The sequence below is a fragment of the Cibotium barometz genome, chromosome 63, assembly GCF_041138505.1.
Source record: "Cibotium barometz isolate CiBa-2024 chromosome 63, ASM4113850v1, whole genome shotgun sequence".
In the NCBI taxonomy this organism is placed as follows: Eukaryota; Viridiplantae; Streptophyta; class Polypodiopsida; order Cyatheales; family Cibotiaceae; genus Cibotium; species Cibotium barometz.
The window spans coordinates 8,291,938-8,364,026 of record NC_141108.1 but is presented as its reverse complement, the minus strand read 5'-3'; the positions used below and the strand labels follow the sequence as shown (position 1 = coordinate 8,364,026).

General features: G+C 37.9%; 1 protein-coding gene and 2 pseudogenes across 15 annotated transcripts; 1 reads left to right on the top strand and 2 right to left on the bottom strand.

Annotated features, from left to right (window-relative positions):
• Positions 1–26,438: 26,438 nt before the first annotated feature.
• On the bottom strand, positions 26,439–27,149 carry LOC147603633 (berberine bridge enzyme-like D-1 pseudogene; annotated as a pseudogene).
• Positions 27,150–31,429: 4,280 nt separating this feature from the next.
• LOC147603632 (uncharacterized) lies at positions 31,430–39,582 on the top strand. 15 transcript variants are annotated; one of them, XR_015265539.1, is made up of 9 exons: positions 31,430–33,542; positions 33,643–34,030; positions 34,165–34,347; positions 35,426–35,592; positions 35,793–36,093; positions 36,251–36,335; positions 36,577–36,673; positions 38,840–39,021; positions 39,132–39,582. XR_015265539.1 is itself a non-coding variant. In XM_086796084.1 (6 exons), exons 2-6 carry the CDS (start codon positions 33,940–33,942, stop codon positions 36,585–36,587), a joined length of 537 nt encoding a protein of 178 aa, XP_086652210.1. In that variant the 5' UTR covers positions 31,430–33,542; positions 33,643–33,939; the 3' UTR covers positions 36,588–38,552. The 15 variants fall into 15 exon arrangements, 9 of the variants coding, with proteins under 9 accessions (XP_086652210.1, XP_086652209.1, XP_086652208.1 ...); XR_015265536.1 differs by lacking the exon at positions 35,793–36,093; XR_015265534.1 differs by lacking the exon at positions 35,793–36,093 and having other exon boundaries at positions 36,251–36,451.
• Positions 39,583–39,737: 155 nt separating this feature from the next.
• Positions 39,738–41,594, bottom strand: LOC147603631 (berberine bridge enzyme-like D-1 pseudogene; annotated as a pseudogene).
• Positions 41,595–72,089: the final 30,495 nt, after the last annotated feature.

Here is a 72,089-nt window from a genome sequence, read left to right as displayed (position 1 = left end):
AGTAAATCATGTTAAGAAGTAATATGCTTTTGGTAGTACCACTATTAAAGTACCAAATATGCTGATTTATCATTGACATGCATACATCATGGACATAAGGATCATAACTATAGTGCACTGTAAGACTCCTCCCCAGCCTCTCAGGATGTCCAGTATCTTCCCCTGTAAATCAATCCCCTCTTCACAAATATAAAAGATCTTGTTTCTGCCTATTTTGGCCTAGAGAGAGAAAATGTTCTAGAGAGAGGTTATTCAAATTTTGAATATTTTTGGATGGAAAAATATCTCTTCTTATTAAAATAAGTTCCCCCGAAACAGAAGCTCAAAAAGATTTTCAGAAGGTGCATTAGAAATCAAGTATAATCTGTTCAAGCGGCCTTATCCTAAGGGTCCAGATTTTTAAAAAATTTTAAATTAAGGTTTTGAGGGGCCAATCAGATTCATCCAAATGTGTGGAGAAGATAAATAGAAGAAATAAAAAAAATCCCCCCAAAAATGAGTAAATACTCACATAAGATGAAGAGTGGACTAAGGACCAAAGGAATTACTAAAAAAATAGATTTTGGCACCTCACAATGGGAATTCCCCCCCCTCATGAAGGAGGTGCCTACTTCACATGTGTGGTGGAGTTTAAAATTATCAAAAATTGAGATATTTCATCTCTCCTCTCTCCTAATTCAAGTCTAACTCCAAAAAGTTGACCTGAAAATGGTCAAAAATTGATCTGAAAATTTCTAGAATCAGTTTGCTTGGTTAGAATCTCACTTTTTCCTTTAAATAGAAGCCTCCCCCTTTGTTGAAGCTTAATAGTGTTTTATGCACTGTTACTCTGCGCCACCCCAGAGCCAAGAACTATGAATTTCTTAATAATTCATTAGTTTTTGACCTTTCCCTCTTCTAAAGAATTGGTGGCCACTCTTGTTGCAAACAAGAGTAGATCCCTCAAACCATCAAGCCAAAGGAAAGCTCTAAGAAATTTATGTAAGTTAGAAATCTTACTTTTTCTTTATTCTTTTAATGGTTTTCTAATTTTTATTGAAAGGTGCATAAAGAAATTTATTTTTATTTCAAAAGAGTTATTCTCATCAATTTTGATTTTATGGATAGAAAGGTGCATAAAGAAATTTATTTTTATTTCAAAAGAGTTATTCTCATCAATTTTGATTTTATGCATAGAATGATTCATAAAGAAATTTATTTTTATTTCAAAAGGGTTATTCTCATTAAAATTGAATTTATGCATAGAAAGATGCATAAAAGATTTATTTTTATTTCAAAAGTGTTATTCTCCTCAAAATTGAAACTATGCATAAATAGATGTGTAAAGAATCTTTATATTAAAAATTAAGGATTCTCTTGCATTCTAAGAATGGATGTGATGAGATTGGATGTGAATCAGATAGATGAGAATGAATAGAGAATAGATGTGATGAAAATTGAAGTAATGAGAATGAGAGGTAGATAGATGTGATGATATGTGATATGAATCAATAGATGAGAATGAATGGATGGATAGATGTGATGAGAATGAATGGATGGATAGATGTGATGAGAATGAGAGGTAAATAGATGTGATGAGATGGGATGCGAATCAAATAGATGAGAATGAATGGATGGATAGATGTGATGAGAATGAGAGGTAAATAGATGTGATGAGATGGGATGCGAATCAAATAGATGAGAATGAATGGATGGATAGATGTGATGAGAATAGACGTAATGAGAATGAGAGGTAAATAGATGTGATGAGATGGGATGCGAGTCAGATAGATGGGAATGAATGGATGGATGAATGTGGATGTATGTGAAGGATGGATGTGGATGTATGTGAAAGAATGGATGTGGATGTGTGTATGTGAAAGGATAGATGTGGATATGTATGTGATAAGTATGGATGTGGATGTATGTGAAAGGATAGATATGGATGTGTATGTGATAAGTATGGATGTGGATGTATGTGAAAGGATAGATGTGGATGTATGTGATAAGGATAGATGTGAATGTGTATGTGATAAGTATGGATGTTGATGTATGTGGGAGAATATATGTGGATGTAAATGTGATGGTTATGAATGAGAATTGAAGCGATGAGATGTGATGTAAATTGGATAGATATGAATGATAAGGGATGCACGAATGAATGATATAGGATGTGAATGAATGATAAGGGATGTGAATGGATGTGATGTGATGTGAATTGGGATGTGAATGAATGATATAGGATGTGAATGGATGTGATGTAATGTGAATCGGGATGTGAATGAATAATAAGGGATGTGAATGGATGTGATGTGATGTGAATCGGGATGTGAATAAATGATATAGGATGTGAATGAATGATAAGGGATGTGAATGGATGTGATGTGATGTGAATCGGGATGTGAATGAATGAATGAATGTGTTAGCATATGTGAATCAAGATGTGAATGAATGAGATGTGAAGCGAAATGAATGTGATAAGATGCGATGTAAACTGGATAGATGTTAATGTATGTGAAGTGATGAGATATATGGGTAGATGCAAGTGGGTGAGATCTGATGAGGATAAATGAGGAAATAAGTGATGAGATAGAAAAAGATGTGATTAGATGAGAATGGGAATGCTTATGAAATGAGGTGGATTGATGTGTGGATAATGTGGATTGATGTGCATGGATGTTTGGATGATGTGGATTGACGTGTGGATTGATGTATGAAAGATATGGATGGATGTGTGGATAATGTGGATTGGTGTGTGTATGATGAGTGAATGATGTGGATTGATGTTGATGATGTGGATGGATGTATGGATGAGGTGGATTGATGTGTGGATAATGTGGATTGATGTGCATGGATGTTTGAATGATGTGGATTGACGTGTGGATTGACGTGTGGATTGATGTGGATGGATGTATGGATGATGTGGATTGATGTTGTGTGGATGATACGATTGGATGTGATTTGATGTAGGAATGATGTGATGTGATAGGGATCGATGAAAATAAAATTGTGGTAAGATGAAAAAAAAGATGGGGTCTAATGTGAAAGAATGCGGTGTAACGAGAAAAGATGGAAATATTGTTGGAACTGTATTTGTTTGTGAAATCTGTTTTTAAATGACTGTTTTATGTCAAGAATGCTAGGGAAGCATTTTGATCGTCTTGTGAATGAGGTCGTGGAGACCTATCTGTTAAAGTTGCAACTACTGATGGAGAGTCATCGGAGGACGTCTCGCATAGTAGGGTCGGCCGAGCCTCGGTTTGATTAAATGGTGAGCTTCCGGTACAGTAGATGAGGGATCTTACTGATCTTCAATGGAGATTCCATCTGGATATTTTTATGTGATTATATTGTCGGGTACTATGAGCTAGGATCTATTGAAAAGGGCCCTGAGTGAACAGGTGGTGAGCGTTCTGGTTGCCAATGATGCCATAGGTACATTGATGAAGGAAGGAATTGGAAATTAGGATTCAACTGGATAATTAGAGGATTATGATCAGTAACACTATGGTTTCATTAAATGATTGTTTTAAAGATCATTGTTGAATCTGTGAAAAAAGGCAAGTTCATATTGGGTGTGTAAGTGGTGTGACTAGTTTTATGTTTGTATGAATATCTGGCTAGGGGGCCTGGGAACTCTTTTTCCTAGTACTCGGGACAAAACCTAACCAAATTCCTAATTGGATCCTATCAATACAGTGCTTGGACGGTTGGCTAACCCATGGGACTTGATGGGGTTAGGGTGGACTGATGGATCCGTAAATCGACTCAATTTCTGTATAGTACGATAGATGAGGTAAATCTTGGATCAAAAATGTTCTATGGAAAAGAATCAACGGCTGTGCCTCTCAATGAGGAAAAAAGCGTTGGTCTCTATGATCCACGTACAGTCTTTTTCCCTGATCTGACTATGGGACTTACGGGTTCGGTCAGATGAGTTGAGTTTGTTAAGACTTTTGACTACGTTAGAGAGAAGCTATCCTGGAGGAATCGCCCGTGCTTTCTGGGCAAGGGAAGTTTTTTCGAGTTCAGTTTTGGAAGAACAGATGGATTAGTCTCTTGTCTGGATGTCCGTGGGCGAGGCCTCGAGTGTGGGACCCTGCCCATGCAAGAAGTGCTACTTCCGTTGCTAGCACCCCCAAATTCGTTGCACAGTGGGGTCAAGGATCTTACATGCACAATGAATATCTAATCATCCTTTGCATAGTTCGCTGACTCCTTTTTAAGCACTTTTTGTTAATGTATCCAGCCTCTTTCTTATTTTCCTTCTCCAGCTTTGTTTTGCATTCATTGATGTAATGGCTTGGCTTTTGAGACAGGAGCTGCATTTTCCTTTCTTCTTAGTCTTATCACCCCCCTTCTTGGTATCCTTTCAGAATACTGGGCTGATTCTATCTTTGGCTTATAGTCACCGCCCTGAGAAAAGGCTTTGCCTTTATCTTTTTTACTCTGGCATTAATAAATGCTTGATCTCCCACATGCATACTAGTATGGTTTTGCTAAGATTTGTCTTCTTGTAAGAGTACTACAACAAACTTATCAAAAGTAAGGACATTGGGGTTACCCTTCATTATGAGTTGAAATGTTGATGCAAAACCCTGGTATGAATCTGGTAGAGCTGTGAGAAAAGTAGGAGCTACCAAATAATTGTCAAGATAGGCCTCATCAATACTTGCCAACTCCTCCCTAAGATCTTTAATACTTGTGAGGAACTCATCCATTAAATCTCCCTCATTCATATGCTTAGACTCTAACTGCTTGTGCAAGTAGGCCACTCGTGCCTCGTGACACACTTGGTAAAGTGTATCAAGCATATCCCAAGCATGCTTTATAGTTTAACATGAGTGAATATGAGAAATAATGCTCCTTTTCACTAAAAGTTCCACTAATGCATGTGCTTATGCATCCTTGCTATCCCACTTGGCTTATTTTATTGTTGTGGGAGGTATGAAGGCAAATGCCACATTTACATTAGAAGTTGTATCACCGTCCAAAGTACGTGTACTATGCTATTGGGCTAGAGCAAGACATGGCATGCCTAAATGCCAATAATAACATTCTAAAGGTGCATCGTACAGGATCATAAACGAGTAGTTGGTCTCATCACTCTTATCCTCAGCAAAAGCATCCCAACTACATCATTGCTTACCTGCAAATAACTAGTCTCTGACATAGAAATCAAACATCCAAACTACATCATTGCTTACCTGTAAATAACTAGTCTCTGACATAGAAATCAAATATCCCAACTACCTATAGGTATTTTGCCCATTGAATGCAATTGAAATGGTTGGTAGATCACTAATGATGATGGAAACTTGCAAAGTGTAGAGTGTGGAAATGATACTTACCAAGAATGTAAAAATTGATGATAGTGTTGACACTGTTGTTAAAGCTATTGTTGAAGATGAACTCGAAGATGCAATGTCAAAGAAGATGATGACCCTATTTGTACACCAAATGCTATTTCTACACGAAATGATGCTGTTACTGCTGTTGTGTAGAAAACCCAAAATTGAATAAAGATAGTTTGAAGTGACTTTCCCTTAGGATGCCTACGAAAACGTTACAGCATGTAAACAAGTCCTAAAATGTGCCCAAAATGCACAAAAACATTGTTAACATTAACATGGTTTAACAACACCCTATAGAGTAAAAATAAGACACCAGTAAAATAGTATAAGTATAGATAGGTTGGTGAATGTTTTTATATATGAACCTAAAACTTTAGAAAAATTGGGCGAATCTTTGAAATTTTCTATCTTATATGGTAGTCTATAACATACTTTTGGCAAATTCGTCTTTAGAACCCACTAAAAACATTTGGGTGATTTTTCCTAAAAAAGTTTCTGGGTGGTGAAATAGCCCAACAGTATGAAAGACCGCTCTAAAATAGCCCTTGGGCTAAAAATATCCCCTAATGTTTTCCTTGATTGTATACCTTCTCCACCTTAGAGGATAGCTCAATTTGAGATAATCAAAAAGAGCAACTTGAGGAGAAGATGACAAGGGGGTGAGAGATAAGAGAACCTACTCTGATACCAATTGTTGCAGTGAAGATCAATGTAGTAACATATACATAGATGTAGCAAAAGCAAGGAGAGAGATGGAAGCACAACACTCAAAGCATATTGATGACAATGAGTAAATTATAAGTGTAGTAGAATGATAAGGCCACTCACACACTCATTAGAGTGCGTACATATGCTCGGGGAAAAGAACCTCATAAAGAGGAAAAACGTACCCCAGCCCATTGTTAGCCTACGTCCACATTGCTACCATATAAATGCTATAAGGATTGGAGCCACATATGTCAGGGGGATATTGTACCAAATTTTGTGTGACAATGATGTTTAATTCTATGCTTATTTTTCATATTATGGTTCTTGTATTTGATTTACTCTTCAAACCTATGCATAACAGTGGTATAAAAGTTCTTGATAGGAACCAACTATGGCCTTTGGAAATTTATGTTAAGGTTTATTTTGGACCCTTATTAGTTGTGGAAGACAACCACTAGGCTCTTGATTTTCTTTAAGCCCATGCATATGGTTATGTTTATTGAGCATGTGTATGGGCTTATTTTCACTAAGTGGTACAAAAGTTCCTAACAAGAACCAACTATAGACTTTGGAAATTTAAAGTTAAGGTCCATTTTGGACCCTTATCAGTTGTGGTTGACAACTAGTAGCCTTGATGTGAGGCTAGTGGTTAAATCTTGATGTTGTTTGGAATGGAGAAGATGGAATACAAAGCTCTATGTGCCATTGTCACTAGTGTCACATATTCTATAATGGCTTTGATTTAGTATACAACTACAAAAATATTTATATGGGTGGTTCTGCCAAAACAATTGCATGGGTGGTTCTATGGAACTAGTATGAAATGACCAATTTAGATAATAATGAAAAACCTTGAGACTTAATTAGTGTTAGAGAGGATTTCTGATCGAGAAGTAGCTGAGTAGATCATTACTACGTGGATCAAGGATCTACAAGATCATATGGAGGCGATTGAATGAAACGACAATTCAAACAAGGATCCAAAACCTTGAGAATCAGCTAGTGTTAGAGAGTTTTTGATGGAGAAGTAGTGGAGCAGTTACACTATAAAGATCTTTATGTTTCTTAATGATATTGGTAGCCGGTGGGGTGGACAACCTTGGGAATCAATAATTGTAGTTTATGTGCTTTCAACACAACCTTATCTTATTTATAGGCATGTCTCAACCCACATTCCTAATGATGCATGCCCCTTGCAAGAGAGAGTCCACATAGAGAGTTTATTACTATTATTATTAAATAAATGGAGCCTTATAAAGCTTTCTAAGAACTCAACGACATCATGGACAACAAAGTGACTTAGCTGGTTCAGATCGGGGTGTTGAGTTTTCATCAATGCATGGTATCAAAAGTGAATTCAATGCCTACTACAAGGAGCATTGTTATATGCACATTATGTGTGCATATACTAGGAGGCTAACCCACATTAGGCTTGTGAGCATGGGAGCATAGGAACAAGCTCTAGTGGAGAATGGGTTAGGACTAACCTTAAGGGTTAAGGTTAGGGTCAGGCATCGAAGAGTCACACATGGGAGATGGAGAGTCAAGAGTCACTTGAGGGCCTTCCTATATAATAGGGGCATCGGGCACACTCAAGGGGGGCTTAGGCTATGGTCTCTTGATGTTATCTTCTTGAGGCTAGGTTATGTTATGTTCTCTTGTATAGAGGATTATATCTCATCACCTACCATTTCACACTATCGCTACATGCTACTGGATTGGAGTTATACCTCTTAATGGTATGGGACATCAAGATAAAGGTATGATGTACTCCATTATAATTCATGTGTGCATCCCTTGGGCTCTCGGTGGTTGGGTGGATGAGTTTGTGTCTAATTTATGCATGTTTATGCATAACAATTATCTTGAGAGATCTTAGGGTTTTAACAATGGTATTAGAGAAATCTCTAGTTAATTGTTATTATTTTTTCTTTCTTATTGTAATTTTTAAAAAAAATTAAGTAAATTTTAATATTTATTAAATAAAAATATTTTTTTATTGATTTGTGTTTATGATTTGCATCATGTGGATCATTGATATGGTAGTCGGAACACGTGTTATTACTATTCAATGGGACGAATCAACGTTGCAGGGAAATTTCGTGAGTTTAATGTTATTTTTCTCTATTTTTTGTGGTTTAAAATAAGCATTAATGGAAAGTTTTACCAAAATACCACATATTTTATTGTGGATATTTTTGGTAGAATGGATTCCCTGAATTTCTATAATTTTTACAAAAATTTTCCTAATGAAAAGTTTTACCAAAACTCCACATATTTTATCGTGGATATTTTTGGTAGAATGGATTCCCTGAATTTCTATAATTTTTAAGAAATTTTCCTATTTTTTGAGCATTTTTATGGTTAAAAATGTATTTTTATACATTTTTGCGGGTTTTTTCGCGTCTATGCTATCAAATTTTTGTCGATTTTCTACTGAAATGCAGGAGAAGCATGTTGATGCATGGAATGCTCTTGCGTGTGCGTGGGACCCTCTTCGCCTCTCAATTCTGATTTTTCCTTCTTTTTTCCTCTCCCGCGTTGTGTGAACGTCTCTTAATAGGGATTTTTTAATTAAACATTAATCATAATTAATATTTAATTATGATTAAGCAAAATTTAATTTTTGCTTAATCCTCCTCTCTGATTACAAATAAGGAGGGGTTGGAGAGAGAATGGATTGGAGAAGATGGAGAGGAGAGAAGAGTGAGAAGAGAGAAATTCTCATTGCGCTACAGTGTTGGGTGAAAAATCGCCCCCCCTCCCAAATTCGTTTTTTTTTTAAGGTTTAAAAAACCTAAAGCTTAATTAAGCTTTAATTTTTATAAAAGAGAGTTTTTTAATAAAATTCCAAAAAAAGAGCTTTTGAAATCCTTTCAAAAAAGCTTGGAAAAGCCTTAAAAATGAGATTTGAGAAAAAAATTCTCTAGAATTTTCTGAAATTTTATTTTCTTGGAACCTTTGGCTTTTCGCATTCCCATGAAACCTTTTGGCTTTCCAAATTCCAAAAAATCTTTGACCTTTCGGATTCCGAAAACTTTTGACCTTTCACATTCTGATTTTTTTCTTGTCTTTTCATTTTCCTGAAACTATTGGCTTTCCGTATTCTGGGAAAACCATTGGAATTCTGAAATTATTTGACCGTTCGTATTCTAATGCGTTCGAGGTAAATAAAAAAATTTAAAAAATTCTTGCAAATTAGTGAAAAATTAGACAAAGGCTATTTTAAATTTTTAGAAAATGTGGGGTTGGTGTTTGGCATGTGATGTGTCCATTCAGGCACCCGTGACCATTCAAATTCCTTTAAAAATATATTTTTTGACCCAAAAATTTAGAAAATCCATTAAAATTATAAATTTTCATTGGATTTGAGAATTGTCGGGTGGAATTGGAAATTTCGTGAACGATGGGATTCTCAGGAGATATTAGGAATATTTTAGAAATTATTTTTAAAAATCCTAGAAATTGGTATTTTTAAAAATATGAATGGTATTTTGGTAAATTTAATTGCTAAAAATTTTCTAGAAAAATATAGGTTTGGAATACCATAAGATAGGTTTGGTGGAATTTAAAATTATCGTATTTTGAGGCCCTATAAAATCAGGAAAAATTTAGAAAAAATCATGATAATTCTTTTTGTCGAGAATTTAATATTTTTGAGGGTTATTTAATGTTGAAGTACGTTTTCTCATACTGACATTAGATAGATGCGGGTTATTTGCATATTATTAATACGATTGTACCTCGTATTAGTATATATTTTTGTTTGGATTAACTCTGAACGATGTTTTCATGATTTTTTTACCATTGTTTAACCATTTTTTTGGACATGTTCCTGAATTTCTTCGATGATGGTGTTGCATGCAAATGAAGATCAATACAAGGAAGCAACAAAAAAGATACTTAGGGCTCTTGTAAAGAGTTCCACTTTGTAGATGTATGTGGGAGAGGGCTTCACAATAATCCCACATGGAAACTTTTGAGAGTTCTAGAATTTTTGTATAAAAGGTGGCTCATTTGAGAGCATGGACACATTGGGCAAACTCATGTTTGAGCTCTCTTGAGACTAGATCTCCCTCTTCTTCCATAGAGGTGCAAGCTCTTCTCACTCCCCATCAACATTGTTGTAAGTTCTATTCTTTTGTTAATTCAATGCAATGAGTGATGTTTGTCTCTCTTCTCTTGTCTATTCTCTAGTATGCATGTTTCTTTGTTGATAGCTTCAAGGTTTGTGTGCATGCTAGGGAGTAAGATTTTGAGAATGAAGGATGCTTTGAGCTTGTGTATGCAATAGCTTAGCTTTCTTCTTGTTTGGATGTATGAAGGAGTGGGATGATGAGTGAATGAGTATGGCAAGATTGAGCTTGAGTGTGTGTTGAATCTATGTCAATAGTAGTAGTTTTCTTAGCATTCTCTCCATCAAATGGATAAGCTTTTGTGCACCGGTACGGGTTAAATCCCTAGCTCCGAAAGGGATGCAAATCCCATTGGATTGAGCTAAGTGTGGATCATACTACTCTTGCTACAAGTGAGAGAGTTATTCCGTCTCTCCATTGGCGCCGCTGCCGGGGAGAAGACTCAAATCCGGTTGAGAGTGTGTGGAAACCACCACTATTTCCTCTTTTGGTTGCAAAACCATTGAGTGATTAGGATAAGTTCGGGTGTGCGATCCCGGTGTGAGTAGATAAGGTTAGGATAAGAAAAAAACTATTGAGCGGTTGAGGTTTCTCCCGCATTGTTTTTTAAGTTTTATTGATTTTATTCCTTTTCAAGTACCGTCATTATGCTTACATTCATTGTTTTTTGCCATTTCATGCTTTCATGCTCTTCGTTAACACGTGATTAGTATTAAAAAAAAAAAAAAAAGAGGTGCGTTGCTAAGCTCTTCCATAGCTTATGCAAGCTCCATAGACTCCCAAGCGTGGAGCCCACTCAAGGAAGAGAGGAGAGAGGGAAAGAGAAGGGAGAAAGGGAAAAAAAAAAAAAAAGAGAGTTCCAATCACCTTTGCTCATATTTAGGAGTAGGTATGCCATTTAGGAGTAACTTACATACTGGTAGGACATTGAGACTACGGTCATAACCGGCGGTGTACAAAGCACACTTGCCTTTACGTAGCACTATCTACTACTTAAGTCTCACTTTGACCAGTCTTTACTCACCTATTTTAGTACTCATTAAAACTTTAATCAGCCTTGCACTTGTATGCTCACGTGTGAAAAATATCATTGCTGATTTTTCTTTTCTTTTCTTTTCTTTTTCTTTTTCAATAAAAGACTTCAATGTATCAATTGTTTTTGTTGCAGCTCTTGCTACTACCGCACTCGAGGACGTGCGCAAAATAGGAAGGGGGGAGTGTTGCATGCAAATGAAGATCAATACAAGGAAGCAACAAAAAAGATACTTAGGGCTCTTGTAAAGAGTTCCACTTTGTAGATGTATGTGGGAGAGGGCTTCACAATAATCCCACATGGGAACTTTTGAGAGTTCTAGAATTTTTGTATAAAAGGTGGCTCATTTGAGAGCATGGACACATTGGGCAAACTCATGTTTGAGCTCTCTTGAGACTAGCTCTCCCTCTTCTTCCATAGAGGTGCAAGCTCTTCTCACTCCCCATCAACATTGTTGTAAGTTCTATTCTTTTGTTAATTCAATGCAATGAGTGATGTTTGTCTCTCTTCTCTTGTCTATTCTCTAGTATGCATGTTTCTTTGTTGATAGCTTCAAGGTTTGTGTGCATGCTAGGGAGTAAGATTTTGAGAATGAAGGATGCTTTGAGCTTGTGTATGCAATAGCTTAGCTTTCTTCTTGTTTGGATGTATGAAGGAGTGGGATGATGAGTGAATGAGTATGGCAAGATTGAGCTTGAGTGTGTGTTGAATCTATGTCAATAGTAGTAGTTTTCTTAGCATTCTCTCCATCAAATGGATAAGCTTTTGTGCACCGGTACGGGTTGAATCCCTAGCTCCGAAAGGGATGCAAATCCCATTGGATTGAGCTAAGTGTGGATCATACTACTCTTGCTACAAGTGAGAGAGTTATTCCGTCTCTCCAGATGGCTATAATTTGCATTCAAAGTGTGTCTCAACCGTATAGTCATAGAGATGGCTAGACCGTAGTAGTATGGTAAAGGGGAAAGGGATGGGAATGTTGAATATTTTTTAGACCAAGGTAAAAAATATGGTGCATATAATCAATAGAATCACACCAAGGTGGTGAAGGGGGATGACTCCTCAATAGCATTACTCTCGTAAGAAACCTCAGTATCCTATTCAAGAATATTTAGATGTGATTGTTATGCATGTTTTTTAGAACTCATCAAGGACTAGGCGGGATTCTAAAAGTAGAAAGTTTATGGAGTCAAAGGGCTATTGACTATATGACCATGATGCAAGAAAGACTAGGCGGGATTCTAAAAGTAGAAAGTTTATGGAGTCAAAGGGCTATTGACTATATGACCATGATGCAAGAAAGATTGTTGTTCCTCATCCAAAGTGGGTAAAGAGATAGGAAAGCTTCTCCATCTTGATGAAGATCCATTATTTGTTTATTGGTTAAAGAGAATAGAGGAGTAAAACACACACACACACACACACACACACACACACATGTAGCACACACACGCATGTTTATTGGTTAAAGAGAATAGAGGAGAAGAAGAGGGCATCCACATACACACACACACACACACACAAATGTAGCACCCATTCCACAAGACGTAACAACCATATCAATGATGTAAATATATTTCTTCTCATTTACCAGTTTAGGGATCGATGCTTTGATGCCCAATAGTTCGGAGAATTCACTTTCCATAGAAAGGGAATGTCACTTGCATCCATGAAACTCATAAAACCCCTCTATTTAAGTTTCTTTTTTAATTCACACATAAGACTACACATGCCTTAGCAATTTAATGCTCAATCTAATGATACACTTGATTGTGTGAATTAATTAACAATTAATAGTTAATTAGATATTCTTAATCATCCCAAAAGAGAAGAAAATTAGTAAAAAGGTTAATCTTAGATTTACTCTTAATCACTATTTTTCATAACTCATTAGTGGCTAGTGTAAATTCAATGAGAAGATACCTAGTGAGTTGGATAAAATCTACATTTGGATGTCATTTACGACATGTGTAAGAGGGGTGTAATAAAGTGTTGACTTTATTAGACAAGATCTACAATTGGATGTCATTTATGACGTGTAAGAGGCATGTAAGAGGGTGTCATAAAGTGTTGAGTTTTTTGCCTCTCACTTTCCTTTTTGGAAAATCCTCATCTTTACACTAAATTCAAATCCAAAACCACCCCGTCCACACAAACCAGATTCAAAATCAAGTCTTGATTCCATAAGTTAATCTAACCAAATTATGAAATGTCATTTGCATATAAAGATGGCCATTCTAAGGTCATTTTTTATACAAAAACAAGAATCATTCTAGGTCATTTAATCACCTCCTAAATCACGTCATGAATCACCTCCTGGTTTTTGAATCTGGTTTGTGTGGACGGGGTGGTTTTGGATTTCAATTTAGTGTAAAGATGAGGATTTTCCAAAAAGGAAAGTGAGAGGCAAAAAACTCAACACTTTATGACACCCTCTTACATGCCTCTTACACGTCATAAATGACATCCAATTGTAGATCTTGTCTAATAAAGTCAACACTTTATTACACCCCTCTTACACATGTCGTAAATGACATCCAAATGTAGATTTTATCCAACTCACTAGGTATCTTCTCATTGAATTTGCACTAGCCACTAATGAGTTATGAAAAATAGTGATTAAGAGTAAATCTAAGATTAACCTTTTTACTAATTTTCTTCTCTTTTGGGATGATTAAGAATATCTAATCAACAATTCACACAATCAAGTATATCATTAGATTGAGCATTAAATTGCTAAGGCATGTGTAGTCTTATGTGTGAATTAAAAAAGAAACTTAAATAGAGGGGTTTTATGAGTTTCATGGATGCAAGTGACATTCCCTTTCTATGGAAAGTGAATTCTCCGAACTATTGGGCATCAAAGCATCGATACCTAAATTGGTAAATGAGAAGAAATATATTTACATCATTGATATGGTTGTTATGTCTTGTGGAATGGGTGCTACATTTGTGTGTGTGTGTGTGTGTGTATGTGGATGCCCTCTTCTTCTCCTCTATTCTCTTTAACCAATAAACATGCGTGTGTGTGCTACATGTGTGTGTGTGTGTGTGTGTGTGTGTGTGTGTGTGTGTTTTACTCCTCTATTCTCTTTAACCAATAAACAAATAATGGATCTTCATCAAGATGGAGAAGCTTTCCTATCTCTTTACCCACTTTGGATGAGGAACAACAATCTTTCTTGCATCATGGTCATATAGTCAATAGCCCTTTGACTCCATAAACTTTCTACTTTTAGAATCCCGCCTAGTCTTTCTTGCATCATGGTCATATAGTCAATAGCCCTTTGACTCCATAAACTTTCTACTTTTAGAATCCCGCCTAGTCTTTCTTGCATCATGGTCATATAGTCAATAGCCCTTTGACTCCATAAACTTTCTACTTTTAGAATCCCGCCTAGTCCTTGATGAGTTCTAAAAAACATGCATAACAATCACATCTAAATATTCTTGAATAGGATGCTGAGGTTTCTTACGAGAGTAATGCTATTGAGGAGTCATCCCCCTTCACCACCTTGGTGTGATTCTATTGATTATATGCACCATATTTTTTACCTTGGTCTAAAAAAATATGCACCATATTTTTTACCTTGGTCTAAAAAAATATTCAATATTCCCATCCCTTTCCCCTTTACCATACTCCTAGGCTCTAGCCATCTCTATGACTATACGGTTTCTTTGTTCTACCACTCCACTTTTTTGAGGAGTATGAGAAGTTGTGTCAAATGTCTTTCGATACCATGCTTGTTGAAACCCTAAGATCTCTCTAGATAATTGTTATGCAGAAACATGTATAAATCAGGCATAAACTCGTCCACTTGACCACCCCCGAGCCCAAGGGATGCACACATGAGTTATAATGAAGTACATCATACCTGATGTCCCATACCATCAAGAGGTATAACTCCAATCTAATAGCATGTAGCTATAGTGTGAAATGGTAGTAGGTGAGTAGATATCATCCTCTATAATACAAGAGAACATAACATAACCTAGCCTCAAGATAACATCAAGAGACCATAGCCTAAGCCCCCCTTGAGTGTGCCCCATGCCCCAAGTATATAGGAGGGCCCTCAAGTGACTCTTGACTCTCCATCTCCCATGTGTGACCCTTGGATGCCTGACCCTAACCTTAACCCTTAAGGTTAGTCCTAACCCATGCTCCACTAGAGCTTATTCCCATACTCCCATGCTCCCATGCTCAGAAGCCTAATGTGGGTTAGCCTCCTACTATATGCAAACATAATGTGCATATAACATACTTCCCCTCTCTCAAAACATTACACTCTTGCAATGAAAAGAAGGAGAACTACGCTGAACAATCTCAACTGAATCCCAAGTCAAATCCTCTATTTCCTTATCTTTCCACCTAATTTTAACCTCAGGGATTAGTCAACTACAAAGTTTCCTTTCCCTGATTGAATTCAAGTACCTTATCAGGTTCATGTGGAACATAGGATAATTCTTCGACTTCAACGAGTTCTTGAGGAGTAACTATGTTATCCTCACCTCCCAGTTTCCCTTTCAATCTATTGATATGAAAGACTGGATGAACTCTAACATGTTGAGGTAGTTTAAGTTCATACGCAACCGTGCCAATCCGATGTATAAATCGGAATGGACCACAATATCTAGGAGATAAGTTCGAGCATTTTCCTTTTGACAAAGTCTTAGAATCTTTAGGAACTTTTAAATAAACCAACACTCCTGGTTCAAAAGACCAAATTGAGCATCCTCTATCAGCATAGAACCGTGCTCTATCCTGAGCACTCCTAATAGAATCTCGAGCTTGGATATTTGTGATGTGATGTGATGTGTTACTTGGATATTTGTTATGTGATGTGTGACATGGATATATGATATATGCATATCTTGTAGAGAATAGTAGAATGTATATTTTCTTTTGAAATGAGAGCTTTTATAAGGAAGTGTGTGTGTGAAATATTGTTTTGAAGTGGTGTGTGTGAGTAAAGTGGCAATTTTCAATTTTGGGTGCATATGTTCACAACAACGGGCTACATAGGTCCCAACGGCGGGGGGAAGGCTAGACCCATGGGATTGGATGGGGCTAGGCTGAGCCTATGGATCTGGTCAAAGTGAAAAAGGATTGAACACTAGAAAGTGGGCTATTTGGTGGACCCCAAGAAGTGGTACTTTCCAAACAAAACAAAATTACATATTATTAGAAAAACCTAGAACGAATAACTTAGTTGGCAAATCATAAATGAGAAAAACCTAGGATAAATAGCGTAGTTTGTAAATCATAAATGAGAAAAATTGGGATGAATAGCTTAGTTGAAAAATCATAAATGAGGACATAAGAGTTATCTACATAATCAAGGAGTCAGGACATCTTATTGAGCCTCGAGCAACTTGATGTGACATGCATGTAAGAATTATAAAGGGAAAACACCTAATCGAATCATTCACCTTTCATGTGTAAGGATTGTTCTAGTTAGACCAAGAGGAGATGATAGAATAGCTAAGCATTAGGAAATTGTGAAATGAGGCCCAAGTGAGTTGCTCTACCCTTAGTGTGATTTTGCTACCATATATAGAGGGGTGGGGTCCCACACAACTAATAAGAGTTGAGCTAGGTTTAGATGATGTTTAGATGTAATTTTTATCGTGCACTACCTAGAATTGAAACTCATAGTACATTATAGGGTTTCTCTTTTAGATAGAGGAGAAATTAGTGAGACCCTTATCTATCTAGAGTTCCTGAGTTATCTACAGAGGATGACATGATAGCCTTCACATTTGAGCACATCATCTCATTGCACAGGTAGACTCACCCTAGCCCAACACTTTGAGATCCTTTTCTCTTTTACTATTGCTGGTGAAAGGTACAAGTGGAGAGTGTAGATCGTGGCAACTTGTAACTAGGATGAACAAATGTTGGAGAACATTTCCCTTGCAATCATCCTTATTCAACTGGATATTGTGAGAGGCATAGTTTTTTTATACACCACTTCGACAAGATCTCATATTTCATAGACTGATGTATTGTCTCTCCATGAGAGCTAGGCCTCCTTTGTTGATGTACTCAAAATAAAACCATGAGAGCTAGGCCTCCTTTGTTGATGCTTTGAAAATAAAGCTTTTTGGAATAAAATATATATTGTATTTTGTTTGAATCTTATCTTTTATCTTTGTATAAAATTAAAATGCACTATGGCCCATAACTTGTCTTCTCCTTGAAAGGACAAGCAATATGAGTTGTTTTTTAGTATGTGACCAATGATGGCCACAAATATCTATCTCAATTATCAAAAAATTTATTTTGGGCAGCCTTATTAGTCAATATCTATGTGGTGTCACTAGTGGGATGAGGACAAAAAAAAGTGGTAGACATAGATAATCTCACATTTTATGCCACCGCACCAATGTAATGAGGGCACATAAAAGTGATAGACATACATTATCTCACTTTCTATGCCACCACACCAATGGAATGCGGGCAAATAAAAGTGTATTCTGATGATAAACATAGATTATCTCCCATTCTATGCCTTAAATCTAAGTTTGGCCATGATTATGGAGAGATTATATTTATAGAATTTATGGTTAGTTCATTCAGGAAACACTCATTCTTTCATTTTGCTAGGATGCTTGTGTAAGTTAGTAATCAACTAGAAGCAAGGCAAAACAATGCAAGTGAAATTGGATAGTGGGAAAATTCTTTTCATGGGCCATGATGTAGATGTAATTCAATCCTCCTTGGTCTCTGGTAAGTTTATTTTCTCTGGTAAGTTTATTTTCTACTGGGATCCTTGGTAAGCTTACCACCCCGAGAGACCGATGGTCAAACTGAAAGGGTGAACCAAGTAATCGAAGATATACTTTGGTCATGCTGTGGTGGCAGGGAACCCAAGAAGTGGCTAAGCTATCTGCACCTAGTCGAGTTCGCCTACAATGCTTCTTATCACAGAAGTATTGGGATGAGCCCTTTCAAAGCTTTGTATGGACAAGATTGCTTAACTCCATTAACTTGGTCCGACCCTAGGATAAGGCCCTAGGATAATGTATGTCTATCACTTGATGTCCAGACAGATGCTTGATGAGACATGGAGCAGCAGATGCAGTCAATTTGCAAAGATATAAAAGCTGCCCAGGATAGACAGAAGCAGTATGTAGATAAGAAGAGGTCAGACAGAAAATTCCAAGAAGCAGATATGGTCTTCATTCGAGTACGCCCCAAAAAGAGGTTCTCTATCTCTTGGGAAGTACAAGAAGTTATCCCCCCAGATATTGTGGACCATATCTGATTACAAAGAAAGTAGGTGACTTAGCCTACGAGCTTCTTCTGCCTCCTCATCTCAAAGTACATAATGTAATTCATGTCAGCCTTCTTAAAAAGTATATACCAAGCCCAAATCATGTGCTTGATGATGAAATCTTAACTTCTTCAACCCAAGGGCAGATGGAACTCCAACCTAAAGAAATCCTTGATGTTCAACAAAAGATTCTCAGGAACAGAATTCTGAGAGAATTATTGGTCAAATGGAAGTTCTATCCTTTTGAAGATGCCACCTGGGAGAAAGAAGCCGAATTGTTATTACGAGATAACCCCAAGTTTGCGAGATGAGGACATCTCGTGTTTTTCAAGTGGGAGAGAATGTAAGATTCCTCCCCAGCCTCTCAAGATGTCCAGTATCTTTACTGTAATCAAATCCCTCTTCAGAAATATAAAAGATCTTGTTTCTACCTATTTTGGCTTAGAGAGAGAAAATATTCTAGAGAGAGGTTATTCAAATTTTAGATATTTTTGGATGGAAAAATATCTCTTCTTATTAAAATAAATTCCCCTGAAACAGAAGTTCAAAAAGATTTTCAGAAGGTGCATTAGAAATGAATTATAATCTGTTCAAAAGGCCTTATCCTAGGGGTCCAGATTTTCTGAATATTTTAAATTAAGGTTTTGAGGGACCAATCAGATTCATCCAAATGTGTGGAGGAGATAAATAGAAGAAATAAAGAAAATTCCCCCCAAAAATGAGTAAATACTCACATAAGATGAAGAGTGGACTAAGGAACAAAGAAAATACTTTAAAAAATGAATTTTTGATACCTCAGAGTGGGGATTTCCCCTCATGAAGGAGGCGCCTATTTCACATGTGTGGTGGAGTTTTAAATTCCCAAAAATTGAGATATTTTATCTCTCCTCTCTCCTAATTCAAGTCTAGTTTCAAAAAGTAAGCTAAACTGACCCAAAAATGGTCAAAAATTGACCAAACTAATTTAGAAAATTCTAGAATCAATTTGATTGGTTAGAAGCTCACTTTTTCCTATAAATAGAAGCCTCTCCCTTTGTTGAAGCTTAATAGTGTTTTATGCACTGTTACTCTACTCCTCCCAGAGCCAAAAACTGTGAATTTCTTAATAGTTCATTAGTTTTTTACCTTTCCCTCTTCTAAAGAACTGGTGGCCACTCTTGTTGCAAACAAAAGTAGATCCCTCCAACCATCAAGCCAAAGGAAAGCTCCCAGAATTTCATGTAAGTTAGAAATCCTACTTTTTCTTATTCTTTTAATGGTTTTCTATTTTTTTGTTATCTTTAAAATGATAATCTGATGCTATGCTTTGCTGGAAAGGCTTTCCCCCTCTCTCATTCTTAAATTTAGCCCTTCTTTATCCTAGTTAAGTAATCAAATTGTTTGAATTAAACTTTTCATATTGTTTCTCTTTTAAGTGGAATTTGATTAGTTTATAATGATGTAAACGAATTGGGGATAATTTTTAAGTAAATTAAGAAAAGGAAAATTTAAAAAATGGTCAGCCATACAAAGGAGGTTATGGCAAAATTTTCTTAAATTTTGTGAAATAAGTATACCTTTTATTATTCAAAAAGAGTAATCCCCATCGTTTGTGTATTCTAAAAGTGTTATTTTCATTCTATGCATAGGAAAATGCATAGTAGAAATATTTTTATTACAAAAGTGTTATTTCTATTAGATTTAAATTCTATGCATAGAAAGATGCATATTGATTATTTTTTGAAACTATAAAAGAGTGATTTCATTAAAATTAAATTCTATGTATAGAAAGAAGCATATTGATTATTTTTTATTATAAAAGAGTGATTTTCATCAATATTGATTTTTATGCATAAATAGATGCATAAAAGAATTTTTTTATTATAAAAGTGTTACTTTCATCAATATTGATTTTTATGCATAAAAGAATTTTTTTGTAAAATTGTTACTTTCATCGATATTGATTTTTATGCATAAAATGATACATAAAAGAATTTTTTAATTATTGATTTTTATCCATAAATAGATGCATAAAAGAATTTTTTTAATTATAAAAGTATTACTTTCACCAATATTGATTTTAATGCATTAATAGATGCATAAAAGAAATTTTATTATTATAAAAGTGTTACTTTCATCAATATTGAATTTTATGCATAAAATGATGCATAAAAGAAATTTTTTTTATTGCAAAAGTGTTGCTTTCACCAATATTAATTTTCATGCATAAAATGATGCATAAAAGAATTTTTTTTTAATTATAAAAGTATTACTTTCTCCAATATTGATTTTTATGCATAAAATGATCCATAAAAGAAATTTTTTTATTATAAAAGTGTTACTTTCACCAATATTGATTTTTATGCATAAAATGATGCATAAAAGATTTTTTTTAGTTATAAAAGTGTTACTTTCACCAATATTGATTTTTATGCATAAAATGATGCATAAAAGAATTTTTTTAATTATAAAAGTGTTACTTTCACCAAAATTGATTTTTTATGCATAAATAGATGCATAAAAGGATTTTCTTTTATATAAAAGTGTTATTTCCATAGAAGTTGGATTTCATGCATAAATAGATGCATACAGAAATTTTTATATCAAAATAAGAGTTCTCTTTAATCCTAAGTTTAAATCCCATGAATATTGGAAAATGAATAAGTAAATACTCAGTGAAGGAAAATTATACCGTTTCATATTCTCTAGGATGGTAATGAGAAAATTCAGAAAAACTATCGAAGTTGAAATTTTAGATAAATGATTAATTTATTCCTCATAGGAATTCGTGTCTAGTTTTGAATTCAGTTAAGCAAAATACTCAATGAATGAAATTCAGTAAAGTAGTAATTGAAATATTACCCTTCAAGAAAGATAGTTCAGGGAGAACCTTTCCAGACTCAAACGTTGAATCAGACTATGACCATGATAAAAATTCTTTATCAGTTTCAAGAAACGACGATGTGACCAGTTCAGTAATCTACACGCAAATCACCCACCGAATCTGAAATAAAGTTAAGACCCTTGATTCTGATATGAGGATCAAAGTTACAAAATTCAAGAAATTTTGTTGGAATTTTAGACGTGTGATCTAGAAGTATTGGGATATGGATTTAAGATATACCCATTGTATTCAAAAGAAAATCAAAACTGAAAACTTGCATAGAAACCCTGTTTTCTTAAAGGATTGTCTTACGCCAGAATGCTGGAGGGAGCATTTGGTATATGTGTTTTCTAAGGGAAGTTCGGTTGCAACAGCTGGCGGGGAGTGTTCAAAGGACGGCTCACGCGGCAAAAACCTACCCAGGTCTTGACCAGCCTGGGTATGGTGTAAAATGGTTGGCTTTCAGTACGATGGACGAGGGCCGACGAAGCGGTCCCTGAGTGAAGTGCCAGGACACCTAAGGAGGATCCTGGAGGATTCTAACCAGGCGATGCACGGGCTCGCAATGCTTGGGACACGCATGCGTATGTCATGGAAGATATATATATATGTATGATGATGAGAAAATTATTGTAATCTGTTACTAGATCTCGTTGCTGACCTACTGGTCTCAACGGAGAGTCCAGAGTGATACTGTTTTATGAGAAACAAGGATTGAATGGAAATTTTGAGTTATGACATCTGTAACCAATAATTGTTTGTCAATGGATTGTTTTATAAATTAAAGTTTAAAGAGAAGTGTGTGAGTACTTGTCTAGTTCTACCAATTCCAGTGGTTGGGCAGTGGCTAACCCATGGGCTAGAATCAATAGAGTTTTAATAATAAAATTGATCAATAGGAATACGCTTAGAACTCGAATAGTTAAATAATAACCTGAAGACTTCTCAAATGAATAGATCAACGGTTGTGCCTGATTCAATTACAAAAAAAGCGTTGATTCCGATCAAGTTAAGTCTGTAATAGTTTCCCTTCTATCTGGTTTATTCAGATGAAGGTTAGTTCAGTATCTTGACCTCGTTAGAAAAATTCGTTAAGAAATTCAAAATGGTGGAATCGTCCTCGTTTTTCGGGCATGGAAAATTTTCCCGGTTTCGTTTTTCGGAATGATCACCAGCTTAGTCTCGTGCCCGGACATTCGAGGGCGAGGCCCCGAGTGGGAAACCCTGCCCCGCACAAGAGGGAGCTGCTTCCGCTGTGCCAGAGCAATTGGGAATCCGGTGCGTGGAGGGGGCAGTGGGATCCCACAATCACAAAGGGAGCATTTTCTTCGTGGATATACATGGGAACAAAGTGTAAGGGATTAGAGTAATTGGAGCTCCCACCTTATAACTTGTTAAGACAACTAATTAATTTATGTTGTTAAGGTCAGTCCTATAGTCAAAGAGTCATAGACATGAAGGAGACTAAATAATTTAGTGAATATACTAACATATTTCCTAAAGATTTTACTAAAATGCTCCTAACTTGTGAGGTTGATCATGAGATAAAATTAATTCCTAAGTCCCAACCAACCACTATGAAAAAATCTTGTATGTCATTTCTAGAAGAAATGGACCTTAAGGAACAATTAAAAAAAACTTTTGGACTAAGGCTTTATTTGCCCCAGTGTATCCCAAGGTGCACCAATTCTTTTTGAGAAGAAGAAGGATGGGAATCTAAGATTTTGTACTGACTATCGAAGGTTAAATCATTTTGCTATTAAGAATAAATATCCTACTCTTAGTATAGATGAGATGTTAGACCATTTGCATGGAGCCCAGATATTGACAAAGATTGAGTTAAAGTCATGATATTATTAAGGAGTAGGATATTCCCAAGACAACTTTAAATACCTGATATAGACATTATGAGTTCACAGAGTAATGCCATTTTCCCCCTATTAGCTTTAACCGATTGATGCAAGAAAAAGCATTTGGATGATTTTGGCTTAGTCCTCTTTAATGATATTTTGGTTTACTCCAATAATGTTGTCAATCATGAGAAGCATGTGCATAAAAGATTCTAGAAATCCTTAGAAAGCACAACTACTTTGCCACGAAGAATAAGTGTATATTATTTAGATTGAATATTTAGGGTTCATAGTGTGAAGAAATGATATATTTGCTTGATCTTACCAAGGTGCAAGATGTTATATCAACTGGCCAAAACTGAAGATGGTAAAAGAAGTCAGACGATTCTTAGGTTTGACAGGGCGCGGTATGGAAGCTTTTTTCACAGATGTGCCAAGATTACTTCTCCTTTGATAGTGCTTCTCAAGAACCTTGGATATTCCATTTTTATTGTTTGCGATGTGCCAGAGTACCTGATCCACTATTGAAATTGGCCAAATTTTGGTATAAGCCCTTCAAAGTCATTATTGATGCTAGTGGATTTGCTATTAGAGGAATCCTTATGTAGGAAGGATGTCACATAGATTATGAGCCTCAAAAATTAAGACCTCATCAAAGAAACTTTGATGTCCATGATCTATAATTGCTTGCAATAGTGCATGACACCTTGAAGCTTTGATGACAGTATCTTTGTGGAAAGAAGTTTACCTTGGTTACAGATCATAAGAGCTTAACGTGGATTCACTCAGAATGATCTTAACATGAGGCAAAGAAGGCCTGGACTTGAATTGGACGTACTACAATATATTCGTTGTTCTTGTTAGAATCTCAAGATTGAAAGGATGTTTATCATTTGGAGATTGATAACCAAATAGAGAGGGTGAACCAATCGATATAAGATATTCTTTTAGCATTCTTACAAGAACTCAAATAATGGAAAATTTACCTAAATTTGGTAAAATTTTCTTATAATGCATCGCATCCTCAAAGCATTGGAATGAAGTCGATTTAAGGTGCTTAGGGATGAGATTGTGTAATACCATTGAGTTGGTCCAACCCATTGATCATAGTGGAAGTGTCAAAGCAAATGTTAGATGAAATGAAATAATCAAATGTAGATGACAAAGCAGGATATCAAAGGTGATCAAGATAGAGAGAAGCAGTATGTCAATCTGAAGTGGACTACTAGAGAATTCGATGAAGGTGATATAGTCTTTCTTTGTATATGAACCGAGAGAAGTTCAATCTCCTTGGGTAAGTACAAGAAGCTATCACCTAGATACACCTAGATATTGTGGACTATATATAATTAGGAGGAGAGTTGGATGTCAAGCTTATCTCTCTGTGCTTAAAGATTCACAATGTCTTTCATGTGAGTTTATTAAAGAGGTATGTTTCAGATCCAAGTCATATATTGAATCATGAGTAGGTTGCTTTTCTTGCTTAAGGTCAAGTGAAACTAGAACCACACACAGTTTTGGATGTCATAGAAAACACCTCAAGAATAGAATTTTAAAAGAATTGGAAGTTTTTCCCAGTTGAGGATGTTACTTGGGAAAAAGAGGAAGAGTTGAGGAAAGATTTATCCCATTTAGCAAGATGAGGTCATCTTGGATCTTCAAGTGGGGGAGAATGTAAAATCCCTCTTCCCTTATCCTAGTATACCCAAGAAATTAAATCTTCATTAGGAAAAATGAGGCTTATTCCTTGGCCCTTTAGCAAAATGGAAATTAGGCCCCCGGCCAATGAGGAAAAAGCCACCGTTGCGTTGAATATTCACCAAAAAAAGGAAAAAAATGTGTACAAAATAGGTGAAATACACGGATTACTTTGCTTTATAAAATTCTTGAAAATAGACATTCTCTCTCTTCTCTTTTATTGTAATGTCAGATTTGAGCAGCAATTAGGATCCGTATAGGGAATTGGATCCTTAAATGCACAATTCTAGCCTTCTCTTTTTCACACACCATTTTCCTTCTCTTTTTCACTTTTCATGTTTTCCCCATCTACCATTTTTGAGTTTTACAAGTAGGAAGCCGCATATTCAGCTATGGTAACACGAGCAAGAAGGACATCTTCCAAGTGCAATCTATCACAATTTCTAACACATTGGATGCAAACAATGCATGGATCCCTTTGACAGTTTCTAAGGGGAGTTGGATTCTACCACAAACATTGTGAAGAAGAAAGCATAGAGGTTCAATCAACGAGTTCATATCAAGCTGGAAAGGAAGAATACAAGGATTCAAGCATTGGAGGAGCCAAACACACATCAAGGAGGTTCTTGTCTAGCATGTGTATCTACATAAGGAGTTAAGGCTAGAGGTTTGGCCTCAATACCTTCCACAACATAGACCAAATTATAAGTTCAGTACATTAAGTGTAATCTATTCAAAGGAAACACCTATATTAAACTCTGTTTGTTTGTTGTGTAGATGTATATCCCTCAACGTACATAGGATGGCAACTAGTTGATGTTGTGCATGGTTATATTGGCGAGCAACAATACAAAGTTTGTTATGCAAAATCGTTGACTGAAGCAGACACATTCTTTTATGCAAAATCGTTGGGGTTGAAGTAGGCACATTCTTTTACGACCACTATTTTGATATTACACATGGAAAGGTCTCCCCAAGTTCACAAGTCCAGAATGGGAGTTACCAAGTGCAACAATAATCGAAAGCTATCGAGCAAGAATCTTCCAAGAGGTACAACACAATCTACAACCTCAAGCTACAACAAGAGTTGTTTGAGTAGTAATGGTCACATTGACGGTGACATTATTTGTTGATTTCTTTGCACGAATACAAGAATAAGAGTTACAAACACAATGTTTGTGTGTAAAAATTTTCAAGAGGAAGATATACTTGAAATCCTTGATGAAGGATGGGGCACGAAGGAAACAAAATCTATTGTAGCTGTTATAAGGTTGCCATGGGTATTGTAATCTCATATATAAATACTTGAGACTTAAAACAAAGCTTGGTTCTTTCTTTTCTACATAAGCTCAATGACATGAGGATTACAAGATGGGTTGTAAATGCAAAGAGTGCAGCCACAATTGTAGTCACTCGGTCATGGAAGAGTGGGAGTAACAATACGATGGTAAAAGTATGGGAGAGGATATGTAAGTCCATGACACATCAAAGCATGAAAAGAAAGGGGGCTTTTATTTTTATGGTTACATAAGGGGACATTTTAGAGTGGGGGTATGCCTTGGGGGTGGTTGAAGATGTTAAGGGGATCAGCTTTGGTCTTGATCTGCACAAGGCGCCTGAAGTTTTTCACAAAATATCTTTTACCCCAAGAGGCCTCGGCTTGGGCAATGGCATGGGCACCAACACCTTGGCCAGCCGTGCCAAGGTCAAGGTCGATGTAGTTGACGTAGGCTGCCCGAGGGGAATGTGAAACGAAGGGAGCCATGAATCTGTACAAACGGCGGAGCCAAGCGATTTGTTGCGCATCGCCGCCTGCCTCGCCCCACCGTGCCTGGTACTGAATTATATAAAGATTGCCAGCTCGGTGTGGAAATGCAATGGCGTCGCCGGGAATTTCTGCCATGGCACCCCCATATGGCTCTAGGTAGACGTATGCCCCAGATGGCCCTTGCTCCAAGTATGAACACACTTTCATCCAAGCTTCCTTGGGCACTGGCTTTGTAACATAATCTGATTTTGCTTTGAACTTGCCCTTGTCTCTGTTATAGCGGCCCATGAGGGCCTCAGGAGTGGCCGCACTGCCAATGCTTGCCACAGCATCTATCCATCTTCCCTCTTGGCAATCTGCAGCTGTTAGATTTACCTCCGGGTAATGTTTTTTGAACATAGCCACAGTCTCTTCAACCGTTCCCAAATACATTCCAAACATCATGACTTCGGCAGCGCCAGTGGAGGATTGATTTGGTCCCATGGTACCCCCTGTTATGAACATAGTGCTTTCTAGCTCTTTGGGAGCTGAGGGGGCCACAAATTGCCATCTATAGACGAGCTCTGCAACTTGCTCTTTGCCAGACCTGTTTAAGTTGAAGTGAGTGATCCTTCTGGGCACCTCAAGCAACTCAATTTTCCACTCTACTACAATGCCCCACGTACCACCTCCACCCCCTCTCAGATCTATACACAAGGAACTCTTGGTGGTTCCCTATATAGTAAACTTCACGATACATAGGAAATTTTGAGAGATTTCCTAGTTAGATAGATGGAAATTTGCTATATATAACTAGACAATTGAATTCTCCATTTACTCAATCCTCTATATCTAGGAAATATGGGCCAATATCTAGATAATTCAGTTTAATATGGGCCAATATCTAGATAACTCAATTTCCTATATAGAGAATATGGACCAATATCTAGGTAATTCAATTTCCTATATAGGAAATATAGGGCAATATCTAGGTAATTCAATTTCCTATATAGAGAATGAATAAGAAATATGGGCTATTATCTAGATAATTCAATTTTTTATATAGAGAATGGATTGCCTATATAGAGAATTGAACCATAAATAATTAATTGGTTTATTAAAAATTTACTTTAAAACTTTTATACTTAATATTCATGCATCAATATTATTATAAAATGAAATATTAAAATTCTCCTCTCTTTCTCTCTCTCTCTCTCTCTCTCTCTCTCTCTCTCTCTCACACACACACACACACACACACACACACACATGAAAAACTCAATATGACATATGTTAAAATGTAGGGATATGCTCTCATCTTACACCAAAAAGTAAGAGAATGATTTTACCAACTCTAGTGTGACTTATATTAATGTTACGTTAAGTTAAAATATATGCAAAGAGGACAAAAGATTTGTGTTGATATTGCCAAATGATGAAAAATAAAATTTTGTTGGTAGCACCTTGATCGTTATGAATCCTATATGTGGCTTATTTTCAAAAGGATAACAAGTGTTTCATAAGTTTGGAGTTCAAAAACGATAAGAACCTACAAACATAGGAATGATAAGAAAGAGTGACTGTTTTGATAGAAGCTATCTACATAGCTTTCAAAGGTTAGTTTAAAGATGTATGTAGAAGCTATCTACATAGCTTTTAAAGATTAGTTTAAAGATGCATGTAGATTGTTTTAAAGGGTTTATGTTATATGCAAAAAAGTTTGTTTGAGTTCATAAATTTTATAGAGCTCCTTTGTGTAAGGATTATCTAAAATTGTATGCAAGGCTTGAGAGTTGATTAGCAAATTGAGTAAGCACAAGATTTGAAAACCTTGAGTTGCATGTTAAGATTAATGAGAATCCAATTTGTTCTTGCACATTGCTAGGACTTGCTTCTTCTTTTTTGGATCTAATGCTATCTTGTGAGATTAATAAGTTCTTTTATAAGCTTGTATGAGCTTTTGCAAGGTCTTTTAATAATGAGTTTATACAAGAGCTTACAAGATCTTGTGAGTTCCAATGGGCTACTAAGAGATCACATGATTAGCACAAGTGGATTATAGGAACTCCTAGAAGATTTTGTGTAATCTTATGATATATAATAGGATTCTAATAATGCTTAATTTAAAATTTTTTAAATAGAAAGTTTTAACTATATTTTCAAAGAGTCGTTCATACAAAAGACCATGACTTTCAACTATATTTTCAAAGAGTAATTCATTATAATAGGTATTATAGTATGTAGAAGACTATCTTTACTTTGCAATTATAAAAGTAAAAGTTTATGATAAATTATTGCCTCTTGATCACATGTCCTTTTCTAAGAATGCATGGTAGCAACCTGTAAATGGTGCTTAAAGAGAACAAAAGAAAGATAGAGCATTCCCACTATGGATGGTTATTCTTGAAGAGAAGAAAGTATAAATGGAGGATCCCCAATATGTATGGTCATGATTATGGCTATTTTATGTGCGCACATAAACCACTTAGTTGCATAAATTTTTTTCCTTTAATGAACTCAATCGAAGTCTCCAAAATATGTGCATATTATGATTAAGAAGGGGCATGTTAGAAGGCATTTGCAGAATGTGATATTGCACTCTTTTTGTAGAATACCTCAATTAAGTGCGCTTTCGTAGGAACACAACTGGGATGGGTGACCTCTCAGGAAGTGGGAGGATCTATGTTTCCAACAGTGCCTACATCTAAGCTCTAAAAAAACAACGTTCTTGCTCTATTTGCAAGATGAGTTGCATTTTTAGAGGACCGTTGGCCTTAAACTACTCTTATTACAAGGTGACAAATAAAGTGCAAACTCATAGCCACTATGATGCACTAGCCGCAACATTCATTTTCTATTGATATACATTGAAATAATATTTGTGGATATTCTTTCTTGATAGCATAAAACCTTAGAGGTGATAGGATCAGCTGAAAGTTCTTTGTTCATCATACAAGATAATAAATGGATAGTGTTTTTTTAAAAGATAATAAATGGGTAGTGTATTTATTTTTGAGATAGCTTCTTATGCGAAAGTGTATGTGACTCGGAATCATGTAGAAAGGTAAAAGTGGATACAAGAGTTGCTTTATGCTCATAAGAGTTCTTTAAACTTAATATACATTTGCCACTATACTTCTTCCTTTCCATATTGGGGTGGTAGTCTCATAAATGATTTTTCTTGCATGTATACAACTTAGATTAATGTGATCATCTTATAATGTCTAAGATCCGATTTTATGACCACATAGTGTATGGTAGAAGCTCTTAAGAGCTCACAAGACCATATATGAGCTCATGAACTTTCTTAGATCAATGTGATCATCTTTAATGTCTAAGATGAGCTTTTATGACCACATAGTGTATGGTAGATGCTCTTAAGACCAATGTGATCATCTTTAATGTCTAAGATGAGCTTTTATGACCACATAGTGTATGGTAGATGCTCTTAAGACCTCATAAGACCATACATGAGCTATGATCTTTCTTAAGATCTCATAATTGATGTAAGATCTCATAATTCATGTAAGAGCTCATATAATTTCAAAAAATATTGTTAGAGAGCTAATGAGAAATCTTGCTAAGGTCACTGGAAATGACTTGAGATCTAGTCAATGTGAGATGACTAGAGATGATCGTGATCTAAGACCTAAGATGGGTTTGAGAGTAAGTCATACCTCAGTCATAGGTTCTTACAAGATCTTGAGATGATCAAAGATAAGATTACCTAACACCCACTAGAACCTAAGTTGAGAACTAAGAGGTCATATAATTCATGTAAGAGCACATCTAATTTCAAAAAAATATTGTTAAAGATCTAATGAGATCATAAGACCCACTACAAGTCCATAGGATCACATAGGGGTTTAGAAGAGTTCGTAAGGTCACATATGAACTCTTGATGATTACAAGGAGAAAATATTAGTGATTCTAATCATATGAATAATGGCTCCTTCATGCTCCTCTATGCTCAATTGGTTGATCTTACATGATTATAAGAGTTTCCATGACACAATGGCTCCCATGAGATTCTATAAGTAATATACTCAGATAAGATTTCCTATCATCTCATATGAGCTCTTATTGGTTCGAGTGAGACTACAAAGAGATTATTAGAGATGATTGTGATCTAAGACCTACAACAACAAATTAATGCTCTACTAGCTATGTACCCCCTGCTTTATTCGACTAGTGTGTAATATTGAATGATGTATACTACACACACAAACGTTAATTAGATTATAGTACACATATGTTAAAATTGCTTGATTATAATATCTTTTATAGATATTGTCTCGATCAAATCCCATCAACCAAGCTAAAATTTGCATAGCTGAGGAGTATTTTTACAAAGCAGATGCTACAATAGAAGCCCCTTTTTGTATTGATTTAATATAATATATACATATGCGTCTATGTGTATCGTAGTCTATTTATGGTGTTTTATGGTGATATTAAATTTATATATGGTATAGCATCACGATAATTTTTATTTAAATATTTAAATACATATATACCAATATAAAGGCCTTTAAAAAGTATACATATATATCTATTCTTATATTTTTATTTGTAAAGGTAAAATTAATAAAATATCTATAATGGTAAAATCTAATTCTTTAGCACTATGAATCAATATCAAGAGCCTTCACAATGATAATAAGTATCTATTTATTTGACACAATAAATAAATATGAAGAGGCTTGAAAAAAATCTTTTAATAATTGAATAAAAATTAAAAGAGATATTTCCCGCTTGTTCTTTTACTTTTGGGTGTGAAGAAACCCTGCACTTTCAAGGGTTTTCAAACTCAGCACAAGCGGCGTCCGATGCTACAGGCAAGTAAAAGCAACACGATCGCCTCCTCCTCTCATCAACATCGCTTCCTTCTCTCAGAGCAGAGAGCAAGGAGAGTAGCAACAACAGCGAGTTTGTTCTACGCTTGCACGATGAACTCCCAGTTCTGCGGCTGGGAGTATTTCTGGCTATGGCGGCCTCTGTCGCGGAATGGGGGAACACGTCTCTGAAGTCTGTGGACGAGGAAATCTTTGTTCTGATAGAGAAGGATAAGGGGAGGCAGTGGAGGGGCATTGAGCTCATCGCCTCGGAGAACTTCACCTCGCAGGCGGTCATCGAAGCCCTAGGCTCCGCCCTCACCAAAAAACTCAGACCTGCAGCCCCAAAAAAGCGGGCACCACAATGATGAAGATAATGAAGCAGAATTTGACCTGCTGCCCACAGTCGAAAGGCTAATTGATCAAGAAGACAACGAAGCAGATGATGACCTGTTGTTGCTGAAGGAAGATCGAAAGCAAGCAACTTGATCTTGGGCAAGAAAATGATGCCCCCTTTCTACCAGAAAGAGGATAAGACGATGGTGTCCTCTGGCCACAAAGAGGAGCAATTTAGATTGACCTACAGCCTACTAACCATGAAGGACATGAACAAGAAAAAGGCGATCTCCTGCCAGCAATTGGAGATGATGAAGAGGGCGAACTCCTGCCCCAAAACGGAGTCGACAATCTTGAGACCGCATGACAAATCTGCATGCTCCGAGTGGTCCTATTCCTTGGCTACGGAGGAGCCAAAGATCATCGTTCGACAGGTACTTTCTTTTCTTATGATACCTGTGTCCTCCGAATCTTGCTTCAGGTGATGCCTAGACCCTATCCAAGGGTCAAGAAGAAGACATCTCTACAATCGTGCCTCATCATCAAAACAATCTTTCATCCTGGTGAGTGCGTTCATAATCATTTTGATGTGCATGGGCATCCTTCAAATCTATGTGTCTTACTTCCCATCTATCAGGATGGCCATGCACAAACTGCTTCATCTCATAATAGTCAAGCGTGAGGAAGCCAAAGCTGATGATTCAGACCATGAACAGCAAGCAGATCATGATGCATAACCCCATTTACTGGAAGATTTTCTAGTTCGTATAGCGGCTGGCTTCTGTACCTTGTTCATTGACGAGGCGAATGCCTTGTCCACCAACTGGGCCCGCAACAATCCTGATGATTTGGAAACGCTGCTGCGGTTCCTGAAGATCATCGTTCGACAGGTACTTTCTTTTCTTATGATACACGTGTCCTCCGAATCTTGCTTCAGGTGATGCCTAGACCCTATCCAAGGGTCAAGAAGAAGACATCTCTACGATCGTGCCTCATCATCAAAACAATCTTTCATCTTGGTGAGTGCGTTAATAATCATTTTGATGTGCATGGGCATCCTTCAAATCTATGTGTCTTACTTCCCATCTATCAAGATGGCCATGCACAAACTGCTTCATCTCATAATAGTCAAGTGTGCGGAAGCCAAAGCTGATGATTCAGACCATGAACAGCAAGCAGATCATGATGCATAACCCCATTTACTGGAAGATTTTCTAGTTCGTATAGCGGCTGGCTTCTGTACCTTGTTCATTGATGAGGCGAATGCCTTGTCCAGCTCAGCTCGCAACAATCCTGACGATTTGGAAACGCTACTGCAGTTCCTGCTGCGACTCTCGAAACAGGAATGTGCTGCTAACGTGGTTCTTGCTTCTTCGGAGAATTGCTTCATGGAGTGGCTCTGCGGTTCGCCCATCGTCAGGGGCCATAATGTCAACCTTGCTACCATTGGGCATTTGACTGAGGGGGAGGCCAGAGACTATGTCTTCAGCATCATCCATGACTCGGAAAGAGTGGTCCTCTGCAGATGCCCAGAGTAGGCGGATGCTCGAGGAGGAAGTTTCAAGTGTTTGGGGCGATGTTTTTGCACATAATGGGGGAGCAATGTTGCTTCTGTATAAATTCAGTTGTTGTGTTCCTCTCTAGAGCTTCCATGCTTGAATAGTAGCAGCAGTGAAAGCAGAAACCACTGACCATATGAATTCTTGTGAATCCAGGGAGCATGCAGGTGTGTGTTCTTGAGAATCCATTCTTTATTGTAGGAAGTAAAAAATGAAATTTGAAGTCTTTAGGCGAAAACTGTGTGTCTCATTGTACTACTCATGCAGAATATCTATCAGAAAAATATGGGTTAGTGAAATTTAACATGGGAAGAGCCACTGCCAAAGACCTACCTGTTTTGAGATGGTCTGTTTTGTGATTATTCCTCTGTGTGGCTGCATCTCTCATCTCTACAGCTTACAATGGGGGCACCTTAGTGCAGATGAATGCCAGGATGTTCAGGCAGAGGATTGTGGCGGGGGTCATCGCGCGGGAATGGAGGCAGTTGCAGTAATGATGCCCACCACGAACGATTCCAGGATGGCATCAGAGGAATGAAATTTGGCCTGGTCTCGGATTGATCTATGGCTGAAAAAATACCCTCAGATGTGTACAACGATGTTTGTGAAGGTCAAGCAACGGATGAGGCTCCTGCAATCACGCTAGTCATGAGAGGTAACAAATGGCAGTTTATTTGCTGAGTGTGTATGTTATCAAAATTTAATTTAGAGAACGACTTTTAACCTAATCGCTGGACATGGCGAGCATGGACCGCATGGACTTCTAATTCACACTAAGCACTTCAACAGGCCGGCTTCTTCACAATCTAGCTATGACATTTGACAATTACTCTCAAGCTTCATTATTGAGCAGCCCAAGTATTTCAATCGCTACTATTTTGATCACTGTCATAGGATCGGCCATTACTGTGGAGTTTAAGGGCTTCTCAGCTTGTGGATTTGATTGCAAGGCTTGGCCCAACCACAATCAAGGTACAACTCGAGCCTAACCACAATCAAGGTACAACCACTTAAGTATGTTGGGGGAATACATATTTTATTGCTCCTTTGCTTGGGCTAGATAGGTAATGCGTCAAACACTTGGATGGTTCTTACAAGCTTTAAGATTAGAGAGAGAGTCGGGTAGCGAGGAGTGATAGTGTGGAGAGGTGGAATGGTGTTAAAGAGGAGTTCTAGAGAGTTAGCAAAGAGCGTGAAAGTGGGGTAGAGAGAGTTCAATTGGGCTTTTGTCATGGAGCTTGCAAAAGTGATCTAGAGAGAGGGGGATGGAGAGATTTATGTTGTGTTGGATCATGATGAGTGAGGTAGAGATGAAAAGAAGGTGGAGGTGTTGGCTGGGGGTGCAAGAGATGGTAGCAAGCTCTTATAGGTTCTCAGTATAGCTCACCTCCACCTCCACCTCCACCTCCACCTCAACTAGGAGCAAAAACAACTTAGTCTAGTAGATCAGCTAAGCTGAAGAGAGCTTCTACTAAGTACACTGTACATGGGGATGAAAAAAAGGTGGAAGGAGCAACATCCATCCACTCAATATCAGCTGATGTAGTGGTATAACGTTGGACAATGGTGGGAGCTAGTACACGTGACGGAATGGCTGAAGCTCTTGCTGAGATCACCAGAAGGAAATATTATCATGTACATCCTTCCATGCATTAGTTGCTAATTTCTAGACAGTTGAGATGCAATGGATGTTCAAGTTTGAAGAGCATGGGTCACCTTCTTGTCTTCTCTTTCAATGTGTCCTTTCAGATCTGCATACTTTAGAAAAATCAAAGATGACGTACAAAAAAATTCAAATTCTATACTTGAGGTGAAATCTAGATTGGAGGCATTTGAAACTGATGATATGCATAAGCTCTTGAAGTTTCATGAAATTATGGAGGCTCATCTAGAGCAACTAACTGATGAGTCTCAGGTTATGATGGATACATGATATTTAATGGTGATGATGCATGTTAAGAACATTTTCATTGAATTGCAGGTATTTTAAAATACAATCGATTCCACGAAACATCATGACAAGAAATCCCATTGCTTATGCTTTATGCAGGTACTGGCACGCTTTCACGGGTTTCGAGTTTTAAAAAGCTTGAAACTGTAAGGGAAGCAGCATCTCTATACCTTAGACCAAGCTCCTTGGTACAACAGATTGAAAATTGGATTGTTGAACCTCCCATGTCAGAGCAGCTTGAGAAAGTCAATGCTTTCTTTGACAAGGTATACAATATGGCATCTCTATTTATTATCAAAAGCATTCGCAGGTTAGTGATTCTTTTTAAAGGACTTCAGGTAAAGAAAGAAGTAGAGGCAATAGAGAAGCATGTAAAATATGTTGGCTTTGGTTGGTTATAAAGGATTCTTGCTTGCACTATCCATGGTCTTTTGTTGTTGCCAATTATGTACTGCATATTTTATAGGTGTCTGGGCTCAATCTCTTGCCCCCTTCTTGAGCATGAAGGCCATAGAAAACTGCTAGACACAAGGGGTGGTTCTGATGGAGCAAGTTGCCAGACATAAGGGGTGGGTCTGATGGAGCTTGTTTAGCAAGATGCCAATTTTGGGGTGGTTTTGATGGAGTTGGTGTCTAGAAAGCTACGAGTTTTGGGGTGGTTTTCATGGATTTAGTATCTCGTAAGCTACCAATTTTGGGTGGTTCTAATGGAGCTGGTGTTTGGCAAGCTGCATGCGTACTCCGCCTGTAGGGAGGATACATAATATGTAAGCTATCTGGTTATTTGTGTATCTTTAGAGTTTGTTTATTTGCATGATATGCTTTATTTTTGTGCTTTTCAGTTTACAAAACCACCCCCTCTTATTTAGAGTTTGGTTATTTGCATGATATTCTTAATTTTTGTGCTTTTCTTTTTACAAAAAGGACTCCGTAGCTTTTGTTGACGAGGTGTGGCGATTCGACAAGATCGGTGAAGATGGAGCTTTTCATAAGAGGCTCCAACAGAATGGTATTAGGACTATAGAAGACTTTCTTAGATGCTATGTGATAGATCAACAAAAGATGAGATATGTAAGGGTTTAATATTCATTCGGTTTTGTGATTCATCCAGGCAAATAATCTGAGGTAACATTGGCTCGTGATTACATGTGATGTTCTAAGCAAGTGTTTTATATGAATTTGTTTCTATTATTAAGAGGATTTTTGGGTAGCCTGAAGTTGGTACTTATTTCAAATTGGTAATGTCACAGATGCTGATTGAGTTGAGTATGGAGGATACACTCAACAACCTCATTTTCATGAAGAAAGCAACAATGGCATAGGGCTTGACAAAAGCATGGGTTATAGGTATATCTTGATTCTTTAATGTTATCCCTTCTTTGCTGATTCTTTTATCAACTTGTGTTACAAATACTGTATTTGATTATGAGAGGCCATTCATCAATGATTATACCCTATCACCCAATGTAGCAGGGATCCAAGTGTATAGAGGGAGCCTAAACAAACCAGCACAACACATGGGTTTAATCTAGCCATCAATAAAGTAAGCCTATGCAAACACATGGGTTTAATCTAGCCATCAATAAATTAAGCCTATGCAAACATTCTATGCATTTTGGCTAAGTTTAGCTAATGAGATTGGTTGAATGCTTGTAGTGCGTAAGGCCGTTTCATCTTGTCTAGGATGCTTGACTACAATGACTTGACTGTGGTGTTAGATGCACTTTCTCTATAGATACTAGTTGATATAATCTCTACTATAAGAGCTATGTCCAACCTGTGGGAGCTGAGTTGATTTCCTGCAAGGTTGCATTGCATCAGGAGGTTTGCCCTCATAAGGCTGAGATGTGTATTGTCCCATGGGGCATGGTAGAAAGCTGAGAGTTGTAGAGAGCTGTAGCAATAGGGTTGCCACTCTAACATGGGACTCCTCTTCATAGAAACATCCAACTAATTATAGGCTATGCTCCATTGACATCAAGATTGAGTTACGAGGGCTGTGATCCTTCCCTTGTGTCTTTGTTATTTGCTGAAATTTGTCTTTGTTATTTGCTGAAGTTTCAAAGTTAAGATGTGTTTGCATGTATGTACAGGTGGTGAAATGATAAGCCAAACCTCTCTAATGAACGTAGTCCTATATGTAGATCTAACATGGGACACCTATTGTATATCTTAATATTTGATAGATAATCTTAAAATGTTTATAAAATGTCTGGTGAATAGTATATTAACGTGATTCATAGATAGAAAAAGGTAAGCTTCTATGTATTCCCTTTATACAGATACAATGTATTCACTATTTAGAGATACAATGTATTCACTATATAATTTCATAGGTAGATATAAGGATATCTAGAGAAAATGCAAACTAGGGAAAACATTTCTCTAGATATGCTAACTAGGAAATGTGTGCATGGATTTCTCTATATAGGCAAATTTGCCTACATAGGAATTTTTGAGATATACAGGAAAAATTGCTTACATAGGAAAAAAATTCCTATGTAGGCAAACTTGCCTATATAGGGAAAAAATTCGTACGTAGGCAAATTTTCCTATATAGAGAAATCATATAGGAAACTTACATAGGGAAAAAATTTCCTATGTAGGTAAATTTTCCTATATAGAGAAATCCATGCACATATTTCCTAGTTAGCCTACCTAGGAAAGTGTTTCATTTTCTCTAGTTTGCACTTTTCCTAGATATGTTTATTTATATCTAGGGAATTATGTAGTGAATGCTTTTTTTTTCCTTTATAGAGAATGAACCAAAGCTCCTTGTCATATATTGAATCATGAGTAGGTTGCTTTTCTTGCTTAAGGTCAAGTGAAACTAGAACCACACACAGTTTTGGATGTCATAGAAAACACCTCAAGAATAGAATTTTAAAAGAATTGGAAGTTTTTCCCAGTTGAGGATGTTACTTGGGAAAAAGAGGAAGAGTTGAGGAAAGATTTATCCCATTTAGCAAGAGGAGGTCATCTTGGATCTTCAAGTGGGGGAGAATGTAAAATCCCTCTTTCCTTATCCTAGTATACCCAAGAAATTAAATCTTCATTAGGAAAAATGAGGCTTATTCCTTGGCCCTTTAGCAAAATGGAAATTAGGCCCCCGGCCAATGAGGAAAAAGCCACCGTTGCGTTGAATATTCACCAAAAAAAGGAAAAAAATGTGTACAAAATAGGTGAAATACACGGATTACTTTGCTTTATAAAATTCTTGAAAATAGACATTCTCTCTCTTCTCTTTTATTGTAATGTCAGATTTGAGCAGCAATTAGGATCCGTATAGGGAATTGGATCCTTAAATGCACAATTCTAGCCTTCTCTTTTTCACACACCATTTTCCTTCTCTTTTTCACTTTTCATGTTTTCCCCATCTCCATTTTTGAGTTTTACAAGTAGGAAGCCGCATATTCAGCTATGGTAACACGAGCAAGAAGGACATCTTCCAAGTGCAATCTATCACAATTTCTAACACATTGGATGCAAACAATGCATGGATCCCTTTGACAGTTTCTAAGGGGAGTTGGATTCTACCACAAACATTGTGAAGAAGAAAGCATAGAGGTTCAATCAACGAGTTCATATCAAGCTGGAAAGGAAGAATACAAGGATTCAAGCATTGGAGGAGCCAAACACACATCAAGGAGGTTCTTGTCTAGCAGGTGTATCTACATAAGGAGTTAAGGCTAGAGGTTTGGCCTCAATACCTTCCACAACATAGACCAAATTATAAGTTCAGTACATTAAGTGTAATCTATTCAAAGGAAACACCTATATTAAACTCTGTTTGTTTGTTGTGTAGATGTATATCCCTCAACGTACATAGGATGGCAACTAGTTGATGTTGTGCATGGTTATATTGGCGAGCAACAATACAAAGTTTGTTATGCAAAATCGTTGACTGAAGCAGACACATTCTTTTATGCAAAATCGTTGGGGTTGAAGTAGGCACATTCTTTTACGACCACTATTTTGATATTACACATGGAAAGGTCTCCCCAAGTTCACAAGTCCAGAATGGGAGTTACCAAGTGCAACAATAATCGAAAGCTATCGAGCAAGAATCTTCCAAGAGGTACAACACAATCTACAACCTCAAGCTACAACAAGAGTTGTTTGAGTAGTAACGGTCACATTGACGGTGACATTATTTGTTGATTTCTTTGCACGAATACAAGAATAAGAGTTACAAACACAATGTTTGTGTGTAAAAATTTTCAAGAGGAAGATATACTTGAAATCCTTGATGAAGGATGGGGCACGAAGGAAACAAAATCTATTGTAGCTGTTATAAGGTTGCCATGGGTATTGTAATCTCATATATAAATACTTGAGACTTAAAACAAAGCTTGGTTCTTTCTTTTCTACATAAGCTCAATGACATGAGGATTACAAGATGGGTTGTAAATGCAAAGAGTGCAGCCACAATTGTAGTCACTCGGTCATGGAAGAGTGGGAGTAACAATACGATGGTAAAAGTATGGGAGAGGATATGTAAGTCCATGACACATCAAAGCATGAAAAGAAAGGGGGCTTTTATTTTTATGGTTACATAAGGGGACATTTTAGAGTGGGGGTATGCCTTGGGGGTGGTTGAAGATGTTAAGGGGATCAGCTTTGGTCTTGATCTGCACAAGGCGCCTGAAGTTTTTCACAAAATATCTTTCACCCCAAGAGGCCTCGGCTTGGGCAACGGCATGGGCACCAACACCTTGGCCAGCCGTGCCAAGGTCAAGGTCGATGTAGTTGACGTAGGCTGCCCGAGGGGAATGTGAAACGAAGGGAGCCATGAATCTGTACAAACGGCGGAGCCAAGCGATTTGTTGCGCATCGCCGCCTGCCTCGCCCCACCGTGCCTGGTACTGAATTATATAAAGATTGCCAGCTCGGTGTGGAAATGCAATGGCGTCGCCGGGAATTTCTGCCATGGCACCCCCATATGGCTCTAGGTAGACGTATGCCCCAGATGGCCCTTGCTCCAAGTATGAACACACTTTCATCCAAGCTTCCTTGGGCACTGGCTTTGTAACATAATCTGATTTTGCTTTGAACTTGCCCTTGTCTCTGTTATAGCGGCCCATGAGGGCCTCAGGAGTGGCCGCACCGCCAATGCTTGCCACAGCATCTATCCATCTTCCCTCTTGGCAATCTGCAGCTGTTAGATTTACCTCCGGGTAATGTTTTTTGAACATAGCCACAGTCTCTTCAACCGTTCCCAAATACATTCCAAACATCATGACTTCGGCAGCGCCAGTGGAGGATTGATTTGGTCCCATGGTACCCCCTGTTATGAACATAGTGCTTTCTAGCTCTTTGGGAGCTGAGGGGGCCACAAATTGCCATCTATAGACGAGCTCTGCAACTTGCTCTTTGCCAGACCTGTTTAAGTTGAAGTGAGTGATCCTTCTGGGCACCTCAAGCAACTCAATTTTCCACTCTACTACAATGCCCCACGTACCACCTCCACCCCCTCTCAGAGCCCAAAACAAATCCTCACCCATGGTGGTCCTATTCACAATCTCGCCCTTTGCATTCACCATCACCGCATCCAACACATGGTCAGCAGCTAACCCATACTTCCTAGACAAAAACCCATACCCACCTCCACTGAAATGGCCCCCAACTCCCAACGATGGACAAATCCCGGCTGTGAAGCCATAACTAGGGGTGATTTGAGCAATACTCTCATACAGCTCCCCCAAATTAGCCCCCGTTTGCACCCATGCTGTCTTTGATGAGAGGTCCACTTTGACAGCTCTCATGTTGTAGAAATCTATGATTACAAAGGCGGAGTCTGCTGTGTAGGAAAGGCCCTCATAGCTATGGCCTCCACTACGCACACGCACCTCCCAATTGCCCTTCACAGAGCACTGGAAAGCTTTCTGCACTTCTTCGACAGTTGTGGGGAGAATGAGAGCCGAAGGCCGTAGAAACCCGGGCTCGGCAAACCGGAGGTTCTGCATGGATGCATCGAGCAAGCTGTTATAAACTGCAGGGTCTGATTGAGGAGTGGTGAAGTTGAGGATTCTAGCAGCCAGCAAGCAGCTGGACAAAGCCGTGAGGTTGAGGTTAATTGAGGTTGCAGCAGCATGAGGGCAAAGAAGGGAGAGGAAAGATGGTGCAAGGAGGAGGGTGCAGGCGAGGTTGAGGAAGATGGTTGCTGTTCTGAGTGCGATGTGTGCAGCCATGGCAACACACGAGAGCTTTAACTAGAATGCAGGCACGTAGCTGAGGAGAGCTATGTAAGGAGTAGGCGGCTGGGCACACAAGGGCGTCGTAGGGTCGGCTTTATAAGGAGTGAGCAGTGAGGAGTATATAATTCTGTATGCATTTACGACGCGTGCTGCTTGCGTCGTGATAATCTTTTCTTAATCCTGCTAAGTTCTTGCTAATAAAAAAAAAGGTGGCAGGACGCTGCCATTTGCAACTGGACACTTGTCACTCCTGCAGCTGCGTTCACCAGAAATGGTTGACCCTAGCATCCTTTTGTCTGCAACGTGTCGTTATGTCGTCACTCTCTCATTGGGCGGTGTTTTATACATGTGTTAGTGTGGGGAAACTCATTTTTAGGAAACATACAAATACACACTTTTTCTTTACACTTTTCCTTTTGAAGCTTGGAAATTGAAGAAAATAGCCATACTTTTTGAAAATTTCACAAGCTCTTGCATTTTCTACAAGTGCCTTGATTTCGTCAAACATGTTTCATATTTTAATAAAATGCATGTCTAACACGATAAGCATATTCGTCTCCTTTGCCACGCCTTAGAGGCGTGTTCTATTAGGCATCACCATCAAGGTAGTTTCTTGGACAGTAGTCATTGTTGGCTCTCCTCCTAAGAGAGTAGTCATTTGTGAGCATTTTTTACTACTGTTTTGAAAAGCGAGAGAGAGAGAGAGAGAGAGAGAGAGAGAGAGAGAGAGAGAGAAGTAAATTTGGAATCTACATTTTACTTCTCTCTCTCTCTCTCTCTCTCACTCACACACACACACAAAATGTTAACCAAGTCAATAACAATAAAAGATCAACAAAGGTTCATGAATTACATTGAATTGCTTTATCAATATTACACTATAAGCTAGTCTCTCACAAGCACACTATATTTCAATAATAATCAAAGATCAACGAGGTCAATGAATTACATTAAACTGGTTTCTCAATCTACACTATATGCTAGTCTCTCACAACCATTAAGTATAGTGTTGCATTCCAATAACAATCAAAGATCAAACAAAGGTCAATGGATTAAATTAAACTAGTTTCTCAATCTTCACTATTGCTAGTCTCTCATAGGCACTAAGTATAGTTTTGCATTCTATAAGCTTCTTTTCACTCAATCCATGGATTTGAAGTAGGAGGATTATCGATTGTAAGCTCAAGGAGAAGCTTAAATTATGTATGCTCCCCACATATTTAACATGTACTTCAGCCCTAAACCATAAAGAGTTCTCCCTCACTAAATTTAACTTAGCACAAAATTGGAGAGCTCGAGTCTTGATTGTCAACTCGGCCAGGCAGGTGCACAAATGTCTTTCCCAAGGTTTGTGGTCACTACCTATAGTGTAGCTACACTTTTGTGATCTTGTGATGGGCAAGACAAGACCTCAAGTGGCCCACCACCCATTCCTCCCTCTTCTAATTGTAACATAGAAGAGTAGTATATAACCATCAATAGCACGAGCTTTTTCCCTATGGTTACACACTTCCACTTTTTCCTACCTAATAACTTTATGTCATAGTTTTTCAACCATCAATCCATAAGTGGATCGTAATCTTTCATCATTTAGTTGCTCTAAAGAAGGACACTAACCTCTATGTGAGAGGTTTACCCTTAAGATTATGTCTCACTATAATTCAAAGGCTTAGAACCAAGTATTCCATTGCGGTGGCTAGCTCGAATGTAAACTCAAAAGGGATGATGTTGGCATGTAATTAGTGCAATAGGCCTATAGAGCATATAGCAAATTATTCTCCTAGTCAATTTTGGTAGCATTCCTCAACATGAGGTGTTTCACTCTGTCCTTTTGGTATAATTTATTGAGAATCCATTGGCCAAAAAGGGTGCGATGTCTTCACTTCATTCCAGTACATAGTCAATGTGAAATAATGGAGCGTCAAGAAGATCATCTTCCACTCCTAGAGTGGGCCTCTCTGTTGTGATCGGCATATACATGCATGGATCCCTTTCTCATGGTAATGGTGAAATCAAATTCCAAAAAAATGAGCAATCATTAGTGATATGCCTCATGGAGAAAGGCTTATTCACCAAATAAAGAAAGACTTCATGGTTGACAAAGGAAAAAAACTTTGTAGGCTAGGAGATAATGTTTATACATCTTGGCTAAACCCTCTCTCTCAATGGTGGTGTAATTGCATTCCAACATCATTGAGTTGATGATTAGCAAGGTCATAGGGAGATCCATCTTGTGCTCCCTTAGTTGTGCTAACACACATCCACTGTAGAGTCTACATCTCTAAAAAAATAAGTCTAAGATAAGAAAGATGGAGGAAAGATGCTCCTTCCACTTTGAGTGCACAGAAATATCATAAATGAGTACCTCTAGGATGTTCCAAAGGAAATCCTTAAAGGCTACACTACTACAAGATGACCCATTTTCAACGCCTATTTTCGACATTGGCCGCGCTGTCAAAACCCTGTTGATATAAAAACATATGAAAAAAAATGTCGAAATGACCATCGAAATAACCATTGAAATAACTGGCAAAAATGAACATCGAAACAAGTGTCAAAAAGTGCATTGAAATAAAAGTTGATGTAAGCGTCAAAAAGCGCGTCGAAATTTGGTGTCGGGTTGCCAAAAAAATCAAAATTTGAATGTAAATTGGCACAAAAAAATGAACTTAAGCGGCCGTCAAAATACCCATCTCAAACACTGTCGAAACACACGTCAATAACATGTTCTATCGACGTGTATTTCATCACTTTTTTAATGGTTATTTTGACGCCAATATCGACGCCTATTTCAATGACTATTTAGACGCTAATACCATTTTAGATAATATAGGAAAATCCTGTTTCCTATTTGATAAATTGACCTTTTAGAAAGTGTTAATTTGCAGGTTTTTTGGCATGTATTGTCCTTATTTTTGGCATGAATTGTCCTTATTTTAGCTAGTTTCACCTTCCTTGTTGCTTTTAGCTATGTAAGCAAAAAGGTTTCACCTTCCTTGTTGCTTTTAGAAAGTGTTAATTTGCAGGTTTTTTGGCATGTATTGTCCTTATTTTTGGCATGAATTGTCCTTATTTTAGCTAGTTTCACCTTGTTGCTTTTCACTATATAAGCAAAAGGTGGAAACATGAGTACTACTGCATGAATTGTCCTTATTTTAGCTAGTTTCACCTTCCTTGTTGCTTTTCACTATATAAGCAAAAGGTGGAAACCTTCAACATGAGTACTATTGCATGGCATTGTATGAAAATATCCACAATCATATCATTGCAAGCACAATGATATTAAAAAAAACTTCAGTGACTATAGATTGTGAAGTATATTATTTTAATAAAAATCCCATACTTGTGCCTATAGGATTGTGGTATTTAAGAACATGCTTTAAAACTTCAACATTAAAAAACTCTTAGAACCACTAAAAGCATGTCATAGTAGATGGCTAGTACTCTCGTATTCAACTATAGAAAAATGCCACATAGAGGAGGGTATCTCAAAAAGAAAGAGGGTGTTCAAAAACACCATTTCTTGTGCCCATAGGATTGTGGTATTTAGGAACATGCTTTAAAACTTCAACATTACAAACCTCTTAGAACCACTAAAAGCATTTCGCAGTAGATGGTCAGCACTCTCGTGTTCAACTACAGAAAACTGCCACATAGAGGAGGGTATCTCAAAAAGAAAGAGGGTGTTCAAAAACACCATTTTTGCAAGTTCACCAACTACATATTGACCACAATGAACTTCCATCTTCCGCAAACATATGGATATCAATATTCATTAGTCTCAATAAAAAGTTCAAACAATATCCATTTGGTGTATAACTGTTGCGACTACATGGCCTCAAGTGCTTCAAGTATGTGTCTTCAAGTTATCAAAGATGATGTGTATCTTAAAGATATTTTGGTGTTTAGAAACACCGTTTTGAAGCTTTCAGTTTGACAGCCACTTCAAATCACCAACAACAATAAATTCCCATTAATTAGAAATATATGTTCAACACTTTTTATTATACACAACAACATATTCATTTGATGTATAACTCTTGCGATCGCATAGCCTCAAGTGCTTCAAGTATGTGTCTTCAAGTTGATGTGTATCTCAAAGAGGTTTTGGTGTTTAGAAACACTGTTTTGAAGCTTCAGTGATAACCACTTCAAATCATCAACAAAACAATAAATTTCCATTAATCAGAGATATATGTTCAACACTGTTCATACACAACAACATATTCATTTGGTGTATAACTCTTGCGACCACATGGCCTCAAGTGCTTCAAGTATGTGTCTTCAAGTTATCAAAGATGGTGTATCTCAAAGAGATTTTGGTGTTTAGAAACACCATTTTGAAGCTTAAGTGACAACCACTTCAAATCACCACCAACAATAAATCTCCATTAATCACAAATATATGTTCAATACTTTTCATTATACTCAACAACATGCTATAATCATTATTAATTTAATGTAAAACCATTGTGACCATCTGATCTGCTTTAATTATTTTTCTTAGAGAAAATGAATCTTAACAACATGAACATCACTTATTAAAAGTCTAATAATTTGATATATGATACTTGTGTCCACTTGAGCCAAGGTACTTGTGTGCACTTGAGCCAAGGTACTTCAATTCAGTGTTCTCAATTCATCAAAAGAAAGATTACACATATTACATCACCATGATGCAACTCTATTGTCCAAGTAAGTATTTCATCCAATCCCACAAACCAATGAAAGAATGATGTCTATCCTACAAAACAAATTAAACCATGTGTAAAATAATCAACCATTTCCTTAGGCCTTATGATCGGGTGTCCATAGGGCTGGTCTACTCTTGCAAGTGTCCTTTAGTTGTCATTGTGGCATGAGGCCAAGGAGGCCTATGTCTGTCTAGCCATAGGGGTCTCATCCTTTGTATTAGCAAATTGAGACACTAATCAAGCTTTCCCATCAAAATATCAATACAAACCAATCAAATAATTGTTCTTATCATACAAACCAATTTCATATTAATAACATTGATTTCCACAATTTTGGAATTAAGGATTAAAGATATATATCATATAATACAAGCCATTTAATCATATCAAATTATTACATGAGAAGACTGGAGCCACCAAGTTGATAGTGAACAAGCAATTGAAAATAGTTAAATCTTGAGAAAGTGACGGAGTTGATGGGTAAAGAGTTAATCAAGTAGTTGGCCTTATGCATAGGATTTTAGAGTTGTTCATGGATCCTGCAATATAGTAATATATCCTTGCATCCTCTTTGGAGTGAGTTTCTAGTTGAGATTGTATTGCCTTTGAAGTTGTTTTAGATAGCTCTTGGCTTCATGAGGCTTGATCACTAAGCCTTTGAGTCCCAATTTCTCTACAAGGATTATGGCTTCTAATCCCTTTATGGTTGTTATAGATGGAGCATTCCTTAACAACCTCACTTTATCACGGTCTGATATTATCTTTTCCTTATGGCCTTGACTTCAAGTAGAGTAGCCACTTGTACTGCTAGAAGTAGCACCCTTCGCTCCACTAAGATCTCGCACATGTTTTGGAAGCTTTTCTCTGTGTTGTATTGTATATCTTACCAATGTTTATTTTCCTCCTCCCACGCTTTCCACAATCTATTGAACTCAAATGTACAATTCATGACCTTTGACTACTGGTGTTTGTCCATAAGGAGAAGAACTTATCGATGTATGGACGTCAGAAACATGATGAAGTGTAAACAAGTATGGTAGTAGCTCTCCCATGAGAACATTGTCTTCCTCATCCACATTAAAATAAGGAGAAAAGATACAACTAGATGCAGGGTTAACACATCCCTTTAATACAACTAGATGTAGGGTTAACACATTGTCTTCCTCATCCACATTAAAATAAGGAGGAAAGATACAACTAGATGCAGGGTTAACACATCCCTTTAATGGTGCATCATCAAAACAATAAGTAGCATTCTTCTTGCATCACAGCCAAAGATCTTTGATGCATAAGCTAATGGTTTAAAAGCAAGAATTCAAGTAAATAGAGTAAAATTAACTCAACTTAAAATAATAATAAAATAATACTACCGAATCTTTGCATGTATGCTAAAAGATAGTGGTTAGTTAATGATAGAGAATGGTAGTTAATGAGATAGAGAATCTCTAAGTTTCCCCCCAAAACTAGCTCTGATCTTCTTTGTCTCCAACATAGTTGTTCTTTCTTTTTCTAAGTCTCCTCCAAATTAAGCTTATTAAGAGACTAAGGTTATGTAGAAGGGGAAGAGAAGGGTGTGAGTGTGAATGGACTTGAGGTCCAATAGCTCATCTATTTAAAGATGAGGCCATGAGGCATTTTGTATGGAGCAAGGCCTAGTTGTATTCATAAACAACTTAATAAGCAAGATATTGTTCTTGTACTTTGTGAGTCTCTCCTCTCCACACACTTGATCTAGCATGAGCACCATGTTTTCTCAACATGGTATTAGAGCTTGGTTGATTAGAACCACTTGTGGTGTAGAATAGGTCAAAAATCTTCACTTTTCCTTATCTCTTCTTGTGTGGAGCTCAACCTCTAGCCATTAGAGGACTTCTACCAACTTGTAGAGGCAAGATCTCTTAGAGATGTCAACATGGGAGTTGTAGAGGAGGCCTGGGCGCAGCTGGTCGTACAATCAATTGTTTGAATGCTCCACTCTCCATCGTGGCATTCTCTCTGTAGCACGCCCGCGCCGTTTTCTGCTACGCAGGCTAGTCGTACAGCCATTCCTTGCCTATGAGCCACCATTAGGTATGGGCTTTGAGGGCTTTGGCAGCCCACTCAATGAGGAGTCTACAGCTCTAATATGAGCTCGTTTCATCCATGGATGCGTCGGCTACAATCAAAAACCAGGCGCCCCTCTTCTTCACCTTCAAGCTTTCCATTAAAGCTTCAACTTGGTGAATGTTTTCTTGCTCCAATCACCTACTCCCTTGCTCTAATCACTCAAGTGGTGTAGTGAATGTTTGTTTGCTGAGTTTTCTCTTGATTTTGAAGAGTTTCCATTCATGAGGTATCCATAAGCCTCATGCTCAACAAGCTTCATCATCAACATCAACTTTCAAGCTTTCAAAGCTTTTAAAGTGTGTTTTTAAGCACTAATTATATTGTTTAATACTAATTAAGTTTTTAATCCAACAAAGAAAAGTAATTTTAAAGTATTCTTAAACACTAATAGTGTTATCAAACACTAATGGTAAACTAATCACCAAAATAAGTGTCATTTGACACTAAAAATGTGTTTTTTAGCACTAATTGTGTTTTATACACACTAATGGTGATATTAATCATCAACCAAAGTGTTGCTTAACACTAAGGTGCTCTTAACCATCAAAGGAGGAGATCATTTACATTAAGGAGGCTCTTCTTCATCAACATGGAGGTCGGGCACACACCATAAGTGTCACTTACAAGTCTTTATCCTCGTCAACCCGTTTCTTCCAAAGAGAAATGGTGCAACCATGAACCAATTGTCTTCATCTCATAAGCTAAAGAGGTTGAAGATCTCTGGTTTTTTCATCATCAAACTCAGATTATTGAGTGGTTTTAAAGTTGGGCACATGTACATTAAGTGCTCATCTTCAATGTTTATGTGTATTACCCTTGAGGCTCTTATTTGTAAAAGGTATAGGCAAGTCATAAGCCGTATGCTCTCACTTTCCAAGCCTAAGGCATGTTATTCTGCAATATATTCATCTTTTTCATCATCTAAGATGAGTTGTAAGGTTAAGCATAGCATCCCTAAGTGCTCTACCTTGTTGTTTGTCATGATTTTAAGCATCCTTTGGCATTGTTTTTGTAAGAGGCATTGGCAACATTATGAGCCATGCCCTCTCCTTCTTGAGCCAAGGATAATTAACCTTATTGGTTTGAGCATTTACCTCAACCAACTACTCATTTTCATTAAGCTTGTAACTTCAAACCCTAATGGGTATCATTTAACCAACATGCACAAAAGTTGTAATTGTGGAGTAGACACTGCCCTTGACCAATCCATAAGGCAAGTGGTTAGACCCTCCCTTTCCCTTTCCCATTTAAATCTACCTCATTGTCCATGGAGGAGATATGGTATTCAAGGAAGCATCAAGCATGTTGAAGGAACATCTATAAGCAAACCACTTAAGCAATGGTGGCAGCCTTGTTTTGATCATTGTGTGAGAATGGTCAAGGTGGAAAGCATGAGGTGGAAACAATGGCATGTATGTCTAAAGCATGTCATCTAAAAGAAGTCAAGCAAACACAAAGAGTGGGGTGCACCATCATTGAGGTGTACATCTTCATCGACAAACAAATAAAGGCTTAGATGGCATCATTGTATTAGCCTCTAAGGCTCTAGGAACATAGTTGTAAATCCTAGATAACCACACCTATATTCCAAACCTTGTATGCCTAATGTTATAAAGGCATCCTATGTCCAATACCACCTATTCTATTCTTTCATAGTTGGTATTGAGGGGGGGTATTAAGAGACTAAGGTTATGTAGAAGGGGAAGAGAAGGGTGTGAGTGTGAATGGACTTGAGGTCCACTAGCTCATCTATTTAACGATGAGGCCATGAGGCATTTTGTATGGAGCAAGGCCTAGTTGTATTCATAAACAACTTAATAAGCAAGATATTGTTCTTGTACTTTGTGAGTCTCTCCTCTCCACACACTTGATCTAGCATGAGCACCACGTTTTCTCAACAAAGCTCTCATCTTCTTCTTCCATGTTTCTTTTGCTACACAAAATGGCAACCTATAAGAAAGCCTTGTACTAGCATTTCAGCTATTACTGTATTCAATAGCTATAATACACGGACGATGGGACATGGATACCATCTACAATTACAATTGGGAGCTGGGTACTTTTATAGAGAAGAAAGAGGAAGAGGAGAAATGCTAATGAATTTAGGGAGCCATTCAAGGGACAAGTTAAAGAGTTCAAGGTATGTGAATCGAGCAAGCGTGTGACAGAGGTCCTAATATAACATGTTTTCCAACATGTAGACTTGAGGGTGAAAAATTTTCCTCCTGGTCTTCCACGATATCGTCCCAATTGTGATTAGTATCTTAGTCAAAGATTATTTTGTTTTAAAATTGTTTAACTGTTGTTATTATGCAATTTTTTATCCATTCAATCCTATCTCCTTATTGTTTAAAAAGTGTCTAATTGTTGTTTTAAAAATGTCTAATCTTTTGGTTTTATGTAGATATTTATCCATCCAATAGGATAGACTGGCAGCCAGCAGTGGAGAGTATAAGTGGGATTTTTGACGCTTTCCAAGCATATGTAGGAGAACAAATTTACAAAGGAAGAACTCATAGAGATCTTGCAGACCACGGCATATTTTTCTATGATATGCAATACTTAGAACCAAACACGTCTTCTGGATGGGGTCGTTTAACTCCATTACCCCTCCCATTATTTGGAAGCAAAGATTGGCCATTGCCAACTTCACAAACTAGTGAAAGTTATAGGATCATGTTGTATAACGACACACAAGTCTCTTAAGGCATTTGTTTGCAAACAAAGAATGTCAAGCTTTCTATTTTTATGCCTATCGAAGTGTTTGTTGACTTTTATTTTGATGAAGAAATAAGAAATCTTCAACAATGTTTATTTGCAAGTCAAGTAAGGCATTGGACTTTTTGGACAATGGTTGGGAGGATAGGAGAAAGACAGAAGGCATCATTTCTGTTTTGGTGGAGAAGAAGTCAATAGTTTGCAAGTACATTATTGGCTCTCAAAACTTTATTGCAACTTTTCACTACACCAGGTATCATTATTGGCTCTCAAAACTTTATTGCAACTTTTCACTACACCAGATATCATTATGTTAATGGAAACCTTGTTTCATTATATCAAGATTTGGAGTCATATCCCGAGAATACGGCTCGAGTAATGGAGATATATTTGCAAGGGCAATTGCTTACAATGTTGAACACACTATCGAAAACATCTCTTTCTCACGTTAGAGAAGATCTTACATATACGAGGAGATTGAACAATTTCCAAAAGATTATACATTTACAATGGATACTAAAAAGGTAAACCATTTATATTTACATTCACCATTTAGTATGCTATGCATAACATTATGTAAGATACCACTAACAAAACCCCTTTTTTTATAGGTGCCAAGGCGAAAAGAGAAAATGACTTTCTGCAAAGAATCTATCTCTCATACTATTCACTTGATTAATCATTGAATGATGACAATATTGAGACATTGTAACTCCAAAAGCAATTGTATATATGAAAGATTTTTTTCTTACAAAACAATGTCAGGTCTCTTACAAAATTAATGTTAATGTTACAAATGTAAATATAAGTCTAATGATGGTGACGTCGATCAGAAGAGTCACGGCGGGCACAGGAGCGACGTCGTGATTGAGAGACCAACTGCGCTTGGGATTGAGGGGGCCTTCGATTTTGCTCCTCTTGCAGCCTTTCCATTTCTTCCCATAGTGTTTCTTCTCTTTCCCTCTCCGCGTCGCCTGCAGCTTGACCTGCCTGCTGGATTCCACCCACTTATCCACCTCCACTTGCAGCCTGTCATACTCATTCAGGGCAGCCACATGTTCTTTGACTTGTCTTTGCCGCTCCTCATCTTGCTGACGTATTCTCTCTGTAGCTTCCCTTGCAAATTCGTCTGCCCTCCTGATCTCTTCTTCTGCACGATCATGGACAGCCAAAATAATTCTTTGTATTGATTTTATCCTGAACTATTTTACGTGCAAGGGAGCATATTTGTTCAGACTTATTTCCTGTACACAGAGAAAAGCTTTATTAGGGACATTATAGCTACGTTTGATTATGCAAGTCTACGTTACAAACATCACTTAACAAACATCACTTACATCAGGAATATCAAAAATTTTCTTTATTAAAAGATAGGCATTTAGGGCCATCCTCCATCCACAGCTGACATCATTTGGCTGGACTGACATCCTTATCCTACAATATGTCATGCGTTGTACAAGGTTTGGCTCCATTAGGAGATGTTCCAATGCATATACAAACTTTTGAGCACATCTGAGAGGTCAAAAAACAAGCATCAACTTATCTTGCTTAAATAAATCTACATGCTTGTCGAAGAGGGAAATGTCAATAGGGACTTACTCTCTAACGTGGCCATGATATTGCTAAACAGAGTTTGCAAAATAATATGTGTTTTGCTCAATATCGTACTAAAACAAACTCTAGTGTGTCAGTTGAAAAAAACAAAGAGGATATAGGTGTTATAGAGAGAAGCTCCAATCTCTTCAATTTTGTAGAGGTTTTTCGAGGATAATAGAAAATATCATTATTTCAGCATAATACTGGGATAGTATAGTTCTCATATTTTTTTACAAAGGGATAAGGATCTATTTATAGGTGAGGGAGGCCTCTAACCAAGCTTAACTAATTTCTAAAATTTTCTAGGTTCAGTTTGGTTGAATTTGGACAAGATTTGGACCTAGTTTGGTTCCCTTTTGATTTGGTTTGATCCAAGAGAGAGGAGAGATAAAAATATCACAATATTTTTGAGTTTAAAACTCCACCACACATGTGAAATAGACGCCTCCTTGAAGGGACCCCTTTTCCTTACACATGTGTCAAAACTGAATCATTATACCCAAAATATCTCATTTTTTTAGTAATGCTCATAGTTTTTTTAACTAATAAACCTTGTACTCATTGAACTCTTCATCTTATGTGGGCATTTACTCATTTTTGGGTATTTTTATTTTATAAATTAGATTTATCTCCTCCCCACACTTGGATTGATCCTATTGGCCCATAAGAACCTTAATTGGACTATAATCCAAAAATTTCTGAAAATATAGACTCTTAGACTAAGGTCCTTTAAACCCATTTCTAATTAATTCCAATTGCACATTGGAAAGTTCTTTTTGAATTTTTGTTTCAGGGAAAACCATTTTAGACACTAGGAGGATTTTTATATCCAAAAATATCTCAATTTTGGACTATCTCTCTCTAGATATTTTCTCTCTCTAGGTTAAAACAGGATAAAACAGAATCTTTCTTTTATTTCAGAGGGGGAAATAATTACAATATGAGAAGGGGAGGTTCTTACACCTGTACACCTCAAAAGCTGGGGGAGGAATCTTACATCCTACTCCACTTAAAAAATGCGAGATGTCCTCATCTCGTAAACTAGAGGATAACTCTTTCCCTTAAGATCCAACTGATTCTGGGGTTCCTTATATTCTGGTCAACCCAATAGAATCCTGGGATAAATATCCCTTATATAGAACTCATCATTAAATAACAATTCATTTAGATCATATCATTCATATCTTTAAGACAATAATGGTCCATTAGACCGAAAAATTTCTTTCTGAACTTCCTCCACGGGAATTTCAGTCAAGCAAGTTCTCAATTTGTCATCCTATTAACTTGATCCACCGGGTCAAGTGTTAACAGTAGCAATCTAACAGCACAATCCACTAATCTCATAGTGATTTGCTGAGGTCATTATTATCATTCCAGTTTACGAACATTATCATAGGGACTTGTCCCATTCAGGAATCATCTTTTTCCAATCAGAATCCAAATCAATTCATCAATTCTCAACCAAAATTTTAAAATCATATCAACCACATTCGAATTCATCATCTGGATAGCATTTTTTGCTTATAATTTCAAGGTCTTAGATTTACTCGTATATACTTTCAGTAAAGAGCTACAGATATACCCTCGGTATATACGGGTAGTCATGGTCCTTGGAATTATAAGGTAAATACCATCATGTCTAGGCCTCAAGCAAGTCAGGGATTCCATACAATTGCGGTACTTCCAATTACCAATTTACGAGTTTTAGTTTGAATATCAATTTGTGTGAATTTCATCACACAATTCCAACCTTTTACTGTTACTTCATAAATTTTTGACATTTTTGGCTTCTCAGTTGGTCCACTATAGCCAATTCGCTCTGATACCAGCTGAAAGATCCCTGCCCCCCTCTGCGCAGATTCGGGGGTGCTAGCAGTGGAACTAGCACTCCTTGCGCTGTGCAGGGTCCTCTCACTCAGGGCATCGCTCCCACGGATATCCGGATAGGAGACTAATCCCTCAGTTCTTCCAAAACCGAACCCGGAAAAACTTCCCTTGCCCGAGCGATTCCTCCAAGATATTTGTACTAACAAAACTGATCCGACTGAACCTAAAGTCACATGGTCAGATCAAGGAAGAAACTTGCACTTGGATCATAGAGATCAACGCTTTTTTTCCCATCGAGAGGCACAGCCCGTTGATTCCTTTTTCCATAGAACAATTACTATCCGGGATTTACTTCATCTAGCCTACTAAAACAGAAATTGAGTCTCATTTTATGGATCCATCACTCTAGCCTAACCCCATCCAGTCCAACCACTATAGTGATGGGATCTAAGAATTTGGTTTGGTTTTGTCTCGGGTACCAAGGAGGAAAAGAGTTCCCAGGTCCCCTAGCCGGATGTTCATGCAAACTTAAAGCTAGTCACACCACTTACATACCTAATATGAAATTGCTTTCTTCACAGATTTAAAACAATCATTTAATGAAGCCATAGTATCACTGATCACAATCCTCCAAAATATCCGGTTGAATCTTAATTTCCAAAATATCCGGTTGAATCTTAATTTCCAAACATTCCTTCATCGGAGTATCTATGGCATCATTGGCAACCAGAACGCTCACCACCTATCCACTCAGGGGCCTTTTCGATAGTTCCTAGCTCATAGTACCCGGAAAATATATTCACTTATAAAAAATTCAAGATGGAATCTCCGTTGAAGATCAGCAAGATCAACCAATAGATCCATATAAAAGAGCCATGGACTCATCCGTTGAGGTCCGCCAAGGTCAATCAACCAGATCCATGCCCGATTTCAGAAAACAACTCTTACTCCTTGTTCCAATATCTTCCACGATGCACGTGTGGGTATCTTCAGTGACCCAGAGCCCGAGCACCGTATGGTCAGCACCCTCTAGGATCCTTCGCAGGTCACCTAGTGCTTCACTCATAGGCCGCTTCCTTGGTCCCTCATCCACCGTACCGGAAGCTCCCCATTTAAATCAAATTGAGGCTGGTCACCTCGGCCGACCTTGCTACGCGAGACGTCCTCCGTTGACTCTCCGTCAGCTGTTGCAACTTTATCAGTTAGGTCTCCACATGACCTTATTCACAAGACGGTCAAAATGCTTCCCCAGCATTCTTAACATAAAACAGTCATTTACAAATAGGTCACAAATACAGTTTCTATGATGAACTCTCGTCTTTCCACATTGTTCCACATCAATCCATATTACTTAATCCACATCCAATTCATATGTGTACCGATTCTCATCCAATCACATCATTTTCCATCTCATCACATCAGATTCATTCACATCACATATCATCCATTCACATCCCATATCATTCATTCACATTCTGATTCACATGACATCACATCTCATTCATTCTCATCCCGATTCTTATCACATTACATCTCATCCATTCACTCACATCGACATCACATCCTTTCACATACACATCCTCATTTATTCTTCCACATTCGTACTTCCACATACATATCCATATCCACTCTTCCACGTACACATTCACATCCACATCCATTCTTCACATATACATCCGCATTCATACATCCACATCCATTCTTCACATACACATCCGCATTCATACATCCACATCCACATACACATCCACATCTATACATCCACATCCATTCTTCCACATACACATCCACATTCATTCTTCCACATACACATCTACATTCATTCTTCCACATACTCATCCACATCCATATATTCATATCCACATCCACATCGACATCCATACATCCATATCCATATTCACATCCATACATCCACATCCATATCCATATCCATACATCCACATCCACATCAACATCCATACATCCACATCCATATCCACATCCATACATCCACATCCATATCCATATCCGTACATCCACATCCACATCCACATCCATACATCCACATCCATACATCCACATCCATTCTTTCACATACACATCCATACATCCATACATCCTTATCCATACATCCACATCCATACATCCACATCATCCATACATCTACATCCATATCCACATACACATCCACATCCATACATTCACATCCACATCCATATCCACATCCATACAACCACATCCACATCCACATCCACATCTATACATCCATATCCATATCCACATCCACATCCATACATCCATACATCCATACATCCATATCCATATCCACATCCACATCCACATCCATACATCCATATCCATATCCACATCCATACATCCACATCCACAGCCACATCCATACATCCACATCCACATCCACATCCACATCCATACATCCACATCCATATCCACATCCACACATTCACATACACATCTACATCCATATTCACATCCATACCTACATTTATTCATTCTCATACACATGCATACCCTTTCTTTCACATATACATGCGCATTCACATCCAATCACATCCAATCACATCCCATACACATCCAATCACATCCCATACACATCCCATACTCATCTTATCGCATCCGTTCTCATCCTATCACATCCCATACACATCTTATCACATCCCATTTACATATTATCACATCCCATACATATCTTATCACATCCATTCACATGCTATTCTCATTTAATAGCTTTTGCTAGATTGATACCGATAATAGGACTTTTTCTAAATTTTTGCCAATTGCTTGGCCTAATTAAAGATTTTTTTTCTAACAACTATTTTCATATTCCTTCTCAATTCCTCAATTGAATTATATTTAATATTCTTCTTTTGAATAAAAGAATTCAAGGGATTTGTAGAAATCAATTCTACCCATATTCCCACTTGTGGTAAATAATCATAAATCGAATTATACTAAAAATTCCTCTTCTTCCCATTTAATTTCTTGGATCCCAATTACCATGGGAATTCCTCTTTTTGCATTCAATTATTTACATTCCAATGTCATGGGAATTCCTCTTTTTTCATAAATTATTTCTCATAAAATAAATTTATCTAAATTGAAATATCCATTATTTTGATATGCTAGAAATTTCTCTTTGCCCATCTAAATGATGGAATTCCAAATGTCATAAGAATTCTCCTTTTGATATTTAAATATTTTTGATAGATAAATAAATTTATCTTTAAATTTAAATAAATTATCCCATAATTTCAATATACTAGGAATTTCTCTTTTCCCATCCAAATGATGGAATTCCAAATGTAATAGGAATTCTCCTTTTAACATTTAATTATTTCTCATAGATAAATAAATTTATCTAAAAATTCATCTTTAAATTTAAATGAATTATCCAATAATTCCAATGTGATAGGAATTTCTCTTTTCCCATCCAATTGATAGAATTCCAAATGTAATGGGAATTCCTCTTTTATCATTTAAACTTATCTATGCAAAAAGATAAATTTAACTAAATTTTCTCTTGAAAATTAAATAAAAATCTTCATTAATTCCTTTACACTAGGAATTATACTTTCCTTATTTTATTTTTTGAATTCGAATATGGTGGGAATTCCTCTTTCATCATACAAATTTATCTATGCAAAAAGATAATCTTAACTAAAATCTTTCTTTAATTTTTACATAAAATATACATTATATTAGTATTCTGATTTTTTCTCTTAATTCTTTGGAATACATGGATTTCCATTATCATGGAGATTACTCTTTTAACATAAAAATAAATTACTAGAATTCATCTTTTTCCTAATTTATTAATTAAGCATAAACATAAAAATCAATTTCTCCATGATTGCAATGAGAATCATTCAATTAATCTAGGATGATAATTCCTAGAATATGGTAGGAAGTCCTGTTTTCATATTATGAATGAAAATGTTTTATGTGTTTATTTTACAAAAATTTTACCATAGCTCTGCTGCTATTACTGATAATTCTCAATTTAATTGAAAGAATGAAGTTTAATATTATTGATATGATTAGAATGACCACTAATTAGATCATTATCAAATTATGGATTGATTCATAATTTCTCTATGAAATAAATATCATAAAAGCATTAAAAAGCTATTATTTTGGCCTCCAATTAGACAAGCATAGAAATTACTTTTGGATTAGAGAAATGCTTCATGAGAAGCTTCATTTGGATTGAGAATAGGTCATAGGAATGACCTTTCTTTGGGGAGAGAAAGAGAAATGCTTAAAAACCATTAAAATTAAGCATAAATGGAAATTTATGTGTTTCTTTATTACAATTCATAAAAGAACTTCAATAGTAATCAAGAGCCATTTAAATTAAAGCTTTTCAAGCTTGAGAGGGGTTGAGAAGAGAAGCATTTGGAGTTTTAATAAGAAAAAGACAATAATCCACACTTTACCTTCTAATTTACTTGATTCTTTGATTACAGTAGAGGCCCCCAACCAATCAATTGGTTTGGTATGTTGTAGGAGTCACCAAGGAAGATTGAAGAGAGAGAGAAGCTCCAATCTCTTCAATTTTGTAGAGGTTTTTAGAGGATAATAGAAAATATCATTATTTCAGCATAATACTGGCATAGTATAGTTCTCATATTTTTTTACAAAGGGATAAGGATCTATTTATAGGTGAGGGAGGCCTCTAACCAAGTCCAACTAATTTCTAGAATTTTCTAGGTTCAGTTTGGTTGAATTTGGACAAGATTTGGACCTAGTTTTGTTCCCTTTTGATTTGGTTTGATCCAAGAGAGAGGAGAGATAAAAATATCACAATATTTTTGAGTTTAAAACTCCACCACACTTATATCACAATATTTTTTTATTACAATAGGCCTATGACCAAGGGGCCATAGGGTGCCTATTTAAACTTCATTAACACATATAGGATTTGAATACAAGAGAGGCTTGTGTGACAGGCGGCCATAGGGTGTCTATTCAAATGGACTTGTCAAGTAAATAATGAGGACAAGTCCTATGATAGAGGAGCCATAGGGTGTCTAATTAATGGACTTGTCAACAAGTAAAGCATGATAGCAAGCCTATGAGACTGAGGGGCCATAGGATGTCTATTCAAACTTGACTATAAGACCTCTAGGACTTGATTGTAAGGCCTCCAGGACTTGATTCTAGGGCAACATGTTGCTTATTAACATGGAATTGTCAAGTAAATAATGAGGCCAAGGCATATGACCAAGCAGCCATAGGGTGTCTATTCACATGGACTTATCAAGTAAAGAATGAGGATAAGGCCTATGACCGAGGGGCCATAGGGTGCCTATTCACACCGACTTGTCAAGTAAAGCCTGAGGGCAAGGCCTATGAGACCAATGGGGTCATAGATCATCTATTCAAACTTGATGATGATAAGGCCTACATGAATTGGTTACTAGGGGCTTATGACTGGGAGGCCATAGGGTGTGTATTAACATAGATCATCTATTCAAACTTGATGATGATAAGGCCTACATGAATTGGTTACTAGGGGCTTATGACTGGGAGGCCATAGGGTGTGTATTAACATAGACTTGTCAAGTAAAGAACAAAGGCAAAGCCTATGACCAGGGAACCATAGGGTGTCTAGATAATAAGCCATATAAGACGATGAGGCCTATGACCAAGGGGCCATAGGTTGTCTATTAAGACTTCATTATAAGGCCTATAGGACTTTTTTACAAGAGGCCGATGAACGGGGGGCGTAGGGTGTTTATTCAAATAGACTTGTCAAGTAAATAATGAGGACAAGGCCTATGAGACCGAGGGGCCATATGCTATCTAATTACATGGACTTGTCAAGTAAAGCATGATGACAAGGCCTACGGATGAGGGGCCATATGATGTCTATTCAAACTTGATTATAAGGCCTCCAAACTTGATTATAAGGCCTCCAAAACTTGATTATAAGGCCTCCAAACTTGATTATAAGGCCTCCAAACTTGATTATAAGGCCTCCAAAACTTGATTATAAGGCCTCCCAAACTTGATTATAAGGCCTCCAAAACTTGATTATAAGGCCTCCAAAACTTTATTACAAAAGATATATATGATCAGGGGACACATGGTGACATTTCAATTGGACTTGATTACAAGAGTCCTATGACTAGGGGGCCATGATGTGGATGCATGTATGGAAGATGTGGATGGATGTGTGGATAATGTGGATGGATGTATGGATGATGTGGATTGATGTGGATGGATGTATGGATGATGTGGATTGATGTGGTTGATGTGGATGGATGTATGGATGATGTGGATTGATGTGTGGATGATGCGATTAGATGTGATTTGATGTGGGAATGATGTGATATGATAGGGATCGATGAAGAAAATAAAATTGTGGTAAGATGAGAAAAGATGGGGACTAATGTGAAAGGATGCGGAGTAATGAGAAAAGATGGAAATATTGTTGGAATTGTATTTGTATGTGAAATCTGTTTTTAAATGACTGTTTTATGTCAAGAATGCTGGGAAAGTATTTTGACCGTCTTGTGATTGAGGTCGTGACCTATCTATTAAAGTTGTAACTACTAAAAGAGAGTCAACGGAGGACGTCTTGCGTAGCAAGGTCGGCTGAGGTCTTGAGGTTTTTGTTTTGGCAAAACCAAATTGGCCTTCTTTAAAAGATTGGAGTGGTTATTTGCACCACAGGCAGAGTGAGCCTGTTCACAAGGAAGGAAGACATACTTGTCTTGTCTAACACAATGTCTTAGGATTTTGTCCTTACCCTGCTTGTAAAGTTGACCCGCGATTAAACGACGGGTGCGGTCCTTGTATCAATTGGTAAGACATTGGCTAAGAAGTGAGCCACTTCTTCGCCCCATTTAGTAATTAAGCAAAGTTAGAACAAGACGGTGTCTGGTAAATCATCGTCTACTCCCACTGGTTGTTCACCCATTGGGGATCCTTGACATGTGGTTTGCAAAAGAACATGCTGAGAGCCTTTCCTGACTGTAAATGGTGAAATCAAACTCGAGCAAGATAAGAAACCACTAAGTGATTCTGAGTGTCATACATGGCTTATTGACCAGGTACAAGAGGGCTTGATGGTCTACAAAGAAGACAAACTTGGTTGCCAAAAGATAATGGAAAAATTTCTTAACTGTGTAAACCATCACTAATCTTTCTCTTTCTCAGTTGTGGTGTAATTTCTCTCAGCTTCATTGAGTTAGCGGCTCGAAAAACTAATGGGGAAGTCCATCTTGTGTTCACCTGGTTGGGCTAGCACGCATCCTATGGCAAATGATGAGGCACCAATATGGGCATGGAAGATGAGATCCCAGTTGGCGGATCTAAGGATTGGAGCACTCGATAAGGATTTTTTGAGTGTGGAGTAGAATGAATCACCGATAATAGCTGACATGTCCCATGAAGTGCTGGACACCCTTGAAGTTGGTAGGTGGGGGCAGCTTGAGAATGAGACGCACCTTGCTATCGTCAGTTGATATTCCTTGTCTGGAGACAATGTGTCCCAAGATCACTCCGTGTGTCGAACCCAAAATTGCAATGTGAGGTGGTATAGTCTGCATCGCTCTAGCACCTTGTGCAAACATGTGAGGTGCTCCTTCCAGGAAGAATTGACACATAGGGCATCCATGAAGGCCTCCAAGAATTTTTGGAGATATTCCTCGTAAGCTATACACATTAAGCATTACAAGGTTCTGGGGGCATGGTGTTGAGATATCGAGCTCATCTAGTGAGGCAGTGGACACTAATGACCCGCCTGGGGGGGGATAGGCCCCACACTTACACCACTGGCATGGTTGGTGAGATCATGGGTGATATGCGGCCAATGGGATGACAGGCTGTGTGATAGCCATTCTGGCATAGTTATAACGCGAGCTCATTTAGTTGGGTTCACACTATAGAGAACCCTAGTATGTATTTGGTTGAGTACCTTTTCATATTGTGTGTACTCTTATCTTTGTATATAGTGCATTAAGTGTTGTGTGAAGAAGAAGATTTTCAACCTCTCACCTTGTGTGTGCTCTTTTAGGGTTTTATGAGTGTGTGTGTGCTTACAAGAGCTCAAGCTCTCTTCTCCCCTGCATCTTTTCATGGTATCAGATCTTGGTTCATGTTAAGGGCTGAGCTGCAAAGCAAGAGAAGCACAGGAAGCGGTACGAGGGTAAGAGCTTCATGTACTCTTCCCTATTTGTGTTGGCGACTACACCCTTGTCTCAGGAGCTCTACAGGAGGAACCGGCAAACTATCTTTGATTGAGGAGTTTTCTTCACGTGGGAGTAAAGCTATAGGGCAACTATAACGTCCTATTGGATAAAAAATTTTGGGCCGAAAATACGTTTCGGGCACGTTAGGATCTCCATTTTTCAGAAAGCAGGTGATTTCGAGCACTGCGGATAAGTCATCGATTCTATGCAGAACTCTGTTTTAAGAACTGTAAGAAGACAGATTGGTTGGGCAAACATTGTGTGTGTTGTAAAGGAGGTCAAAGAGTTGCCATTGGGTGTATGTATGCACATTGAGGTCACTGGTTTGTGACATTTGAGTGTAGTATAGTACCGCTGTAGAAAATATAGCAGTTTGTGTAGGACAAAGCAGAGTGCTGTTTTTGGTAAATTTGTGTGTCTAGCAAGATGTCAAATGATGGCATAAACCAGATTGTTGCTGAGAAGCTTGATAAGAAAAACTTCCACGCTTGGAGGTTCAGGTTGACGAATTTCCTAATGGGAAAGGGTACATAGAAGGTGAGCATGAAGAGGCACCTGAGATACCGGAGATCAATCCGACTGCTGCAGATGTGAAAGAGTTCAAGGATTGGAACCAAGGAGCTAGAAAAGTTATGTATTGGCTTTCTATCAGTATATAGGACACCATGATTGGGCACATACAGGATGCCAAGTCCCCCAAGGAGGCATGGGACACCTTGGTAAAACTCTATAAAATGAATACCAAGGCACGAAAGATGCAGTTGAAGAATGAACTTCATACTGTGGAGAAAAAAAGTATGTCTGTGAATGACTATGCATTGAAGATAAAGGGTATTGTGGAATCCCTTGCATCTATTGGTGTTTTAGTAGATGATGATGATAAAGTGGAAGTCTGTCTACGTGGTCTCGGGCCACAATACAAGGCGTTCAAGATGTCTATTCAGACTCAGGAAAACATTCCCAATTTTACAGATTTGGTGTCTATGCTGATTATCGAAGAGAAGAGCTTGGGTTATGCAACATGTCATTAATGCCATGTCTGAACCACATGACAAGTCATGGGGAGTGGTTCAAGGAGATGAAAAACCTTGAAAGACCAAGTTTTGTGGATACAGGGGATGACACTGCTCATCCAATTGCCCATGTTGGAGATGTGCAAGTACCTTGCAGATGTACTTCATGTTCCGAACATAACAAAGAATCTGGTTTCAGTTGGCCAGATGATTGAGAATGGTTTGCAGGTTCGGTTTAACCCTGATGGTTGTTATGTTGAAGACTTTAAAGACAAGTGCAGGTTGGTTACAAAAGACAACAGAGTGGGCAGAATGTTTATGTTGAATGTAAACATGCCTGAAGTGAGTGCTGCGATGTTGCAAATGGTTCAGGAATTGTTGCAGACACAGACATTTCGCATAAAAGAATTGGACATGTGAATGTGCAGAGAATGAAGTCTATGTAGACTAAAGGAATTCTGACACGACTGCCAAAGTTTAACATTGAAGGTATGCAGAAAATATGTGAAGCATACCAATTTGGAAAATAAACAAAGCATGTATTTCCATGTAACAAATATGTGAGCAAAAATGCACTAGATATTGTGCACTCAAATATATGGGGTCCTACGAAGATCATGTCTATGGTGGGAGGCTACAGGTATTATGTGACATTTATTGATGAGACCACACAAGGAAAGTGTGGGTATACTTCATGAAGGAGAAGGGTGAGGTGTTCACTCACTTTCAGTATTTCAGAGTTATGGTTGAAAAGCAAACAGGGAAATATGTAAAGTGCCTAAGGTAAGATGGAGGGGGAGAGTACTTCTCCAATGAGTTCTCTGAATTTTTCAAGAAGAATGGTATTCGGAGACAGTTTACATGCAGATACACTCTGCAGCAAAATGGAGTTGCTGAGCGAAAAAATAGGCACATTGCTGAGATTGTGCGAGCATTGATGGAAGAGAAGAATATGCCGCATAGCCAGGGATTTCATTAACGTCTTCACAATTTCGTGATCACGTTAATAAAACCTATTGTTAACATATTAAAACTTGTGATCACATTATATATTCACATGACCTGAGCAATGACCTGCCAGAACCCACTAGTCCCGTAACACCTCCGGGCTTTTGATTTTCCCGGCGGGCCCGTCGGGAAAAGTACTTACCCCGGTGGGCCCGCCGGGAAAACAAAGGAACACCGACGGGGTACTATTCTGTTTATAAACACTGCCCGACACCCATCGTACAACTTTTGGAGAGATAGTCCTTGTTTTGGTGGGGGCGTGATATCTCTCCTCAAAGTACTTGTAGAGCTCTCAAGTTGCTAGAAGTGTCCTCTTGGGAAGAACGTCCTTATCTTAGGGGCTGTCGTCTTTCCTTGTAGGCACTCCTAAGGCTATTGAGCCACTCGTCCTTAGTTCTTTGAACTGGGGTACAAGATTCAAACTATGAGTATTACAGCCTACCGGAAAAATATGTGGATATTGTCGTTGTAGGATTTTGGATGCATTTTTGTAATTTTTTGCATTGTCCATGACGACTTGGACTACATTTTTGGCACCCACTTCCTCTATCACAGAGCTAATGACTTGAGCAATGTAAGCCCCAGTTTTGATTGAACCAACTGAATCCACGGCACGGATGAAAGTTTCACCTCTAGGTGAAATAACCATTATATTAATTAATGGTTTTCTTTGCACATTAGACCATCCATCACTTACTATACTACATCCACAAAGCTCTATATTGCTAAGAATTATTCTTTGTACACGTTCTTTTACTTGCCCATAACATTTCTCTAATAGATCATTTCGCATAGCATGGTACGTAGGCGGTGAAAACCCTGGTTCAAACTCACCAATTTTCTTCCATGCTCTCTTCCAATGCTCACTGTCCACCATCATCATAGCACTCCCAAAAAAGTAAATCGCTTCAGCAAGGGCGAGTTGTGCATCATCGAGTCGACCTTGACGTAGGCTTTCTTGCATGAAGTTTGACGCATGGGTATATTTCCTACGTCAAAGTTTCGCTTGCAAGAAGATGCACTGGGTAGATTACTTTCTGGTTGCACATTGCTGTTCGGGGTATAAGTAGGCGATGTAGCGGGAGTTTGATGTGATTAGAACAACAGTGTTCTTGCTGCCTTGATACATTAACGGTAGGAGTGTCATGTTTTCTTGAATCTTTCTTTTGAATTTCTTCTCTTATGCGTTTGGCCACTATAGGTGCAGAGGGGTGGGTACATGACTTTTTCTTCAGTCCGCCTAAAAAGTGTTCTCTTAGTCGAGGTGCCCCACCTGACTTTACTGCATGGCATAGCTTACACTCCCAATCTATGAATCGATCACCAACGTTAATTGTATATTGCCACTCTATCCCAGGTGCCTTTTTTTTTCTGCTATTTGAAATTTGGACTCTATTGGAGGTATCACTGGATCCAACATTGTCCTCCATCTCAACAAATAACCTATTCAACCAAGCATATAACAATGAATACACAAATGAAAAAACAACAAATCACTCACGTATTACAAAACATACATTAGCAGACAAAGTACTTCGAAACTATCTTGACAAAGACAAAAGATCATCACGTAACACAAAACTACTTCAAACTATCTTGCAAGGTCTTACTACAAAACTACTTCGAAACTATCATGCACATTGCACCTCTAATGAAGGATGCCTTTTGTACCCAATTAAGGATACTTTACACAATCAAAGATCTATGCTTGCCCAATACTCTAGTATAGGACAATAGACCTTCTCTAACATTCACAAAGAAAATCAAAGATCTATGCTTGCCCAATACTCTAGTATAGGATAATAGACCCTTGTCTACTCTAAACTATATCAAGTATCAAGAACCAATACAAGCCCCTAAGCAGGACTCTTGGCTCCATCAAACCATTCATAAAGCAGAATGAGGTAGATTACGTACGTGACTCAAATGCAAAGCTGAATGACTCCAAATTTGTCCCTAAATCTCTGCAAGTATTACCTACGAACTGTATAAATACCTTGATTTATTGGGACACTGCACAATGCACATGTGGAAGTATTTTGCATTTGCCTCACTAAACATATTAAGTGGTAGTAGTGTCCACAGGGTAGTATATACTGGCCGCTCCACCCATCGAATACTTTGTAACATACAGGACATTGGGGGGTGGAGGAACTAGTAGCCTCAGCAGAAACTCCCACAAGATCAGGATGTATCAAAAAATGAGAGATGTGGTTTCCTTGGCGCACAGGAGCAATACATGAAGAGATGCTCTGTGCATCTTGGCTGATCTTTGTGAGCTGCTCTTGAATCCCTCTATTGGCCGGGGGAGGAGTTGACGCTTGAGATAATCGCTCAGCTTCTTTCTCCTTCTCTGCTAGCTGTGCCCCTAAGCTTTCTTTGACGTTGTTTAACTCCAATCCAGCGCCCTCCACCATGAGAGCAAGTTCTTCCCTTGTGAATGTCACTGTCTCTTCACGTATGTCGTGGGTGTTGACAGTGGCCTCTCTGGAGGCGAAGTCCACTGGAGTTTCTAGGATAAATTGAGCATATAGCATCTTAGCAAAATAGAGTGGAGCGTCAGCGTTATGGAGAGGACGACCGTAGACCTCCAAGAAAATGCGCTCGGCATTAGTTTTGATATCATTGTGAGTGCAACGTGACATCTTCCATCTTCCCTTCTTAATCTCGCCATCTGGACATGGCCATATTTCCTTTATCATCTCTGTGGTTACGCGTTTGTTTATGTCTTTTCATTGGGCATAAGTAGGATTTGTCCATTTCGACAACCTGCATGCTGTTCTTGTAGCTTCGCGGGCTGTCAGGCCATGTGCAAGGGCCTTCATTCGCTCATATGCCTTCTTGGCTAACTCTTGATGCTCATTTGCTTGCGCCTCTGCCATATCTGCATGAACATAAATGACTTTAGGATTTTAATGAACTGTAAAGATCAACGTAAGATAAATTGACCATTACCCTCAAAAACTTAAAGTTTAACACCACGAGAGGAGATATGTATTGCAAAGACTCAATGAGAAATATCCACTTGACTCCAAAAATACTTCAAACAATGCGCGCACATCAAATTTTGAAGAGAAAACATAAACTTAAACACCACGAGAGGAGAGAGATATTGCAAAGACTTAATGAGATAATATTTCAAACAATGGACACATCAAATTTTGAAGAGAGAAACAAAGTGCCATTCCTGAAACTTAATCTCCTGATACTGTATCATTACAAAATTGGGTTGAATGACACCGATAGCTCTACAAGAGGACGTTGTGCCCTCGTTGGGTCAGTATTTAGTGATCTAAAAAATTCAACTACTTGCAAAATTGATTTTCGCTCATCGCGATTAGGCAGAAACATCCAATTTTTGACTCTATGAATAATAGTATCCATGGTAACTTTGTCATAGGAACTATTATCCATGGTAACTTTGTCATAGGAACTATTATCCATCCACAACTCTTGTACTTTCTGCCAAAAGTCATATAAAGTTTGTAATAAATATCCCAAGGCAAAAACATCAGATGCAGGAGTGTATGCATTTACCAAAAACGGATCATAAAGCTCCGGGGCTATCCACGGCCGTTTATTTCGCTCTCTGTCTGCGTAGGAGACCGCCTGTGCCACCTTCTCTGGGTTCTTGTCTGCTTCAAATGCAAAATTGAGAGACACCCGTTTTTTGGGCGCTCTCAGCAGTAACCCCCAATCGATAATACCTATGCGTGGCTTCAACTCTTTTGTAAAATCCAACACTACATTGAATGGATGTAGGTCGGTATGTACAATTCCTGCCAGATGTGCTGCCGCTAGGCCTTCCACCAGGGCATGCATAATATGTGGCATGGTTATTACTATTTGTTTTATTTTAGAAAGTTCTAGAGGACTTAAAGGAATATTATCGGGCGGGGGTTGTCTCCATCCTCGATCCAAACAGAAAATTGCTCTAGTGAACTCACTGAATCTGAAAGGAACCTTTAGAAGAGTATCACCAAGAGAGCTGCCATTATAGTACGGGAAAATTGTGATCCAAGGAGATTCTTTTGTGAATGCAATACACCTGACAATCGATGGGTGTAGAACCTGCATGCCCTGCTCTGCCTGGAAGCTCTCGAACTTGGCGCTGCCTTCTCCTTTGTAGTGCTTTCCGCAAAAAGTAATGTGCTCCGGCAAAAATGATATACCTTTAACTGTATACTCCTTTACTGTGCCAAAAACACCAGAGCCTATTGTTCGCCCTTCGAACAGAGCCTCGTGAGGGATGCCAATGAGGTGTGTGCACATAGAATTGTAGATGGTATGATTAATGACACTTGTACCACTTGCATCTGCCTGGCTGAACGTTGCAGCGACGTCCTGGGCAATGCGCACTCTTTTGGGGAGGGACTCTGCATCCAGTGCCTTCATGAGCTTGCTCTTAGCTCTTTGCTCGCTCCATACAATGTCCCATAATTGTAGACGTTGCATATTAGCTTCAGGCGGGGTAGCATCTCTAAGATCACTGCATGCTACACGCATGCTCCCCAAAATGGTTCGTGTTATATGTTGATGGTTAAAATCTGCTATCTTCTGTCTATCAAGCAACTCAGCGTTGCCTGCGCTTCGAAGCCGACGCTGTGCATTTTCCCATATCTGGTCTATTAGATCTCGCATGAGTATCTCAGACTCATGCGAGAGGCAACTCAGCGTTGCCTCCGCTTCGAAGCCGACGCTGTGCATTTTCCCATATCTGGTCTATTAGATCTCGCATGAGTATCTCAGACTCATTGATCTTTTTGACGACATCATTAGCACATTGTGACACTGTGATGACTGCTTCAATGCGAATTGCTTGTAGAACGATTTTACGCTCTTTGGGGGAAAGCATGTTGGTCGTCTTCGTAAATCTAGCAAATATCATTAAACACAAAAAAACAGAATATCAAACATTACTGAAATCAACATCAAGTAAACGTGAGAGAACAGCAACAAGTGTATCATTACTTATCAATGTTCAAACAAAAACGGAATATCAAATAATTTTAATGAACTCAACATCATCCAATACATCATCAAACGTGAGAGAACAGCAACAAGTGTATCATTACTTATCAATGATCAAACAAAAACGGAATATCAAACAATATTACTGAACTCAACATCATGCAATACATTATCGAACGTGAGACAACCGCAACAAGTGCATTATTACTTATCAAGTGTATACATTATCGAACGAGAGAGAGAGAGAGAGAGGGGGAGAAAGAGAGAGAGGTGTGACAGATAAAGAGAGAGGGAACATTAGATGACATTTTTAATAGTTTTGTGAGTTCCTAAAGAGAGGAAAATAATGTTTTGTAATCCTAAAGTACTCCTCATCTACACACCTATCGTGATAGAGAGAGAGATGTGAAGTGTATTATGAGAGAGAGAGAGAGAGAGAGAGTTGTGAAGTGTATCACGAGAGAGAGAGAGAGAGAGAGAGAGAGAGAGAGAGAGAAATGTGAAGTGTTCAGTGAGAGAGAGAGAGAGAGAGAGAGAGAGAGAGAGAGAGAGAGGAGAGGAAGAGAGAGTTGTGACAGATAGAGAGAAGAAACATTAGATGACATTTTTAATGTTTTTGTGAGTTCCTAAAGAGGAAAATAATGTACTGTTTTAATTTTTAAGTAAATAGAGGGAGAAAAAAGAAATTATTAGGAATTATGTATACTTTAAGAGAAAAAAAAAGAAATCCTTATCTACACATCTATCGTGTTGTGAAGTGTATCATGAGAGAGAGAGAGAGAAAGAGTTGTGAAGTGTATCATGAGAGAGAGAGAGGGGGTAGGAGGAGAGAGAGATATTCATTTTTTCGAGTTACGAATCATGATATTATAAAATAAAACATTTAGACAATATGATGTAAACTTTGATCCATGAAATACTCATGCCGCGTTAGCAACCAAGTATCGCATGGATCAAACACAATAAAAACAATACAAGTCAAATCAAACAAATTTACGACATTTTTTCGACCGCGTTAACGATCATATGCCGTAATATGCAAGCAAATTTACGACATTTTTTCGACCGTGTTAACGATCAAATGCCGCAATATGCAAAAAACAATTTATGCACTAGCGGACGACACCAACTTGCCGCGTTAACGACAAAATGCCGCCCGATTCTATAGGAATACGAATAGGATATGAACATACACTGGCCGCGTTACCGACCATGTGCTCGCATTTGACAAAGGGAAGGGAAGGTGACATTGCCATAACGATACTATGCTTGCCGCGTTACCGACTAGTACCGCTACGGCGTGCCATACTTACCATAGGACACAGACTAGCCGCGTTACCGACTAAGTGCCCTAGGGTAAGCACCATTCCGAAGAATGGCCTTACACACACACCTATCGTGTGGCAGACCACCCACATCCTGCCGCGCATTGCGACAATGGGCGGCTGCCTGCACGAACACACACCCACACACACATCTCTCGTGTGGCAGACCACCCACATCCTGTCGCGCATTGCGACAGTGGGCGGCTGCCCGCACGAACACACACCCACATACACACACACACACACACACACACAAGTTTTATTACCTGTGTATGCTGTCAGCAACAATGAACTCCCAAAGGGCCCCCCGGGCCCATATATATAGGAAATTGTACCCCGCCGGGCTGGATGACAACCTCGCCGGGACCCGCCGGGGTTTCCTTTTTCCCGGCGGGACCGTCGGGTATAGCAAAAGCCCAGCGGGATTTTATCCGGTTACCAGGTCGCTTGCCACCGGCTTTTTTGAGAACATGTTAACATGTTAACATATTAACACATGTTATTAACAAAAAAAAATTTGTGATCACATGAATATAAAATCATTGCGCATAGCTATTGGGCTGAGGTTGTTTCTATAGCAGTTTACATGATGAAGCTCCAACTGCAGCCATACATGATGTAACTCTAGAGGAGAGGTTTACTGGTAGAAAACCTAATTTGTCTCATCTAAAAGTTTTTGGATGCATTGCATATGTGCATGTGCTAGATGAGCTGAGAACTAAGCTGGATCCAAAAGCTGAAAAATGTGTGCTTATTGGATATTCCCTTGAGCAAAAGGGATACAGGTGTTATAATCCTACTACACGTGAGTTGAGGGTAAGCAGGGATGTTGTTTTTGATGAGATGAGCAGCTGGTATGCTGCTGAAAAAGAAGCTGTTGGGGCTGATGTGAGTGGAAATGTGGTTGCACAAAATGCAAGTCAGCAATCATAGTCTTTGAGTAGACCAGGAGAGTCCTCATCTAGTGGTTCAGTTGATAGGCCCTGGAGTGGGAGGCTGCATCATAATACCAGTCCTGCAAATGTGAATAGTACATCACATAAAGGTAAAGTGAAAGTGGTTGAGCCCCTTAGTATGCCTAACATTTCTGCAGGGCATTCTCATGTTGATGGA

What these genes read in the sequence shown, in the direction of transcription:
- LOC147603632 (XM_086796083.1), top strand. Translation starts at nt 33,940, where the DNA reads ATGGCTGAAAAAATACCCTCAGATGTGTACAACGATGTTTGTGAAGGT. An exon ending in AATCACGCTAGTCATGAGAG is followed by an intron (nt 34,031 to 34,164) that starts GTAACAAATGGC and finishes GCACTTCAACAG; the next exon opens with GCCGGCTTCTTCACAATCTA. An exon ending in TCAATGCTTTCTTTGACAAG is followed by an intron (nt 35,593 to 36,250) that starts GTATACAATATG and finishes TTTTACAAAAAG; the next exon opens with GACTCCGTAGCTTTTGTTGA.